We start from the raw sequence: 72,089 nt of genomic DNA on the forward strand, positions 1-72,089 counted from the left end.
GTTTCCATCAACTTTTCATATTCAAGCCAAAACTAAACTAAGCAAAAATAAAGTTTAATTCGGGTTCTCCAAGGTTTAAACTCACCACCATGCCAATGCCAAATCCATGCTAAACCATCATGCCAATTCTTGTTTCTTGCTAACTAATATAATTCAAACATTATATTATTCCACAACATGATCAACATATATTTAAAACAATAACAAATAAATAACACACAATTGGCATACATAGAACTCAAACCCAACTTCTCTCACATAACTAAAGTACTCTAAACCACTTGAGCTAGTACTTTTCCACGTCATACAAATTAGAATTTAATGCCATAAAGGCTTTCTCTACCCACATTTATTAATTAATTAATTAAATTCTATAGGTCTTATAATAGTGGTTTAAAAATAGTGAAACTCAATTATTTTAATATTAAAAGATTTTAGTATAAATAAAATTATTATAAACGAGTTTCATTATTTTAAAACACACAATCTCTCTAAAAACCAATTTTCTAAAGTTCTCTGACTTCTCTCTACGTTCTGATTGAAGAATTAATATTGTAGAATTGATCCTCTCGATGAGCTCTTCAAGTTGGACTGATTAGTTTCTCTATTCATGTAAGTTGAGTTTCCACTCTCTTTTTAGTCTATTTTCTATTTTTTGTTGCATGTTAGCTCGCTTTTGCTTGCATGCATCGTTTTAATTATCAGTATGAGTCTTTACTTATCAGTGATCCTAAAAATATGTTTGATCATTCTTGTGATGTTTCTATGTGTAGATAGAACATTATGTGAAGTTAGAGGAATTTGAGGTCTATAAAGTTATTTAAGCAAGATAATAGGTAAGAGAAGCTAATTATGCTGCTTGGAATTTGTGTAATTGTTTAATTGACAGATTTCATGATTGAAATTGAGTTTGACTTGTGAAATTGAGTTGTTCATTGATGTTGTGATGTATGAAATTTGAGTGTAACTTGTAATGGAGAATGTTTAGAAATTGTTTGAATCGGATATGTCTAGTGAGTTCAAATTACACTAATAATGATGATTAAATGAGATGTTGTGTGAAATCTGATGTTTGTGGATATGGATGACAACGGGTCGGGTCGGGCACGGATAATATGATATCCGTACCCGACCCGCTAAAAAAAAATCCGCCCGTTACCCGCCCGTTTACCCGCCGGGTATCCGCTTAAAAAATATCCGCGGATATTTTTAAAACCCACGGGTACCCGTGGATACCCGATACCCGCAAATATTTAAAAAAAAAATATGTATTTTATAAATTTTTTAATATAAAATTATAAAAATAAAATATAAATAAAATATAAATTATAATTATAATTATAATTAAATTTGACATAATAAAATATATTGTTACTTCTAATTTTAATCAAATTTAGCTTAATAAAATATAAATTAAAATTTAATTTTAATTTTTTGCGGGTAACGGGTACCCGCGGGTACGGATAGTATGATACCCGTACCCGACCCGTTTATAAGCGGATATTAAAATACCCGCTACCCGCGGGTAATAAATACTCGTGGGTAGTAACTATCCATTGCGGATTTTATCTGCGGATATCTGCGGGCACGGGTATTTTTGCCATCCCTATTTGTGGAGATCCTTTGGCTGTATGAATTGGTTGAGGTTGTAAAATTATGCAAAAATTATTGTTTTGCATAATTATGTTGTCTCGTTGGGCGAGTAAATACTCATTGGGCAAATTATGAATCAAGGATAACATTGATATGAGAGTCGCTAGGAGACTTTCAATGAAGGAATATCTAATTCGAGTTTCGTTGGGCAAGTATTTCTCGCTAGGCGAGTATTTCTCACTAGGTGAATTATTGGGGATTTAATTTTTTGGACTCCCAGTGAAACACTCGCTGGACGAACCATCTGGTTGTTGGTTGAAATATGTGTTTCGCCCAACGAGAGGATGAGTTCGTTAGGCGAGTGTTCCAAGTTCTACACATATATCAACCAATTTGAAATTTAATAATTATTGTGTTTTCATACCTAATTGATGAAGATAGATACATTTTTCTTGTGTTTCTGAGAGCATGGAATGATATGTAGCTTATAGAATTTCAAGGAGAAATTCTAGGTTGAAGTAGTTAGTGTATGTATTGGCATAAGGATTCTTTATGGTAATATTCTTTCTCTAATAACTGCTCACGCTCAATTAGAGTATAGTAGGTTATATCGTGAAGAGATGCAGGAGGTCCTAATCACTAGACTTGATCAGGTCCTAGGCATGAAAGGGACTTACCTTGTGAATGATTGGGTGATAACCCCGTGAGGCCAAACTCTACGAAGTTTGGGAACCACCACATGTGCACATCACCATGAGTCTGATGTTTAATGCATGTATCCGGATAATTGAGTCTAGAGTCACTTGTTTATCTCATATGTATGTTTGTGTGTTAATTGTAAATTTGATTATGAACTTTGATGTTTAATCTTGGCTTACATTAGTTTACCCTTCTTATGTGTTTCTGTCTTGTGTTGTTTGTCTTTCTTTTGTGATGATCACCTATTTGGTGGGAGCAAATGCGGTTGTAGTTTTTTAGGAACCTCCGGAGGATCAGGAGCCATATTTTAGGTTGAGGAGAATGTTTCAATGGGAGCTTTAGTAGTGGTCAATTTAAGTGTATAAGTGATATATTTTTATAGTTCTATCTTTTGTAAGATTGTATTAATATATTTTGTACACTAGATGATCTGATTTGAAACTATGATGAAACACCCTATTTTATTAGTTTTAAGCTGTTAAAATTAAGATGTCACATCATTTCTCTCCAATTTCAAGATATGTTTAGAGAAAAAAAATAACAAAATAAAAAGTAAAAGTGTGAGAAAAAAAAATATTTCACTAAACATATAAGTAAATAAAAAGTAGGTTTAATCATGTCTTCGGTCCCCATTTCGTGGCAAAATCTCAATTTGGTTCCTCTATTTTTTTTCATCTCAATTTGGTCCTTGTTTTCGAAAATTTGATCTCAATTTAGTCCTTTCCGTTACTGGTATAATAACAATGTTAAATGGGTGTCACGTGTCATGTCCTGGATTTTTTAATATTTTTGATTTCTTTTCTTTTTTTTTTTGAATTTTTTTAAAAAATAAAAAAATTACCACGTGTCAAGTTGTCGTCATGCCACATGGTAATGACAGAGTGATGTGGTAGTGATAATGCCATGTGTTAGTATTATGCCAAGTGTCATTTTCTCATTCTCAATTTGGTCACTGTATTCTAATTTTTGTCTCAATTTAGTCCCTATTTTTGTAAACATAGTACAATTTCGTCCCTCTTCAAATTGAAACAAAAATTAATTTTTATATAAATGTTATACAAATATTTTATTAAATTTGATATTTTTATTCAAATTGATATTTTTATTATATATTTTTTAACATAACTAAGTTTATTTATATTTGTGTTTCACATTCAACTTTACTTAAAATTGTTTTCAAATTTTAAATTTATATGTTTTTTATTGTTACATGAACTAGTTAAAATTATTTTTAAAATTTTAATAATTGTTATTTTTACACCAAGTCAAACATTTGTGTACAAATTATTGAAATTTACACATTTTAAAAATATACAATTGTTTGAAATATAAATTCAAATAAAAAATAATATTAAAGTACGATGTAATAAAATATCAATATAATTTATAAATTTTTTTTCTATTAACATTATTTTTTATTAAGAACTTTAAAATAATTTTAAATAAAGTTCAATGTGAAATATTAGTTAAATAAACTTAATTTTGTTAAAAATTTTACTTGAAATATCAATTTTGATAGAAATATTTGTGTACATTTATATAGAAATTAAATTTGATTTCAATTTGGAGAGAGATAAAATTGCTTACTTTTTACAAAAATTGGGACTAAATTGAGACAAAAATAAAAATAAATGGACCAAATTGAGAAAGTGGAAATGACACCTGACATATAAGTGACATGTGTCATTGCCATTGCCACATCACTCTGTCATTGTCACGTGGCACGATGACACCTTGACACATAGCAAATTTTTTATTTTTTAAAAAAATTCAAAAAAAATAAAAAATAAAAGTCAAAAAATCCATGAACTTACACGTGACACTCCTTTAACGGTGTTACTGTACCACTAACCGAAGAGATCAAATTGAGATGAAAAAAAAAATAAAGGAACCAAATTAAAAATTTGCCATGAAAATGAAGACCATTAAACCTAAAAATTACTGATAAATTTCTTTCTATATCGATTCTATGTTAATTTCCATCGATATATTTTCAACTCTCATGTTCCCACTTTCATTCTCTTATTTTCATTGTACCAATTAGGAAAGCGATAACTCTATTTCCGTCGAAGCACTCGCGGCATAGAATGCGGAAGGAAAGACATAAAGTTCCATCATACAAATTTATATCAATTTAATAAATATAGTAATGCATTATGCATACATCACGAAAAGTTAAATGTAACTCGTGTTATTTATTCTTAAAATGATAGAGTTCGTTGGTTGAATGAGATTTTGATAAATGCATTGTGTAATCTATTAAACAAAATATTTTATCAGATTTGTTTGGATTAAATTTCCAGTTTCCTTTTATAATCTGACTTAATCTAGTTTTAAGTATTAAGTTGAGTTAATTAAGTTAAAATTAAAAAAAATTAAAAATTGTAATCGTAAAAGTATTAACTTAATTAAAAATAGGGTTACATATGGTTTTGTTCTTCAACATTCAGTGAAAATTATAACTAGTCCTTGTTGAAAACTTTGAATCAATTTAGTCCATTAACTCTGTAAATGAGTAAATTTAGTCATTTTATTAAGTTTCTTTGACGTTTCAAACATATTTCGCACATTTCACTATAGTATTTTAGTTTGTTTATACTATTTGATACATCTTCACTTGAATGTTAATTGAGAAACACGTTTGAAATGTTAAATAAACTTAAAAATAATTGGTTTAAAAGACTAAATTCACGTATTTCTAAAGATAAGGGACTAAATTGATTTAAGGTTTCCAAGGGAGACTAATTCCAATTTTAACTAAAATGTAAAGGAGAATAACGACTTTTTTGTATTTGGGGGCCCTTCTATCTTTAACTCCAATTTGTAAAAAAGGGTCCGTCTATTTTTTTTTTGCGAAACAAGGTCAAGTCGACTTCACCTTTAATGTCGTCCTCCATCTAGCCAGTTTCATTTTTTTTTTCAAAAAACAAAGTCGTTAGGGGCGAGTCCGGTTTCTGTTCATGTGAACAGTGAAGTTGTCTTCATAGACGACGACTTCACTTTTAGGTTTTTTTTCGAACAATAAGTGGTAAAAAAAATTGGAATAAAAAAATAAACATTAATATATTTTAACATTGATTAAAAATTAAAATACAACAATTAAGTTAGTAGAAATTAATAAGATAGTCATCTATGTCCTTTCGTCTTCTGGGTCTGTTGGGTCGTCTTGGTGGTTGTTGGTGGTGTGGTTGATCATCATCATCATCATCATCATCTTCATCTTGATGACTTTGGGGATTTTAGGGATGGTGAACCGTTATTTAGGGCGATTGGGAAGGCATTGGCGGAGGATAGAATGACATTAATGATGAAGACCCTGGATAATGGGTAGATGATGTTGTCATGGTTGTGGTGCCAAACATCTGTGATGGACCAGCACCATAACTTGACTGATGCGGGAAGAAACCATATGAGGAAGGGACGTGTTGGAATGAGGTGTTTGGTGGGTTGCCAAATTGAGGATGTGAATGTCCAAACATTAGACCCTGACCCATAGACGACTGTCCAAAAAATTGGTGGGGATGATGTATAAAATCTGGAGAAGACCCAACATGGCCAGTGTAGGGTTGTGAAACAGGCTGGGAAGGTTCTTGTGACATATCATACTATAAAATAAATAGCAGGGTTATTGCCATGAATAAGTATGCATAATAAACAAATGTACAACATTATAGTAAAAGTAACCTCATCGTCGAAAGATTCTGTAGATGGAGATATATAGCAGATAGTGTGGTTTATGTACCACTGCATGTACGGTGTTTGATCACGCAAATGACCATTTTCGCAGAACGGTGTACCTTGAATGACCCGATTTTGTCGATCATTCCAAATTGTAATCCACTGGTGATGATATGCTACCCAATCTCTGTCATTTCACCCCCTCAAGTCATCCCTGTGAACTTGATCCAGGTTAACCGGGTTAGGCAAAATGTTTTGTCTTAAACCAAATTGACGCATGACCCTATCCGCATGATATATTTCCATTATCGCGAAATAAATTATAGGGACTGTTGCTCTGGCCACTAGAGGGATGTCAACCACAATCAATCGACTAACTTCGTTTTGAATGTAAGGCTTCCACAAGAACTGAAACAAAATTCTAGACATTAGTTTCAAATGTTAAAAAACAAAAATCTTTCAATTACCTGTCTTGTACGTATTTGATCAAATCTCAACCGAAATTCACTAACTGAAATCGAACTATAATTTGTTTGATGCGTTGGGTTCATCCACCTAAAAAAAGTGTACCAATTTCAAGTTAGTTAAATTACAAGAAAAAAATTTAATCTAAAATTTAGCTTTTACCTTCTATAAACGGGGAAACCATCCCCATTAGCCACCTCCTTATCACTTAAAGGCTGAAGTTGGCTCGAACCCGCATAGCCAGTGAGCTCAACCCGTTTCGACCCATAACCACAAAAAAAATTATTTTTACAACCCGACCCGGCTCTAACTCGTGGTGAGCCGGATTGGCTCACAGGTTCTGGCTCACATTGACATCTCTAGTGGAGCTATAGAAGTAATCCTCTCCCACGCCCAACAGTGTAACAGAATCATGCATCCATCAATATCAAGCAATACCATATCGACAATGATTATAGATTTGTGGTTGTTGAGAGCAAATCTGATAAATATATATATCGATATGCCGACTACAAAAAAGGTTGCCCATGGCGTTTACAGGCTGCTTATAGCAAGCGGAGTTTCCATTGGGAAATTAGAAAGATTGACGAATCACACATGTGTTTGTCAACCATGCAACCTGCATATCATGTCAATCTTGATTCCAACCAAAATTTTTCTATTGTGATGAACTCTGTAAAGGAAAATCCTTCCATACCTATTAAAAGTTTGATAGCTGAAATAAAAAATCGCTTCGGATATTCAATTTCATATGACAAAGCTTGGAATGGTAAGCAAAAAGCGTTTGCTAAGGAGTTTGAAGATTGGGAAGAGCCTTACAATGAACTTCCCAGGTGGTATCAAGCTGTACAAGAAAGTAATCTCGGCACAATAATTCAATGCACTGGACCTCCTGTAGTTGTAAGTGGCCAACCTGACCCTTCTTGCTATATTATGGAACACGTATTTCGGTCTTTTGGACCATGCATCCAAGGATTTAATTATTGCAAGCCAGTTGTACAAGTAGATGGCATATAGACCTAACCTCATACATTCATCCAGTTCATAGCCTCTATAATATCAACAAAGCATATGATATACAATTTTATCCAGTTAAGAACAAAGAATATTGGTCCATATATATTGGACCAAATTTCATTCCAGACCCAAACGTGCGTCGTAGGGTAAGGGGAAGACCACCAACTAATAGAATCCATAATGAGATGGATGAACCAAATCCCAATAAACGAAGTAAATGTTCATATTGTATAAATGAAGGACATATAGGGGCAATTATCCCTATCGTCAGTAATTTATTGCTTTATCCAATATTCTAGTTCATTTTTATTATGTCATTTTTATTACGTAAGTTTTATTATGTCATTTTTATTATCTAATATATTTTATTAAATTAATTTATTGTACCAATAAAAAATAATTACCAAAAAAATAAATATAATTTCTACTATTAACAAAATTTTGTAAAAAGAAAATATATAAAAACTACAAGGTTAAAAAAACAGAAAAGTGAAAAATTTGAAAAAAAAAAGGCTTAAATATACATTTGGTCCCTATTTTTCTTGATTTTATTCAATTTGGTCCGTATTTTCGTTTTATGTTCAATTAGGTCCTATTTTTGTCAATTTGGTCCTTTTCATTAACGTTGTTTAAATAGTTAACGTTTTTGAACAGTACATGCCACATATCAGCTCCTGGTTTTTTTGATTTTTTTTTTTAATTTTTTTTAATTTTTTTTTAATTTTTTTTAAAATTTTTAAAAATTTCTTTTAAAATTTTTTTCATTTCAAAAAAATGATCCACATGTCAAGTCACAATTGTGCCACGTGTCAATACTAGTGCCACGTGTCAGTTTGTGGTAGTATTTTTTTTTGTTCAATTTAGTCCCCATATTCGTTATTTTTGTTCAATTTAGTCCCAATTTTTATTAAAATAAATCAATTTTGTCATTTTCAAATTGACACTAAATTTAATATCTTTTATACAAATTATATTAATATATTTTCTAAAATTGACCTTTAAATTTATTATTTTTTAAATTCAATTATAAATTATTAAATTTAATTATAAATTGAATAAATTCTTATATTTAATTTCTAAATAGAATATAATTATTTAAAATATTATAAGTATATAATTATTAATTTTTTTCTAATATTTATATTCTAAAATATTTTTAAAATTGATATATAAAAATATTTTATCTATTCAAAATATTTTAGAAAAATAAACTAATATTTGTAAAATTAACATTTACATATAAAATATTTTAAATTTTAATATCTAAAATGCAATAAAAATATTAAATATTTTAAATTTAAATGTAAATTTTACAAATGTTAATATATATTTTTAAAATTTTAATAATTATATTTTAATTATATTCTATTTAACAATTGAATCTAAAAATTATATTCAATTACTAATTAAATATTATAATTTATAATTAAATTTAAAAAATAAGTAGTAATAATGTCAATTTTAAAAATTAAATGGTTTTATTTTAACAAAATTTGGGACTAAATTAAATAAAAATAACGAATATAGGGACTGAATTGAACAAAAATAACGAATATAAGGACTAAATTGAACAAAAAAAATAATACTACCAGAAATTGACACGTGGCACAATTGTGACTTAACACGTGGACACTTTTTTTGAATTTAAAAAAAATTAAAAAAATTTAAAAAAAATTTAAAAAAAATTTAAAAAAAATCAAAAAAACCAGGAGCTGACACGCGGCATGTACTGTTAAAAAACGTTAACTATTTAAACACCCTTAGTAAAAAGGACCAAATTGACCACAATTTGACGAAAATGAGGACCTAATTGAACATAAAACGAAAATAGGGACCAAATTGAATAAAATCAACAAAAATAGGGACCAAATGTATATTTAAGCCAAAAAAAAAATAAAACTGCAATGTAAGACCCCTTTTTTTCTATTTTACACTTTGTCCTAAGGAGGGGTTGGGCCTGGCCTTTTCGAGGGCCCAAGACCAACCCACTTTGGACCCCCAAGACCCCCTCGTAGTCCCTCACTCTTCATTCTGTCTCATTTTACAGAAAACAGTCCCCCTCCCTCCTCCAAGTCTTGAGCAGCAGCTCTGCTAGGACACAACTAGAGCGTTCCTTGGAGCTAGTCTAAAGTCCTGTCCAAGTAAGTAAAACGCATGAGCTTTGTATTTGTCCCATTCCTTTTCTGCTTAGTAGTGTTGGTCCAACTTGGGGTTGCTCTAATAGTTTTTTTTTTTGTGTACCCCAGATACGTTACAGCTTCTTAATCTATTGTGGTGCTGTGTGAGTTGCTGTTAGGGCTCTCGTTTCCTTTAGCCCTCTTTCTCTCAGGTAAGGGAAGCTAGGGTTTCACTTTTTTTAAGTTGTTTTGCTTGTTCCTATTTCGTTTGGCTAAGTTTGATTAGTGTTTTGTGGAATATAAGTCAAGATCGGGTGTATTTCCAAATTAGGGGTTCAAATATTCATAAAACTGTGATATTTGACGTTATATCTCGTATTTTGGAAGCGTCGGGTGGTCGCTGGGCGAGTGATTGGTCGTTGGGCGAATGTGTCATTTTTTTGATATGCGTAGTTTTAGTAAAATTGACTTTCCGACTCATTAACCGTTGGATTAAGCTCAAATTTGGACATTTGGTTCATAACATGCTATTTTGTGGTTTGACCGGTTGGATCGTCGATTAGATGTCTGTAGCTTGAGAAATGTGTCACGCATTACTGGAATGATTTTGGTTTTGTGATAATAAATTTATTTAGGAATTTTGGTGTAAGAATTATGGTTGTGTGTTGTGCTTGATTGTATGGAATTGCAGGTACTTAAATGTTGGCACTCATTTATTTAGGATGAATACTATTTTGTGATATATGTATGTCATGGTATGCATTTATAAAGTATGAGATTAAATGAAATCTTGTTATGTTGAGTATGAAATGGAAAACATGACTTGTTTGATTGGTGGTGGTTTGGCATGAGAATTGAATGCTTGATATGGCATGTGGATTTTGTTGGTAAAAGAGTTTCAAGGGAAACTCTTGATGATGGTGGTTAGTGTATACCTTGATATAGGAGATGTCTAGATAAAGGAAGGTATCCTGAACTCTAATAATCGTTCACGCTCACATAGAGTAGAATAATTTATGTAGTGAGAGTGGCAGGAGGTCCTAGTCTTGGGACATATTGGGCCCAAGACATTAGAGGATTAACCCTGTGTGTGGTTGGGTGATAACCCCTTGCGTCTAGACTCTGTAGAGTTTAGAAACCAGCACAGGTGCATACTTCCTTTAGAATTCTATATCAAGAGTATGATTTGGATATTGAGTTAGAGAGTCATTTAATTGTTTGCTTTCACATGTTTTGGGTGCTTATTGCTTTGCTTGTCTATAACCTGTTTTATAATCTGCTTGCTTAATAACATTTTAAATATTTTACTCTAGCTTACCCTTTCTCTTTGTGTCTGTTCTCTTCTTTGGCTTTTTCCTTTTGCAATGATCACCAAATCCTTGCTGGGAGCAGATGTGGAGACTCTTGGTGATCGTGATGTTGGCGGGGAGGCTGCGATGTAGTTAGGCTTCCTAGATCCTTTATTGCTCATTGTTGAGCCTTTCTTCTTGTGTACTGTTATCTTGTAGTTTCTTGCTCTTTGAGCAAATTTCCAATTTAATCTAATTTGAGTTTAGATTCTATTCAAGGCATTGTATTGTGTCTTTGGGTTTCCATTCCAGTATAATGTGGGATAACTGAAAAAGGTTAATTCTAAATATACTTTATGTCGATGCCCTATTTGATATTATAAACATGCGGCGTTCTATTTATTTGAATTATTCAATTAAATTGGGACGTTACATGCAACGTTAAAAAAAAAAACTAAAGGTGAAGTCATTATATAAGACGACAACTTCACTATTAGATCTGCAGAAACCAGACTTCACCATGACAACACTGCTTTTTCAAAAAAAAAAAAAGGAAATCGGTTAGGGGAGGACGACTTCACTTTTAATGTCGTCCTCTCCACGACAACTTAACCCATTTTTCTTTTACAAAAAAATTCAAAATTCATGGTCAAAAAATGACCCAGAAATAAAAATAAAAACCAAAAATAACATATTTAACCCTTACAAATAATATAAATTTTATAAAAAATATTCGATGACTTGTAATTTATATAAACTTAAAAAATAACATAATTTGTTTATAACGTAAATGTAATATTTAATTAATGATTTAGTTTTCTAATTTATTATTTTGTTATAACGTAAATAAAATAATAAGAGTAGGTATCGTTAATAATTCATTAATATTAATTAAACATTTCATTACGATATCTATAAATAAAATACTACTAAACATCAATGGTGTGAAAAATCTTTATTATTCTGTTGGAATTTTTGTTTTTGTTTGATTTTGCAATTGTAAAGAATCTGTTTGAGTGTGAATCTTTATATCTTTTTTTATTGTACAAGTAATTGTTTGGGTCTATTTTTGTAAATTAAGATATGTTTCTTTTATAAAAGTTGGGCGGTCTTATTATTTCTTTTTCAAATCATCTTTATTATTATATTTGTTATTGTTAATAAAACAAATAATATTTTAATTTTAAAATAATAAATATTTCAAAAAAAAAGTAAAACATAAAATAATATAGCATGAGACAGAAAAGGTAATAGCAATGCTAATGGTGTATGATTAGTTAGAGCAACAGAAACGAGGTAACACACTTTATTGACCACTTATTGATTGTTAGTGATTAGACATTTGAGTGATATCTTCGACCCACAGAAAAGACACACAAAAAAGAACATAAATAAAAAGAAAATATGACTAATTCATTTCACTTTTTCACGTCCATTATTTCTATGTTTTTACCATTATTTCTATGTTTTGTCATTTTTTGCCAGTAATTAAATCAATTTCATAAAAGAAAATGGCATACAATTTTGTGATAATTATACAGTGTTGAAATTTTGTGATATCCTTACAATATCAAAATTGTGTCATTTGTGATAACTTTGCATTGTTAAAATTTTATGAATGAGGCTTTTCTACTCCACATTTAGGGTGTGTTTGCTTGGTAGGATAGATTTAAGAGAGAGTATGAAGATAGATTTGGATAGATTTAAGAGAGAGTGTAAAGATGAATTTGTGTTGATTTGAGTATATGCATATATATTTTTTAAGTGGATTTAGAAGATAAAAAGAGTGGATTTGGAGATGAATTTTGTAAAAATTAGTGAGTGATTTGATTGATGTAATAGATTAAAAAAAAGTTTTAATTGATAAAAATTTGAAAATTACTAAAATATCCTTAATGGTAAAAACAAAATTAAATGATAATTAGATGAATTAAAAATATTAAAATTTAACAATATAGTAATTATTATTAATTATTATATATATTTTTATTATTATTAATTAATTATAAAAATTATTATACATATTTTCAAACCATCCTCAGGATGAACCGTCAACTTTTTGTGTGAGATTTTTTATGGAGGGAGATACTAGGTGTTAGAAATATTTTAATATAATTTATAAAATAAAATAATAAAAATAAAAATTATACTGTTACTCATGTTTTTATAGACCTTTAATTTATTGGTTAATGTTTTTAATGGCTAACGGCTATATTTTTATTACAATTTACTCCTTTGTCTCGTTTTGCTACCTATAAATACCACCTAGGTGCATGGGGAAAAAACAACAATATCAACAAAGACAACAAATACTAGAGTTTTCTCAAAATTTTTCTTCTTTCCTATATTATCTTTAAGATAATGGTGTTCATAAGGTTCGGAGATCCTTCGCTGCACTCGATCGATTTGACGAGTTGTTGTATCTTGGGAGAGAAACGCATATGATAAGAAACACATATGATTGTGTATTGATATATTTGTTTAGTCCTGTGCAGTAGGGGCATTTTCTCTCTAAGGATAGCGCTATGCGTGCCTCAACCCAGAATATTTCTACTCCTTACCGTTTATCTTTTATTTATTATTGTTATTATAATGGTTGATCTGTGATTAATATTCATTATTTTATATATTGTCTTAGTATTATTATTGATTTAACAATTATTATTATATTATTTCATATTTATATTATTATTATTATTATTATTATTAGTATTATTTGAGTAATCATTTTCTAACATTCTTAGAGAGAAAACTTATTATCTTACTATTTCTATTTTTGATTACTCATCTGTATTCATTTCTAAAATTAAAAATAATATAGAGCTGAAGACTGAAAACACATTTTATGAACTAATGTGTTTCTTATGGTTATATTTAAATCAGTTTCAACTAAGCCTAAAAATTGAGGTGTATAATTGTTTCTATTTCTATTGGTAACAATAAATGAAATTATGCATAAATAAAATTCATGCTCATTGAATCATTTTTTGTGATGTCTATAGCTCATGCTTATGTTGTTATATTAATTTATGCTTTAATATTGTATATTCTTACCATTGATAAAGATGTTCTATATCATGTATATATTTTAAGTGTTTGTATGAAAATAATTATAAAATAATTTGTGTTACTAAAACTTCTATTGTGTTATGGAAAACACTTGAACTAAACTTTGCATTTGCAAAGAGAAAAAAAATTAGCTTGATATTTATATGAAAAAAAAAGTGATTGATAATAAAGATAATCTTTATCAAATTTATGAATTCAAAATGATTGTTTATGAAATTAAAATGAATTATTTTAATTGATATCATGTTTAAGATCATGTAAATGTTGATAAAAGAAGAAATCTTCATATCAAAAATTGAAGGGATTGAAAGGATGGTCAAGTAAAAACTAAACTTGTCTTCCAACATTTATTTTAAAAAGAAAAGTTTTTCATGTTTCTGAATTTAGAAATTTTCTTGTGCTCAACAAGGTTATGAAGTGATTTCCAAGTACAATAACATTATTATTTCTAAACATGTATTTTGGTTGGTAAATGATATATTTGTGATGATTTGTTTGAGTTAAGTACATTTATCTTGTAATAAAATATTTAGCTGTTATTCTTTGATTATCACATATGTTGAAAGTATTGATATATCACATGCTATTATTATAATTGTTGAGAAGTTTGGTTAGAGACCATTCAAATTATAAAATTTTGAGGTGCAAAATTAATTAATTAGAGAAGTGATGATACATATCTTTATAAATGAGTGTTTTTATGTGATATTCAAGGTATTATTCATTAAGTAACATATTCATATGGTGTTAATGTAATGGTGCAATGAAAGAAAAAAAAAATGCTTTTGTTTGATGTGGTAAATGTTATGCTTCAAGTTCTAGCTTACCTAACATTATATAGGGTGAAACTTTATATTCAGCTTACCATATTTTGAACACAAAAAATTATGATAAAACTTGTTATGAGTTATGAAAGAGAAAAGAACCACATTTAAAATATTTCAAAGTGTGGGAGTGTCTTGTAAAGGTTAATATACCTTTTAACAAAAAAATCTTTGGTTATTTATATTCATAAATATCTAGAGATGTTTCCTCCAAATGATAAATTATCTAAATTTGTTTGTGATACCTCGGGAACTATTTTTGCCATCTAGTGTAATATTATTTGTATTTCTTCTAGTTATGGCAATATGCCCAATTTCTTGAGATGATTGAAGGTTAATGTAAATTGGATATTGATTTTGGTGGCACAAAATCACCTATTGGTTATGCTTATGTTTTAACCTTGGATGAAAATGCCCTATCATGGAAACATGTTAAAAAGTTGTTGTTCTATCATGATCTATTATGCAAGCATAAATGATTCATTTTTCCAATGCATCCTGACAATCAAATTATTATATTTAAAGCTTTTAGTAAAAATGTCAATGAAATTGAAAAATTGACATATGAGAATGAGAGACAAATATATTAGAAACTTAATTACTCATGGTATTGTCTCTTTTGACTTTGTCATGTTAGAAAGAAATATTACAAATCCGCTTATCAAAGGGTTGATGCATCAACAACAAGTATTTGAGTCGTCGAGGAGAATGAGACTATAGCCCATAAATTAGTTGCAACAATGGACACCCATCTCCACATGAATGGCGATCCCATGGAATGGAGTTCAATGGGTAACAATGAAGTTGTTGTTGACTAAAGTACACCAAATAATTTGATTAAATTTTATGTCTCATTATGACGAGGTGTACTATAAATTGTGGCAATAATAAGGTTGAGGTATATGCATATAAAATACCTCTTAATAAACCCAATGGTTGAGGTATCTGCATTATTTTATAAAATACCTTTTAATAAACACAGTGACAATTATTGTAGGGATGTGAGTCACAAACCACCCTTTGAGGGTTTACCTAGTGAGTGTGATGGTGGGGCCGCCATTGTGAGACATGGGTAAGTCTCTAAATGACACTCATGAAACAAGATACATGCACAAGGCCATAACGTGTACCCACTGATTAGAACCTATAATGAACACTGATATTGTATGTGTTATTTACTAAAACCTGGTCACTGGGGATGTAGTTCAAGACAATCAAGTATCTGCATTTTCTTAGGTGAAAGTTTATAAGCACTAGGTGTGAGGGTCAGATCCGGAAGGTTCCTTACACTGAACTACAATATTTTGTTTTGAAAGATAATATATTTTTGTTTTATTTTATTTTTAAATTATGTGGGGGATTGTTAGAAATATTTTAATATAATTTATAAAGTAAAATAATAAAAATAAAAATTCTACTGTTACTCATGTTTTTATAGACCTTTAATTTATTGGTTAATGTTTTTAATGGCTAATGACTATATTTTTATTATAATTTACTCCTTTGTCTCATTTTGTTACCTATAAATACCACCTAGGTGCATGGGAAGAAAACAACAATATCAACAAAGACAACAAATACTAGAGTTCTCTCAAAAGTTTTCTTCTTTCCTATATTATCTTTAAGACAATGGTGTTCATAAGATTCAAAGATCCTTCGCTGCACTCGATTGATCTGACGGGTTGTTGTATCTTGGGAGAGAAACACATATGATAAGAAACACATATGATTGTGTATTGATATATTTGTTTAGCCATGTGCAGTAGGGGCATTTTTTCTCTAAAGATAGCGCTATGCGTGCCTCAACCCAGGATATTTCTACTCATTACCGTTTATCTTTTATTTATTATTGTTTTTATAATGGTTGATCTCTGATTAATATTCATTGTTTTATATATTGTCTTAGTATTATTATTAATTTAATAATTATTATTATATTATTTCATATTTATATTATTATTAGTATTATTTGAGTAATCATTTTCTAACACTAGAAAATTTGACACCAATGAGTCATGAACAAACTTATATAAAAATTCAAGAATTTATTTAGAACTCAAAACTTTAAAATAATGAGTTTATGGATCATTTTATTTATATATTAATCATCTTTTTATTTTTTTATATGATTTGAGACTTATAACTCATCTTAAACTCGTAACAATATATTGACTTTATTTATTTAATGGAATGAAGATAAGCTTGAAAAAAAAACGACTGAAACAGATGTATCAGTATGTTTGCTTTGACATATATATATATATATATATATATATATATATATATATATATATATATATATATATATATATATATTTGTTTTGACATATTCAAACTATTTCAGAATAAAACGGTAAGAGCATTATTTTACACAAATAAAAGTATTATTGGTTACCAGACCTTACTAATGTAGCCAATTCTTTTTTAATAACGGATAGAATTAGTTTATACGGATAGTTTTAATATTTTCATTTGTTCAATCACCACTATAAAATTAAATAATCCAACTACGATTGATCGTCGTTTTATATTAGTGAGATAGACCAACTTGATTTAAAATACTCTTATAAAAACTAAAAAGAAATACTCGTACATAAAATCAATATGATTTTTGGTAATATCATTAATGTTAATTATTATATTTAAGATATTCTTTATCTTGAAATTCGGAATTTTCTTTTTGATTTGTCTTTAAAAGACATATTTTAGAAGACAATATTCATTTGTAGCCAAACTTGTACTACCGAAGACCGATGAAAAATTCGTCGCAGAAAATTCTCCCATGCTAAGTAAGAACTAGATATGGATATAAAAGTAAATAAAATTTTTGAGTGACTACTCCTTATGAAATTAACATATATTTAAATTTGAACGCTTAAATAAAAGTTGAAAATATAATCAAGATAAATATAATATAGAGTTTAGTTATTAAGTAATTATACTTTGTTATATATCATCATCATTCACTTATAAAATATCTTCAATTACAAATATTATTAACATATATTAATTCTTTGGTTAATTTATGTGAGTAAGAAAACATATATTATTAACAATTTCCTTATAAGACATTTTTTAAGATGTTTGGATTTTGGAACGCTCCCACCAACTTTTCACTCCCCAAATGTTGCTTTCTATGCGAATCCACACATGCATACCAAACAAAATCACGTTTCATTGTTACTTCGCCCTAACGTGGCCAAATACTCACCCATTTATTCCTTCTCAAATAGAAGGAAGCAGAAAATTATTTTCATTCTGTTATTTATTCCTTCCTTACTGCATCCATTCTTAGATGGTCCTATTCTTCAGTAAGGAATACTGCAATGCTTTCTTTTATTTCTTCTTCTGCAAGTTAAGTTCCGTTTCGTTTATTCAACTTCACTGACAAAAATGTTATGCTGTTTTTATTTTCAATTTTAGTGCTTCTAATTTTTTTTAATATTCTTCACCTTTGGTCTCTTTTACGAATTTATCATTTTATAACAATAGTTCAACTTTTTATAATAATACTACAAAATACAATAATTGTTATTTTTATTTTTTATTCCAATATTGTTAAGAAGAGTGGTGAAGCGTTTCAGATAAGAAAATACACCAACCGGGCAATGCGGCATGTTTTTTCGTAAACCAATAAAAAAGTCATATCAAATTTTAACTGTTTAACTGTCAATAAACTTATTATATAATTATAAATGTAACATTTTTATATTTTAGTCAAGATTATTATTATATTGATATTAATATAATAAGTCATAGTTTTAATCTTTCCCGTTCAACACAAATGAAATTAAATAAGGCCAGAAATACATGAATTGAAATATAAAACTAAAACAAGGCTAAAATTAAAATCCGTTATATTTGTTAGAGAACGAAAAACTAGGGTGTCGGAGAATTTTCTCTTTTTAAATTTAGAAAGAATTTTTACATATATTTATTATATCTATTAATATTCTAAAAATAGGTAAATAGATTTGATTTCTAGAAATAACAAGTAGCAAATGAATTTTTACTCTATAATTGTACCAGTTTTGTTTAATTTCCCCTTCTTCTCTATCACTGTGCTTCTCCTCTTTCTGCACCATAACAACTCACTTCTCTCACTCTTTTTACTCTCTCTCTCTCTCTCTCTCTCTCTTAAACAGGACAAAAAAAATCTGATTCCAAACATCTTAACAAAAACCTTCTCAGTTCACACACCCACACTCACTTCACATAACACACCGTTTTCGTTTTCATTTTCACTTTTCACTGCTATCAACCCATTCTCTCTTTCTCTCTCTATTGTCTGGAGAGAGAATTTCGCTATGAAATCCAAAGCCGGAGGAAATGGCCTCACCAGTGAGGCCGGCGGCGGTGGAGGAGGAAGCAGCAGCTCTCCTAGCCCGCCGCCGTCTCCGAGGCGGCAATCCGGTGTTACGCGGTGCCGGAGGAGGCTGAGACCGGCGAAGGACTCGTCGGAGAGTCGGAGGCTGGTCGCCGTCATCATGACGCGGCGGAGCCTCCGATACTTCTTCCTGCTACCGCTGGTGTACATCTCCGGGTTGTTAATGTGTGTGGGGCCCTTCTCCGCCCTCATTGGCCACACACCTCTTCCTGGTTCTCGGTACCGCAGTCACGAGATCTTCCACAACCTCTGGCACCATATCGAAACCGATAATTCCTCTGTCATCGAGGTGGGTAACTGAACGAACGAGCTTGACGCCTCATAATCATAAACCATGTGCTCATTAAATATTTTATTTTCCTTTTTTTTAATTCACTTATTTAATTAATTAATTAATTAAAGAGAAAATCGACCTTAGTTGAGTCTAAATAAAGTGATTAGTGTGTCACAATGTGTATATCTAAATTCGAAAAATGTCTATATCTAGCGTCGGTATCTTCATCAAGATCTAATATGAACTCTTTGATGAAAAAACTGTCATTAGTGCCGCATTAATTCCATTATGATTTACTTTCTGCTCTTTGGCTCACAAAGTTGTCTCCAAATGAGGATAACTTGACAATGTTTGAAGAGCATTTTGTTGGATGGAAGATAGCAGACAGATACAAAATCACCTTGATTTTAATCGGTTTATTTTTAGTTTCATCTGATTTTCCTTTATTGTCACAGTATCTGAAAATAAATTAGCTCAAATAAATCAGAGAGGTGGGTTTTTCTTATAATAGTTTTTTTTTTTTTTTGTCTTTTTGCAGTTGGCTTCTGTGTGGAAGTACAAAAGGAAGTTGAGAGAGCAAAAGCCTTGTCCGAATTTGACAGCTTTGCATCGCGAACATTTTTGTAATCGATATAACTTATAATAATTTGTTGAATTGGAGTTTGGCGTAGAAGCAAAGTTTGTGTGGAATTTTAATTCGGTTGTTTCTCTTAATTTCAGTGTCGCCTGGACTGAATGGTTTTTTGATTGTGGAAGCCAACGGGGGTCTTAACCAACAACGCTCTGCGGTGAGGCAAAGTCTTCCCCCTTTCCTTTATTTGAAGTGGTCTTGTTTAGTTTTAAAAATGGTCTAGTTTTTGACAATAGTGTTTCTTGAATTGTTAGATTTGTAATGCTGTGGCTGTGGCTGGACTCCTGAATGCAATATTAGTTATACCTCAATTTGAGTTTCACAATGTGTGGAAAGATCCAAGGTGACCAATTTATTCCTTATCTTTTAGTTTTGAACCTTAGAATTCTAGTTGTAGTTGAAATCACACGCTGACTAGCTGTTGTGGTGGCTGCTGTAACCACGCAACCATGATGTTGCTGCTGCATCACTTGATTTGGTCTGTGGTTTTAAATCCCACTAACATTCATGCCTGAGAAATTTTGGACAGACATTGTAGGTTAATTTGATTTCATTGTTTGGCTTAGTAATGGTCAATGTGTGACTGAATTTCACAACTCAATAACACGTGAATGATGGGAAATAGGAGTATACTTATCACATTTTTTTATTTTTTTTTTACATTCCTATTTTCACAAACGAAAACACAAACCTTTTCTGATGCTTTTCTGAGGTAGATTGTGTCTTATATTGAACTTCTGTTTACAATATTTCAAAATCTAAAAAAGAAATTTTAAGTTGTTGCCATTTTTTTGAGACAACTCATTCGGTTGATAATGAGAAACCTACGGTCATTCCGTAGATATAAATTCTAATAATCTAAAGAAACTTTGTGACTCTTATGTTAGTTACCATTGTTTAAACCTTCATACCTGTTTTTCTAGAGATTATTTAGTTAAACATGTTTGTATAAGTCCCTGAATTTAATAACGCTCCCATAAATAGAGCCATATTAACATTACTGTGTATGCTCCAAGTACTGAATCTATTTCACGGACCAGAAAACCTAGAACAAGAAGCATATCCTCCTGATGTATTATTTGTTGATCCACATTAATTAGTACACAAAATTTTGAGGTCTATCTTAGCTTTGTGATGTGATTAGTCAAGCGATACTTGATTAGATTTCATAACCATTAGCAATGATGAAATTCTACTAGTAGCCCTTGCAGAACAGTCTATTCAAAAATTAGTAATTAAATATGGAATGCACTGAACATTATTATGACTCTTCTTGGAGTTTCCGTATTTACTTCTATAGTTACTTTACTTCTGTTTAAAGTAATATTATTTCTCTTACAGTGAATTTGGGGATATATATGATGAAGATCATTTTATATCCACACTTGATGGTTATGTGAAGGTGGTCAAAGAACTGCCCGAGGCACTAATGGAGCGGCATAATTACAATATGAGTAATATCACTAACATCAGAGTTCAAGCTTGGTCTCCTGTCAGTTATTACCTTGGAGTTGTTTCTCCTATCTTGCAAAAGGAAGGGTCGGTATTCATACACTTTGTCCTCATCTTTTTTATTCATTCTTATGATATTTAATAAAATGAAACATGTGGGTTTTTACTTTACATAAAATGAGTTTTGGATGAAAATGAACTCTGAAATGAGTTCAAATTAGGCATTTGACACAAAATTGCTTTTTCATTCAAATAATTTGATGTAAAAAAAATTATTTTCAAATGCAGGGTAATTCGAATAGCTCCATTTGCCAATCGTTTGGCGATGAGTGTTCCACCACACATTCAATTTCTAAGATGTCTTACTAATTATAAAGCATTGAGGTTTTCTTCTTCAATATCTGCACTAGCAAACAAATTAGTTTACCGAATGATTCAGAAGAGCTCAAGGACAGATGGAAAATACATTGCCGTGCATCTTCGTTTTGAAGAGGTAATGATGCTCATTCAATTTGTTTGGAACTGGAAGTTTGTGTCAATTCTGTAGGGAAACGGTGAAGGATTGCATCAGCTTTATTATTGACTAAATCTTCTCAATATGCAGGATATGGTGGCATTCTCTTGTTGTGTATATGATGGAGGAGAGGCAGAAAAGTTGGAAATGGATTCAGTTCGAGAAAAAGGGTGGAGGGGCAAATTTAAAAGAAAGGACCGGATAATTTTGCCTGACCTTAATCGGGTTGAAGGAAAATGCCCACTAACCCCACTAGAGGTCTGTTTTACTTTTTAATGCTGATCAGATCTTAAATTCTGTTTTTAGTTTTCTTCTCAGAATAAATCTGATCCATCTCAAGTGCACATTTTATTGACTTCAGAATGTGATGCCATCAATATATTTTGTCGTACCTTTTCCTCGTACTAGATTTTAGTTTCAATATCAGTACATGCTTTCACTTTAATTAATTTAGTGAAAGAATGGTATGATGAAATGAAAATCAAACTAATGTTGCAATGTTAAATTGTGTGAAAAGCTGATATTATATGGAAGAGACTGATGTTAGTTGCATATTGTTTTCCTTAATTACGTAGGTTGGTATGATGCTGCGTGGCATGGGATTTGATAACAATACTTCAATATATTTAGCTTCTGGGAAAATATATCGTGCAGAGAGATATTTGACTCCTTTGATGAAGATGTTTCCCTATCTGTATACAAAGGAATCTCTTGCAACATCAGATGAGCTTGCTCCTTTTATGGTAAAGATCCCCGTTTGTTGGAAAATTAAAACAATAACAAATGTCATGATTTATTCTATGAAACTAGATGGCTTAAAAGTGCTTCATTTTCTGTTTTATTTTGATTTCTTTCTCATAGTAGCCTGTACACGGGAGCATATCAACTTGATTATAGTGTACTTGTTTATAACTCTGCTGAAGCAAAACATTCTTTTCTCATGCAACAAATATTTAAATTTTTTTGTCCTTCCAGTGATTAAATATATAAATATTTATAACACACATTAAAGAAGCTAATTGCAAAAAGAAAAAAACATAATTTGCATCCGATATATAGTTGTATCATCTATATGACCATGTAAGAAAATTTCATAACTAATTACTTGGGCTCGGTGGCTTAGAGTTGTAATAACAAGAATCACTGACAAAAATGGTCGTATCAATCAGTTACATGAACACATAAACATCATTGGAATTGTTTAGAAACCAAATTCTAATGGAAAATTTAAATGAAGTTCCTTTTAATAATTCCCTTTAATATCCTTCTTGATCTCCCTATACCTAATTTGCACAAGGCTAAAAGTCATGCATCTATTCTCTTCACCTTTTCACATGTTCAAATGACCTTGATTGATTAGTTATTTCCTCTGTTGGTATCAACATCGTCTGCTAATATGTAGTCTCTTTGTATCTTTTTCTTTCCTATATGACCGCATATTCTTCTTAATATATTCATTCCTATCTCTCCCTTTTTTTCTCGTGTATTTAAAGCTCAATGTTCCCTACCATAGTTTAGTTGGTCGTGTGCAATAAAATTTCACTTTGAGCTTACAAATTTCTAAGCTATTGCAACCATTCACTAAAATTTTCAAATGTGAGGTCATGGATATGGGTTGGACCTGCAAACTGAATCTCATCAATTTGAAAAAATGATCAGTAGTTTTAGACCTCAAGAATGGACGTGATGATAAAGGATGTAACTAGGTTTCAATTCCGTAAAGCATAAAGTATGTCAATGGCTTTCTATTATGATTCTTTATCCACTCATTCTATTAGTTTGTGTTGTGTCTTGATGGTTGGTTATAACTTGTAACTTGTAACTACGTTTTTGCTGCAATTTTTCTGTGCTCAAAATTACAAATAAAATGAAATCTTATATTCACGTTTAATTTAATTATACTTTTTCGTAGTGTGTATGGTTATGGGGAGTTTCCAATATGCTATAATGCTTATTTTCATATTTTTCTAGGGCTATTCCTCCCAATTAGCTGCACTGGACTACACAGTATGCTTGTCTAGTGAGGTTTTTGTAACAACTCAGGGTGGTAACTTCCCTCATTTTTTGATGGGCCATAGAAGATTCCTCTATGATGGCCATGCTAAGACGATTATCCCAGATAAGCGCAAGCTTGTTGTTCTTTTGGATAACTTGAGTATTAGGTATATTATCTATTTCTCTCCCCCTCATCCTCCATTTATAGCTACTATATACTCTGTTTATACGTTTCAAATGATTGTGGGGAATATTTGATTTGGTTCCATGTATATTATCATATGTTGTCTTTATGAAAACAAATAAAACTTTAGTGATAAGATAATAGTTATTTTTGTAGGATTCACATAGTAGGCACGGATCTGTTCTACGTATAATATATTAACTGATTGGAGTTTCCCCTAGATTTGAATGTAAATCTTATGATTTATATTAAATAAAACTGAAAGGATGACAGTATGTTACTAAATCTTAATTTTATATATATATATATATATATATATATATATATATATATATATATATATATATATATATATATATATATATATATATATATATATATATATATCTTCTTTTAACCAAAGAGTGGACACGTTGATGTTTGGTTTAAACTTATTTTTGAGAAATAGTTGCTTATGTTTTCAGCATTTTTTAAGAGTTGTTTTATATAGAAAATACTAGTTTCCAGAAATAATCCATTCCTAAACACCCACCTATTGTTAGAAACTGATATTTGCAACACTTGAACTTTGGTGTACGAGTATTGATTTTTGTGACATTTTATTGTTAGAGCACTAATTATAATCAGATACTAATCTACCGCTGAATATGCATTATAATAATGTAATGCCACAGCAAAATAAAATACAAGATAGTGAAAAATATCACTTGGTCCTTTGAAAATTTTTATGGAGGGGATTATATACTTCGTCTATTAACCCGTAAAAATGGTGCCTTTTAGCTTCAAGGCTACCATGTTGTGTAGTGATCTTATATACAATGCAACTTTCAGTAGTTTTGTTTTTTTCTTTTTTTTTTTAATTTGTAGTAAGTTCTGTTTTGTTAGAAGTGCTCGCTAGGGCCATGTTTTTCAGTTTATTTTTTAACTTTGTTTTTGTATGATTACGTTATATTTAATAATTTATAGATTGCGTGGTTTGAATCAAACTGTCAATAGGTTGGTCCTTAGAAATTTTTCTTAGCTGAAGTCATAGCTGTTAATGGAGGGGATGGTAGACTCTTGCTTATTAAGCATAGAAATTGGTGCTTTTTAACTTCAGGACTACCAGGATGTGCTATGGTCTTGTATATTATGCAATTTTCTGTTGTTTTTTTTTTACTAGTAAATTCTGATTTGTAAGAACTGTTCGCTAGCACCATGTTTTGCAGTTTATTTTTGAACCTTATTTTTCTATAATTACATTATGTATAATTGTTTAATTTTGTTTGGTTTGAATCAAACTGCCAATTTACTGTAGTTGTCCATCGTTGTTTGAATGTTACATGTAGTTGTCATCTGGATTTAGTTTGAGGGCTTAGGCTATGGCATCACTGGAAAACACTAGATGACGGGAAATATTTGTGCGTCGGTTTTGCAGTTGGAGAGGTTTCAAGGATCAGATGGAAGACATGCTGAGTGAAAGTGACCGCAAAGGAATAATGGTACCTAGAGTTAGAAAAATAAACAGAAAAACTTCTGTCTACACGTACCCCTTACCAGAATGCAGGTGCCTACAGCAGTCTCTTGCCAATCAAATTGACCACAATCTTGACGCTCTGTATAATTACAACAGAACAAAAGCTTAAATGGAACACATGTATCATTTGTTCCATCATCACTGCTCGGCAATCAGATTTATATCATTACCAATTCCAAGGCATTGGTGCTTCAACCTTCAATTCTGCAGCCTTTTGAAGACAAGGTGTGGCTTCTACAACCCTGAAGATTTTGTTTGCATGTTGCTTATTTTACACACTGGACAGTTCAGAGCTCCAATTTAAAGGTCGGAACACACTGTACCAACGTGTTCTACTAATAGATATAGCATAACTAATAGAGACAGTTTTTTCCCCCTAATCAATGTCTTTTGTGCTGACATCTTCATTTTTTGTTTCTTGTGTAAAATTCTTAGGCTTGAAGAAAGATTGTAATCTGTCAAGTGAGCATATTTTTATTTTGACCCATAGTTAGAGGGAGAGATCCTTATAGTCCCGTTGACAAGTGGCTTTGTTTTCCTCCATTCCTCATTTTCTAAATGTAATTTAATGTCTTTTGTATATTCTTTTTGTTTATATCATTTAACATAATCTGAGCTCTTAATTCATCCATGGAAAAACAAGTATGTGAAGATGATATGAAAGGAGTTTGGATTGCCATGACAATACCTGGATCTTTACTGGGAAAGCAGTTTTTAAGGAAACTGAGTTAACATTATAGGATTGAATATAGTTGCGTATAAGAAAGATTAATGAACTCCAACGGTAGTTTTATTTTTGAACATCTCTTTAGTATAGTTCTACAAATTTTACTCCCGCTCAGTGTCTAGAAATTGTCAGTTTTCTTACCACTCAAATGTGGTCCCGAAATCATATTGAAGTTATGCCTACCAATGTGATAGGTATTTGCATGAACACTAATTTGCTTATCAATTATTTTTATTATGCTTATAGAAGGGTTATTTATTCTGTTGGTACTTTTCGCATATGTTGGAATAAAAAATTGTATCATTCAATAATTCATGTGTTCTATTTTCTAATTTGACTAAGGTTAAAATAAAAGGAATAGGTAGTATTAGACTAAATGATGACATTCATTTACACTTTTTATTTATACCATCATTTCATTTTAATCTACTTTCACTTAAAATAATCACTAAAAATCATTTTCAATTGAATATGAAGATCGTTAACTTTGTTTTGCAGGACCTCACGAAAATGAAGAGGATAGACACCGCTAAAAAGGATGAAGGGTTACTTTTTCTTGAATTTCCTAAGTCCAATTTGACTTCTAATTCTTGTAATCTTGTTTCATATGTTACCTGATATAAAGGATTAGGTCATGTTCCTCCAAATGTTTATAATTTGATTGCAAATAAAATTGTTATGTCTTCTTGTCTTGCTTCTAATTTTCATTGCAACACTCGTCAATTAGCCAAAAATAATAGATTATCTTTTAGGAACCCAAATCACTTTAGTCCAAACTTGTTTGATTTGTTTTATGCTAACATTTGGGGTACTTTTAGGGAACATACTTATGATGGCTTCAAATTTTTTTTTTTTTAACTCTCTTTAAGCATAAAAACATATTTAATTGGATTTTCTTATTAAAAAAAATAAGTTTGATAGCGCTTTCATCATACCTTAATTCCTATCATACATTGAAACTCAATTCAATAACAGTGTTAAAACTTTCAAATCTAATAATCCTAAAGAGCTGGCCTTCATTAATTTGTTCTCTAAAAAGGTATTATTTATCAATATTGCTATGTTAGGGCCTTAATGTTTGATTCTAATTCCTTTGAAATTTTTGAGTGAAGGTGTTAATAAGGTTGTGTTTCTTATGAATAGAACTCCTAGTTTAACTTTAAACTCTAAGTCTCCATTTGAAATCTTATATGATAACATACCTAACTATGCTAATTTCAAAGTTTTTTATTCTTTCCGCTATGCTTCCATTTTGTTATCTAGTAGGCACAAATTCACCCCTAGGCAGATGGCGGCGATAATGATATTAGATAGTACTAAAAAATTGCACCAGACTAGACTTAGACCAGTAGAACGAGATCGACTCGCTCTAATATCAACTTGAAGAATGAAGAACCTTTTAAGACTATGCAACAACTAGAAAGGATTTACAATTATTGCTTATTCAAGTCTTCTACTTAGAGAAGACATCTTGAAGAAGAAAGCTTAAGCACGACAACACCACTTAAGAATTTTTAAGTGATAACAATTTTGAGTTCTAGCCTACACATTTTGTTTGATAGAACACTTTAGTATTCTTTGGCAAGCTAAAAGACTAAAACTGATTTTCTATTTGTCTAAAGATGTAAACTTTCTATTCATGAACTTCTTATTGATCTTTTGATAGTTTTCTTTGTAAATCTCTTCTAGCCAACAATGGTTGTTGTTCTAAACAATACTCATTGTCTAGCCAAGAGTGACTATTGTTTTAACCAATACTCAGTATCTAGTCTATTCCAAACAATAACTAAGCTAAGAGCAACAGAGCGGGTATGGTACGATTTGGGTACATGTAGTAGCTCTCTTGTACCCTACCCATTGGATAAATATCTGCTTTATACCCATTTTCAAATTCGTGTGGGTACCCACTTATTTTTTTTAATATCCACGAATATCTACTAGTATTCGCGGGTATTTACAAAAAGAAAAATTAAATATTTAACAATATATTTTAACCATAAATTAAAATAAAATACAATACATAACATTCATAAATTTCAAACAAAGTCCAAACAACCCATTTAAATAGTTGATGATTATGCTCTCATTTAATGTTTAGTTCTAGATTTTTAATTGAATTTTGTTCTTAAAAGATTGATTTAATTGGAATTTCATATGATTGAGTTTATTGAACATGAAATACAAAAATATGTTAAAAATAGTTTTTTAGTTGCATAAATATTCTTTGGATAGTGTGCTAGTATAGCTGCAACTAAGTTCAACTGTGGAAATATATCTTTGTGGGTGATAATTTACCATATATCTTTAAGTAATTTTTTTTTAATTATATCAGAAATTATCAACCAACTATATTTGTCAAATAATTTAATCTCTCCAAATATTTTTAGATATTCATAATCACTATAAAGATAAATGATGTCTATCTTTATCTTCATTTAAAATATATTTGAGAGATTTCAAAAATAGAAAAGTCAAGTCTAAGTCCTATATAAAGAGACCATGAGGAGGCAGAAAAGAGGCTTGAAACTTCGTAGTTTAGTAACTCTCTAGCGGAGCCTAATTTTGTTCTCTTTCTCCCACCTCTCTTCTTCTATTTTTATGTTACTTTTGCATCATGGAGGGCTAAACTTCAAGGGTTAGTTCCACTGTAATTTCTTAATTAGATTCTAAGGTTAGATGAATAAATTTGTTTGTTCTTTTGATTCTTGTTGTGATTTATTTTCATCTTTGTCTTTTGGTTCTTAATTTAGTAAAAGTAATTATTTTTACATTATAGCAAGTTAACACAATGTTAAATCTACATAACAATCATATGAATCCATGGATTTTTAAATTTAATTAAGAAGTTACTTTGGTTAAATTTATAAACTTTCATATGATTGAATAAGTTTTTGCTAATAATTGAGAAGTTACTTTAATTAAATGTGAAAACTTTGATTAGAATTAATCAAATAGTTACTTTGGTTAATTAGCTTTTACTAGATGTAAGAGGTAAAAGAATAGACATGATTAAATATAGTAATATTTAATTGAGAAGTTACTTTGATTAAATATACTATGATTAATATATAAAGTTTTTGTTTTTGATTGCGAAATTACTTTGGTTAAAAGTGAGGATGCCAACAAATTAGTTGAGAAGTTACATTTGATTAATTTGAAATCTTAGACAAGAAATCAATAATGTAGAAAACCAATAATAAATCCTATTTTAAAAAAGTTGTGAAATCAACCTATATTCTTACTATTGCTTTTATCTTTTCAATTTTATTTATTTATTTTATTTATTATTTTGTTTATCTTAATCCTCTTATATTTTTATTATTTTATTTGACTAACTCTTTTGTATAGATTTTATAATAACAATTTTTTTCACACAAGATTTTAATCAATACATAAAGTTCTGAAGTGTGTGCTTTTATAATCCTTATTATTTGTGTTTGATTCATAAAATCATGTTTCAAGTTAGTTTGAGTTTATCTCATGAATATTATAGTGTTAGGACTTATTAGCGAAATAAAGGAATTGAAAAATAAAATAAAAAATAACTGAAAGAAAAAAAAGAGAGTAAAACATTATAGAAAATTATATTATTTAGTAAGAGCAAGGAATCAATTGCTTGGTTTGGTTTGGAACCTCAAATTCATCATAATCTTATTACTTGAACATGACGGACCCATGACATGCAAATGATTACGTCACTAGTACACAGACGCAATAAAATCTCGGGTGAATTTTGGAATATTAAAATGCTGAGGGTGCAGGAAGAAAAGGCCACCAGAAAATGGGTTTGCAAATTGAATAGCTCAAAAGAAAAAGTTCAATCAACGGAGAATATGAGAAAAAAATACGCTTTTACTTCTTGCATCCTCTGAATTTCTAATTGTACTCCCACAAAATTTCAAAATGGTATTTTACTCTTCCTAAAAGTGACTTCTGGGTCATCTATTTTCAAAATCCTTTGAAATGAGATTTCCAAAGCTTTCAAAACATGATTTTCGGAACATAATTTCTAAAAACAAAAATTTTGGAATAGGATTTTTAGAATATGATTTAAGGAACAAGCTTTTCAAAATACACTCTAAAATTAACTTTTTCGAATAATTTTTTCAAAATATACGTCATACATTTTAAAATGAAATTTTCAGAATAAATTTTCTAAAATACATAAAATTTGTTTCAGAGTTTTTAGAATGAATTTGTTTACATAGTGAACTTTGTCTCCTTCTTCCTCAATAGACAAGGGAGGTGCAGTGCAATAAGAAAAAGATATTTTAATACTTTTCCATTAACATGGAAGTGCAGTTATTAATAATACGTTTATTTATGGCTTTGTTCTCTATTTTGGAGTCAAAATCTTAAAATGGTACTTAAATTTTAAAATGTCTTAAATTGGTCATCTTTTTTGTTAAAACGTCTCAAGTTTGTCATTTTTGTTAAGTCTGGCTAGACGGCGTTAAATGGAGTGCCACGTGTCAATTCCTCAATTTTTTATTTTATTTTATTTTATTTTTTTATTTATTTTTGAAGTCTTTTAAAAAATAAAAATTTTGTCACGTGTCAAGCTGTTGTCATGTCACGTGACAGTGACATAGTGATGTGGCAGTGACAATGACACATGTCAATATTATGCTAGGTGTCTTTTTCTTAATCTCAATTTGGTCCCTGTATTCTAATTTTTATTTCAATTTAGTCCCTATTTTTGTAAAAATAATTCAATTTCGTCCCTTTCCAAATTAAAACAAAAATTAATTTTATATAAATGTTATACAAATATTTTTATTAAATTTGATATTTTTATTCAAATTGATATTTTTATTATATATTTTTAACATAGCTAAGTTTATTTAAAATTGTGTTTCACATTTAACTTTACTTAAAATTGTTATCAAATTTTAAATTTATATGTTTTTTATTGTTACATGAACTAGTTAATTTATGAATTTTTTTCTATTAACATTATTTTCTATTAACAATTTTAAAACAATTTTAAATAAAGTTCAATGTAAAATATTAATTAAATGAACTTAATTTGGTTAAAAATATTTACTTGAAATATCAATTTTGATGGAAATATTTGTATACATTTATATAGAAATTAAATTTGATTTCAATTTGGAGAGAGACAAAATTGCTAATTTTTACAAAAATTGAGACTAAATTTAGACAAAAATTAAAATAAAGGGACCAAATTGAGACTAAGGAAATGACATCTGGCATAATACTGACACGTGTCACTGTTACTGCCACATCACTCTATCACTGCCATGTGACACGATGACAGCTTGACATGTGGTAATTTATTTAATTTTTTTAAAAATTCAAAAAAAAATAAAAAATAAAATAAAAATAAAAATAAAAAATAAAAAATTTGAAAAACTGACACGTGACACTCTCTCTAACACGTCAACCTTGACTTAATAGAAATAACAAATATAAGACGTTTTTAAAAAAAAAAGAACAATTTAAAAATTTTTAAAATTTGGATCTAATTTCAAAATTTTGACTTCAAAACGAGGATCAAAGCCATAATTAAACCTTAATAATAATTTGGGAAAGAAAAAGCTAAGATTTAAACAACATAGGAAGGCGCAAATAAGAAAAAAAGAACCGTGTCTTCCATTTTGAACTGGGAAGCATAGCGTCACTGTTCTTCAGCAGTGGAATGGATCAACATCACCACGCTGACGACGAAAACCCGATGCGGGGTTAGAAATGCGGCATTCGATGGAAGAGAACCCTAACCTCTCTCTCACGCGCGATTCTTCCCCTTCCTCTCCGGAATTCTTCAAACAAGTCCAAGCTGCTCTCAAGCGCCACCGCCCTCTCGCCGTTAATGCCTCTTCAGCTTCAACGCAATTGCATACCTTGAGGCCACGGCGCTCCATGGTGGCGCACCGAAACATCGCGAACAAGTCCCAAGAGGAACATCCGTCGATTTCGGACACCTGCACCGGGGATGGTTGCAAGAACGAACCCTCTCTGCCGGTGGAATCTCATAGTGTTGGTGCGCACAAGAAGGTTCGTTTTTCAACTGAGAGTAACAATGCCACTTCACAGCCGCATGGTAATTTTTTTGTCACCTTTTTTTTTTATTAATTGCAATTCTATTTCTTTAACTTCAAATTGAGAATAATGACCTGTAAGTGACTCAAGCAAACCTTCAAGTTCACAACAATTGATGAACCAAGACAAGAGATCTTGTATTGTATATTATGTATCGAATATGGGTTTCTTACTATGAAAAAGGCTAGGTTAGTGAGAGCAGATACAATGATACGAAATAACATAAATGGTAGAAACAACAAAAGAAGAACAGAACAGACAAATCCGGAAAGGACCCGGGAAGTAGGAGAATGAGTCACAATCTTCCACACACCCTCCATTTCCCCTTTTTTCCGTTTATATTAAATTTATTTCCCAAGCGTAATCATAGAGTGCAGTGCTAGCTACTCTTTTTCTCTCACTTTTTGTGGGTCATCTTGATTTCATCGTTATCACCCACATGTCCCATCCATCCAACAGTGTTCCCATGCACCTATTCGCCAATAATTCTTCTGCACTCATGATATCACCAACCGGGATTTTAAGTCTAGTCTAAAGCTTTTTATTAGGATTGTTGCATTGGAAATAACTGCTAATGTTGTGATATATGTCCCAAAGCAATCACTATACCCTGCCACACATATTCTTTTTCCTCTCTTAACACTCAGGGGTCAATGTTTCAAAAGCTACTGAAATGGAGTACATATGATCTCATATCGGTTCACTTGCATTGACAGGTGCGGCGTCAATTGGATTCAGTCAACATGTGAAACACCACAATATGCAGCAGGCAGAGTCTGAGACTAGTTTGTTATCTGAGGGAGGCAAGAGTTCTCTGCTTCCAAGGAGAAGAATAGTTACTCAGGATCATCTCCAGCAATTCAAAAACTTTTTGAGTCAACCAGCTACACAATCTTCCGTAGTGGGATTGCCATGCCCTACAACTACATCAGTCCATTCAACTTCAGCTCCAATGCCGAATTCTTTAACTCATTGTGCTAATTCCTGTATGGATAGTGACTCACAAGTGGCTGCAGAACCTTATGATAACCTGAATGTCAATCCTCATTCTATAACACAAGGGGGTGCCAAATCACCATATGATTCTCTGAAAGACACCAATAGAATGTCAATTGATCAGGTGGCAAGTGCAGTTCAAGAATATAATTCACTAAATGATGCAAAGTTGACATTTAAGCACAGTGATCCATCTAAGGAGCAACAAGGATGTTTGCTAAAGGAAACTAGTAAATATACTTGTTGTAATGACATGTTAAATAACGGGGATGAGCCTGCAGCTGTTACCAACATAGTGCCTCAGGGTCTGACTTCATCTTCAGATACGAAGCTGGAATCTTCTAGGTTAGAAAAGCAAGAAAAAAATGCAAGTTGTAAAGGACCTTCAGTTGCTCGAAAGAGGACTTATGACCCTGAGTTGTTTTTTAAAGTCAATGGCAAGCTTTATCAAAGGCTTGGCAAGATAGGAAGTGGTGGAAGCAGTGAGGTGCACAAAGTGATTTCATCAGACTGTACTATCTATGCACTTAAAAGAATAAAACTAAAGGGTCGTGATTATGCCACAGCATACAGCTTTTGTCAGGAGATTGAGTATCTAAATAGGCTGAAAGGAAAGAATAATATTATCCAGCTTATAGATTATGAGGTACACTCATCCTTTTTCTGTTATGAATATTATACGTGGCAGTTCTTTTAAAGCATTGCTGTTTTATATTCTCTCCCCGACCATGTAGTGAATTCTGTCTGTTTTATTTTATGTCCCACATCCCTCCTTTGTCTTCTTTCAATAGTTTGGGTTCTCCTCTTCTCTTATACACTCCAATTGTGTGGGGCTGGAGGTTCTATTCTTTTTCAAATATTCCTTTGTATATGTTGAATTAATTAGATAGTCAAGGACTGATCAGAAAGTAGTGTCTGCATGCATTTTCCTTCTTTTTCTTATCTACATTGTCCCTAGTCTACTACCAAATTCATGGCAATAATTTTGGATAATGAAAATGGATGTTGCTTCTCCGCCACCACCTCCCCCCCTTCCTCTCTCTCTTTCTAAATGAGGTATCGAATTCATGTGTTATTTTCACATGGTAAATGTTATCTTAGTTCCATGTTGTTGACACGGGTTTTACCATGTTCCTCATATATAATTGCTATGGGTGGCCCAATGTTGGTTAAAATATTTTCTCAGTTAGGATAATTTGATAGGTATGTTATCTATTACTTTTGCTCACTCTTACATACAAATTATTAAGTTGACCATGCACACAAGTCTTCTAGTGGGCTTCCACTTCTGTATCAATCTCTCTCTAGGGTTATATTCTTTCTTGTGAAATGTTACTGGCTTCTGTTCATCAACTCCTTCTTAGGGGTTTGACTTTTGTGTGTTTTAAAAAAAAATCATTATTTTGCTATCTTTGAGAGGTCATGTGCATTTAGAAACAATAGTGATGCATATGTTGGGTTGATTTGTGGTAGAAGTCCTACATGCACTAGAGATAAGGCCAGTTTATAGTATATAAGTAGATGCAAACCTCACCTTATAAACCGTTTTTGTGAGGTTGAGTTAGGCATAAGGTTCATTTCTTAACATGGTATTAGAGCCATGAGTTAGAGTCTATCCTAATGAAATTTGTTGATTGTTGAGTATATTGTTTCATCTACTATCGGACTGCTATCGGACCACCTATTAATGTCTGATCCCATGCTTGAGATGTATATGCCTTAGTATGAGAGGGTGTGTTGGAAGTCCCACATTGACTAAAGATAAGACCAATTTACAATATATAAATGGGTGCAAATCTCACCTTACAAACCGGTTTTGGAGGTTGAGTTGGGTGTGTTGGAAGTCCCACTTTGATTAGAGATAAGGATAATTTACAGTATATAAATGGGTGCAAACCTCATTTTATGAATCAATTTTGTGATGTTGAGTTAGGCTTAAAGTCTATTTCTTAACAATTTGTATGTAACATATTTTACTTGTGATTATTTTCTTGGTTTTGTATTTGTGATGGATATGATTACTTTATTTGTTTTATAGTGTTATTCATTTTTACCTACTCTTGTAAATTAGGTGACTGACAAGGCTTTGTTTGAGGGAGTCATAAATGGCTCCTTCAGTAGTAAAGATGGTAGAGTCAAGGATGATGGGTACATATACATGGTGCTTGAATATGGGGAAATTGATTTGGCTCATATGTTGTCTCAAAAGTGGAAGGAACTAGATGGGAACAACCAGACCATAGATGCGAATTGGCTTCGGTTTTATTGGCAGGTTTAAGTTTGCAAAGTAACCTTGAAAATATTTTATTATTCCTCTGAATCTGCATTTTGCATAATTACTTTTCAGTTCAGCGGTTACAGGATGTTATGTTTGAGTATCCAAAAGTATGCGAGAACCAATTTCTTTTGAACTTCTACGTTCGGGTGTCTAGTCGGGTCTGGTTTTCATGTTTCAAATTCTATATGAAGCAACTTTTATGTTGTGTCAAACCAAAAACTTACTTATTTTTGTTAATAATGATGTTCAAAAGAATCAAATAATTTTTCCTTGCACTTTGCTAGTTACTTAAATGATCTTCATGGATGTATTTTGTTATTCTCTCTTATGTTCTTTATTTATTGGATAGCATACAGTATACATCTGAAACTGTTTTGTTGAATTCTTCAGCAAATTCTTCAGGCTGTCAACACAATTCATGAAGAACGTATTGTGCATTCTGACTTAAAGCCAGCTAACTTCCTCCTTGTCAAGGGTTCATTAAAACTGATTGATTTTGGAATAGCCAAAGCAATAATGAGTGATACAACAAACATCCAACGTGATTCACAGGTATTTCATTCATGTACCATGGTTATCAATCTCAGTTTGCAGCTTTTAGGAGGAACCAGGATGACTGCAGTTCTAAATATAGTAGCACAAGTAATTTGTACTACAACCATCAATCTAGGAACAATAAGGTTATTGTATTGAAGTAAAGAAATGAAAGATAATGGTGTGAATTGTTGAGATGTAATATTTTATTTATCATGTATGGGATCCTTTCTTTAGGGTTAGGGTTAGGACTGGGCCTTGACTCTTTGTATTCTGCTTACTATCTTCTTATATAAACAGTAGTAAAACAGTAACAATGTAGTTTTTCACTGTTTCATTTATCTGAAATCTCTTCAAGATGGTATCAAGAGCCAGAACATGAGTCTGGTTCATCTTCACTGTTTGTCACAGTGACTATCATCGTCCGCCGTCTTCCGCCACTGTCCGCCGCCGTCCGCCGCGCCGTCCGCCGTCGTCGCCGTCGCCGCCGGCGTGTTTACTCCGACAAAGTCAGGGTTAGGTGCGCCTCGAGGAGCGCAACCCATCCCCGCAAGTCACGTCCCCAGAAACCTCCGCACGCGCCGCCACGCTCCGCTTCTCTCCGGCGACCTTCAAGCGCGTGTACACCACGCGCCGCCTTCCCGGCGCCGGAATCGCGCCGCGCCACCGTCGTTCGTCTCGCCGGAGCCTCCTGGTCTTATATCTGCTCTTGGTTCTCTGTTTCGGTGACCATATCTTGAACCTAGGGTTTCTTCTCAAAAGTTAAGTTTTTTTTTAATGGCTTCTACGGGTGGAATGTCTCCCTCTCTATCAGCTACTCCTATTATTACCTCTGCGAAACTGAACTGGAAAAATTACTCCTCTTGGTCAGCTTCGGTGGAGTTGTGGTTTCTTGGTCAAGGTTATCATGATCATCTTGAAAAAGAGGTCTCTAATATTTCAGAGGAAGAGAAACCTAAGTGGCAGAAATTGGATTTTCAGTTGTGTGCTGTTTTATGGCAATCAGTTGAGCAAGGGGTCTTAGACATTTTGAGACCTTACAAGACATGCTTCTCTTTTTGGAAAAGGGCACAAGATATTTTTGCTAACGACATTCAACGCCTCTTTGATGCAACTCAAAGAGTAGCCTCACTCAAACAAATCAATCATGATATGGTTTCTCATATCGGAAAGGCTAGGGCTGCAGTAGAAGAATTGAAGAGTTTTTTTGTGGCTGATTCATTAGAAGATATCAACAAAAAACTTGATAAGTTTTACATGGTCTTAATTCTGAGGAGCCTACACTCGACTTTTGATCATGTGCGTGATCAAGTTTTAGCCGGTGATCAAATCCCTTCGATGGACAACTTAGTTACTAGACTTCTTCGTGTACCTACATTGGTCAAAGATGAAAGTTCAACTGATGTTTTTGAAACATCAGCAATGGTAGCACCACGAGGAAGAGGAGGAGGTCGGAGCAACCGTGGAGGACGTGGTGGTCGAAGTAGGCGTCCTCAATGCTCATATTGTAATAGAATGGGCCATACCCAAGACAAGTGTTATTCCTTACATGGTTTTCCCGATAAAGCTGCTCATGTGTCCAAGTCTGATCATTCAGAATCTAGAATTTCTGATGAAGAGTACCAAGAATTCTTGAGGTACAAATCTGAGAAATCCAACAATCCTGACCCATCCTCTTCAATGTCAACTGCATGCATCTCTCAATCTGTGGAAGGTCTTAGTCCATGGATTCTTGACTCAGGTGCCTCAGATCATGTCTCTGGTAACATTTCCTCATTTTCCTCCATTTCCTCTCCCAAAAGTCCTCATTTTATTACTGTTGCAAGTGGATCCAAAGTGGCATCTCAAGGAATTGGCAAAGTTTCTTTATCACCTTCACTAAATTTAAACTCTGTTTTGTACATTCCTCATTGTCCTTATAATTTAATCTCTTTGAGTCAATTGACTCGTTCCTTAAATTGTTCTGTAACCTTTACTGCTAATTCCTTTGCTATACAGGAACATGGTACGGGTCGTCTGATTGGAGAAGGACATGAGTCACGGGGACTTTATTTCCTAAAACCAAGCTCCTCAGTATCTTGTTTTGCAACTTCATCCCCAAAACTTTTGCATGATCGTTTAGGTCACCCAAATTTGTCTAAGTTGAAGATGATGGTTCCGAGTCTCAAACACATTCAAGCCTTAGATTGTGAATCGTGTCAGTTAGGAAAGCATGTTAGATCTTCCTTCCCTAAAAAGTCTGAGACACGATGTAATTTTGCTTTTTCTACTGTTCATTCTGATGTTTGGGGACCAAGTCGTGTCACTTCTTTTGGTTTTAACTATTTTGTAACGTTCATTGATGAATTCTCTCGATGTACTTGGGTTTATCTAATGAAAGAAAGATCGGAACTTTTATCCATATTTGTGTCCTTCTTTAATGAAATTAAGAACCAATTTGGGAAGACAATTAAAATTCTCAGAAGTGATAATGCTAAGGAATATTTTTCTGCTGCGTTTTCCTCATTTTTATCTTCCCAAGGAATTTTACATCAGTCAACATGTCCTCATACTCCACAACAAAATGGCATAGCCGAAAGAAAGAATAGACACCTTATCGAAACTGCACGCTCTCTCATGTTGAATACCAATGTTCCTATTCATCATTGGGGAGATGCAGTCCTCACTGCTTGTTTTCTAATCAATAGGATGCCTTCTTCTTCTATTGAAAATAAAATTCCTCACTCGATAATTTTTCCAAATGATCCTTTGTATCGTGTTTCTCCACGTGTGTTTGGATGTACTTGTTTTGTTCATAATGTCTCTCCAGGTCTTGATAAACTTTCTGCAAAGGCTATTAAGTGTGTCTTTTTGGGATATTCTCGCCTTCAGAAAGGGTATAAATGTTATTCTCCCTCAACCAAAAGGTATTATATGTCTGCTGATGTTACATTCTTTGAGGACACACCTTTTTTCTTGTCCTCCATGGAGGAGAGTTCATCTATTCAACAAGTCCTTCCTTTACCATCCTGTGATCCCTTGGTTCTTCCTGAAACTCAACCTCAAAATGCCAATGACATTGTTCAACCACCTCTTCTCACATATCAGCGTCGCACTCCAGTGACTCCTTCCTTGCCTGAAGACCCCTGTGACTCAAATCCTTCTCCACCAGATTCTCGAATCATGGATCCTTTATCCTCTTCATCTTCTCTTGACTCCGATCACACTTGGCCTATTGCCCTTCGGAAAGGTACTCGCTCTACTCGTAATCCACATCCTATTTATAACTTTTTGAGTTATCATCGTTTGTCTCCTCCATATTTCTCTTTTGTTTCCTCCTTGTCTACCATTAAGGTTCCTAAGAATGTTGATGAGGCACTTGGTCATCCTGGATGGAGACAAGCCATGATTGATGAAATGCAAGCACTTGAACACAGTGGGACTTGGGAACTTGTCTCTCTTCCTCCTGGTAAGAAGTCTGTGGGCTGTAGATGGGTCTATGCTATTAAGGTTGGTCCGACTGGCGCTGTAGACCGACTCAAAGCCCGTCTCGTCGCTAAGGGGTATACTCAGGTTTACGGTCTTGACTATTGTGATACTTTTTCTCCTGTGGCTAAAATAAGTTCTGTTCGTCTTTTCCTTGCTATGGCTGCCATTCGCCAATGGCCTCTGTATCAGTTGGACATTAAAAATGCCTTTCTTCATGGTGATCTGGAAGAGGAGATATACATGGAGCAACCTCCTGGGTTTGTTGCTCAGGGGGAGTCTGGGTTAGTTTGTAAGTTGCATCGTTCTCTCTATGGCTTGAAGCAATCTCCTCGAGCTTGGTTTGGTAAATTTAGTCGTGTTGTGCAGAATTTTGGATTGAAACGTTGTGAAGCGGATCATTCAGTATTTTATGGTTATACTTCTCCTGACAAATGTGTTTATCTTATGGTTTATGTTGATGATATTGTTATCACAGGAAATGATATCACTAGAATTGCTCAATTGAAGAACCATTTGTTTAGCCACTTTCAGACCAAAGATTTGGGTCGTCTTAAATATTTTCTTGGTATTGAAGTGGCGCAATCAAAAGAAGGTGTCATCATTGCACAGAGAAAATATGCTCTTGATATTTTGGAAGAAACAGGTCTGACAAATTGCAAGCCCATTGATAGCCCTATGGACTCAAATCAAAAATTAACAAGAGATCAAGGTGAACTTTTCTCAGATCCAGAGAGATATAGAAGGTTGGTTGGAAAACTCATCTACCTTACTATAACAAGACCTGATCTTTCTTATCCAGTGGGAGTTGTTAGTCAATTTATGCAAAATCCCCACATTGATCATTGGAATGCTGTGATTCGCATTCTCAGATATGTAAAAGGTAACCCAGGACAAGGATTGTTGTATGAGAACAAGGGAAGTACTCAAGTTGAAGCGTATTGTGATGCAGATTGGGCTGGTTGTCCAATTGATAGAAGATCTACCACAGGGTATTGTGTATTCCTTGGAGGGAACCTTGTATCTTGGAAAAGTAAGAAACAAAGTGTTGTTGCTCGATCTAGTGCAGAGGCGGAATATCGATCTATGGCTCTAGCTACATGTGAACTAGTATGGATTAAACAACTCCTTCAAGAGTTGAAATTTTGTGAAAATGAGCAGATGAAGTTATATTGTGACAACCAAGCAGCCCTTCACATTGCCTCCAATCCGGTGTTTCATGAGAGAACAAAGCATATAGAAATTGATTGTCATTTTGTTAGAGAGAAATTACTATCCAAGGATCTTGTTACAGAGTTTGTCTCCTCCATATTCCATAATAGAAAGAACAAAAAAAAATTAGAAAAAAAAATCCAGCTGAATGTGAATGGTGAAGTTCATAGGAAGAGTGATAGGTTCCTGATCTCCATAAGGAAGCCTCATAAGTTTTATACACCTGCAGGCCCGAATATACAGGGCCTAGTTAGAGAGTTAGTTACAGAGAGAGGTCTAATGCTGTGGTGGGAGTCTAGAGTATACAGTGACTTGGAAAAGGCTTTGCCTCTTGCGTTGATTCCTTAGGCTCCGTCGGATACCACTGTGCATGCAGGTTGATGAAGACGGAAATGAGTGACATCTTGTGTTCGCATGAACTGATTTTAGAGTGATATCACACGAATTTGCGGGATACGGAGCATTCTTCATCCTTGCTGATTTGCACGGATGGATTTATTTAGCTTCCACATTTTTTTCAAACATGGTTCAAGGGAAAGAAGTCATTGTGGTTTGTGATCCTTCATACAATGACGTTTTTGAAAATGCAAAGGGAAATTACCAAGCGGAATTCAAATTTTCACCGCCTGGAAAATAAAGATATGTTTCTTTTTACAATGGCCTTCAGGTTGTTGATCCGAGCTTTGAGCTTGTTTGCATTCTCGATTCTGCAAGACCGTTGGTGTTATAATGAGATGTGAGAAAGGTCCTTACAGATGGATTATTGAATGGAGCTGCGGTTCTTGGTGTCCCTATGAAGGCTAAAATCAAGGAGGCAAACAATGAATCATTTGTAGTTAAAACTCTACAGAAAAACGCTATGGGAGACACATACCTGACAAAATATTAAGTTTGAGATGCTGAAGAAAGGTGTTGAGGTTGTAAAGAGAGAAGGTCCTGAAGTTCCTGATGATGTGCTTAAACATCCTGTTTATAGCACGGAAGGATCTCATACCAACATTAAGGTTACTACGCATCTTATTTTGCTTGATGGCTTAAATCTAGGGACAGGACTTTCCAAAAGGAATGCCAGAGTAGAGGGAGAGATGTGTTTCCTTACCCCAAAAGTGATTTCTCATTGGACAAGACAGGCTGACCGGGATAGATACAAACAGCCTTTTTTTTCAGAAAATAATATAAACTATTCTATCACAGACTAAGATGGAGAAAGATATGATATATATTATTAGTGGACAAGAATATACTGCAGAATGAATTCTGTAAAGCCTAGGCTAGTGCTCCTACAGAGATTCACACCTTTTTCCACACCTAACAGAAGAAAAAGCTAACTTTTTTCTCTCACCCTTCTACCAATATATTGCATGATATTTGCTCTCCAATAACTAGTTTTATGTAATTCCATTATGCCCCTTCGTATTTGTCATGCTATATGTGTTTTCCAACTCAAGGCCCATGGTTTGGATACTGAACAATGGGGACATGGTAGCTTCAAACTCTATGACATCTTAAAATTCATGTGAGGGCTTATCTTCGACTGCCCAATCAAATTATTGGCCACTACCATTTATTCCGTGATGGTTTTTCTGGAATATTAAAAAATTGATTACTAAAAGCCCATTCCGGAGTAAATGAGAGATGACCCAACAAATTTTATTGGTGCAAGAAGATGTACCTGTCATGTGAATAGGTGGCCCATATATTTCTAAGCTTTAACAGATCAAATGTATCACAAAATGTTAAATTTTTACTTAGTTTTCTTTCTATTGTAGGTTGGTACTCTAAGTTACATGTCACCAGAAGCATTTATGTGTAATGAGAGTGATGCGAGTGGAAACATCATGAAGTGTGGTCGGCCATCAGATATCTGGTCCCTTGGCTGCATTCTTTATCAAATGGTATATGGGAGAACACCCTTTTCAGATTACAAGACATTTTGGGCCAAATTCAAAGTTATAACTGATCCAAATCACGAAATTATGTACGAACCAGTTTCAAATCCTTGGCTTCTGGATCTTATGAAAAAATGTCTAGCATGGGATCGCAATGAAAGGTGGAGAATTCCTCAGTTGCTCCAGCATCCTTTTCTAGTTCCACCAGTTCCATGTGATCAATCTTTGTTCCAAGATCAAACCTTTAAATTGCTGCAACTTATATCTGAAACTTGCAAAAATGACCCAGAAGCATCGCAGCTCTGTCTTCAACTTCAACAGGTGCTTGATAATCCCATAGAATTAACTAGTACTCATTCATTAAACTCCCTAGACCAACAGCGTAAATTGCTATCCCGAATATCAGAACTTTGTATTCAACTACAGAAACGCTTTCCAAATTCGGATGAAGAATAGATGCTTGTTTCGTGTTAGCTTCTTTTGGGAATTTGTGATTTTTTGTCAAAAGCTGTCTGAAGAGGTGAGGTAATCTAATGATTTCTTATTGGTTCATTCCAATTTGCAGTGGTTATTCTTCCGATGTACTTGTTACTAAAAAGGAAGGTATAGAGTTGTTGTCTTGACATTTTTCATGTTTATGGTACCTAAATCGTGTTCCTCATTTTTCAAGTGTTTTAATGTGTAGAATTGAATAATTGATTACAGGTCATCTATAAATACGTGAATCAAACTTTAAAAGGTGTTACAAGGTTGACAAATAGTCCTGTGTCAATAGGAGTTTGATCTTTAGGTTTGTAGTACGGAAAAACGTATGTTTGAAGAGACTAATCTCTTCAATTAATTTAAATTTTGAGAGATTAGTATCGAAAAGAATGAAATGTGGTGAAATTCAGAGGTGAATCTCTCCCGGTTTTTGTTTATAATTCTCCTCCTACCATTTGGTTATACGGAAGAACTTGTGTATTTCTATACTAATAAAATGCCTTTCTACTTATGTTTATAGTAATTGAGAGGAAGCTATGCAATTGATTATGTTGAATATTGGAAATGAATATTCGCGAGTAATTGATATGGATATTTTTAATATCGTATTTTATCGAGACAAGTACAAGGATCATAGTATTGACATCCGTGGATATGTACATGTTGTACTCTAATTTAAATTAAAAAAAATGATTAAAATATTAACACATTGATTTTGAATAAGTTATTTTTTTATCAATTGGTTTTAAAAAATTTACATTACTTTGTAACTTGTTATTCAACACTATACTTTGTTTGAAATTTTATGAATGTTATGTATTGTATTTTATTTGAATTTACGATTAAATATGTGGTTAAATATTTCAAAATTTTATTTTGTGAATGCCCTTGGGTACCCATGGATAATAAAAAAATATGCGGGTACTCGAATAACGGATATCTGCACGGATATGGAGACGAGTATGAGATGAATATTTATCCAACAGATAGGGTATGGAGAACTACTACTTGTAACACTACTCGTTCGGTTGACATCCTTGTTCTTAAGCCAATACAATGCCGATGTGGTTGGGATAATGTATTGCGAGATCATGTTTTGTCATATCAAAAGCATCCTCTAGCGGTGTTGCAAAACCTATTGGATTTCCCAGTCACAATAAAACACATCGATCATGCAATTAATTAGTTTTACATTGAAATTGACTGTGCAAATGCAAATGCATTAGATGAGACGTGAACCTACATGCAGACCTAAGCGACACTGTAGAGCCCCAACTACGATTCATGCTAATTTAACTTGTTTACAAAGCTACATGTCTACAAATTTCTGTCACTTGCAACAACTATCTGACTCATAAAATCATATACTTGTTTGAATTAATCATTCTACGGACTTATAATTCATCAACATGAAAACCCCACATCATTGTTGCCTTGGGTAGGGGATAGTCCAAATTTCTAGGATGGGATGAGTGATGGTGCTCATGTAGGAGGTGAAAACCCCACATCGTTGTGTTAAGTTCATTGTGATTGTTGTTTTCATGATCTGGTATTGTTAATATGTTGATTGATAAAATTTAGGCCTATGTGTTCATTTTTTCTTATGGTAATTTTGTGAATCAAGGTTGATGCATAATTATAATGCTGTTTGGCTAGGCTTGGAGCTTATGGGAAAAGTGTTTAGATTGTTAAATTTGAGAGGTCTGACCAAGAGTGAGTAGAATTGGCATAATCAAAATATAGTGTTGCATAAGAGAAGTTTATCCCACTCCTTTGGTTGGGAAGCCTTGATACTATGAAATGCATCATCTATACTTTGTAGCTTACTGGACAAGATACTATGCTCATTAAGACATCTCTGTTGTCCCAAATGAGTTCTTTCTGTTGGTAAGAATGTGATATGGAATGTAAAGGAAGCATTTGTAGCCACTAGTCATATATTTTTTTTATTTTAGATATGTATTTCTTTTTTTTTTTTTTGTAAAAAATTAAAGAAAAAAAAGCTAAGAAAATGTTATTTTTGTTGGGATGATGAAAATAACACATCTTGAAAATTCTTACATCGCCTAAGATAGCCAAGGGGGTGAGTGTTAGTGACTATATAATGAGTTTTAAGTCCATGATGTTCCTTGTCCCAGTCAAACACACTTTAAGCTTGTATTTGACTTTTCTTATACTCTTGCAGTAGAGTGTTGTGAGGTTTAGGTTTAATTCTTGCATTAAAGAGTGTGGGAGTACTTGGGGTCCAAGGGCATGGGAGGGTAGTCTATGTATTGTACAAATTTTCACATAGTGTTATTCTCTGGTGGTCGTGGTTTTTCTTCGATTTTGAAGTTTCCACATTATATTCTTGTGTTTCTTGTTTTTATCTTATTTCTTTGTTAATAGGGGGATTCTTGGGGGGTAAAGACGATAATATTTTTAATTGATGATGCGTTTTTCCAACAATGGTATCAAGAGCTATGGTTCAATAGGATTTTTCTTAGTATGCTCTGTGGTTGCAGCGTAGTCTGATCTTCCACATAAAAAAAGATTAATTCCTTGTTGTTGGAGAATCATCCCTGGTTACTAAAGTTGTAATGAGAAATTTGATGAAAGGATCATTGTCAGTGTTATGTTGACGTGGTGTATTTGTAGCTGGGTTCGTGGAGGTGCAAGGATTGTGAGTCGTGCTGGATATGCAGTGGAGTTCGTTGTGGTGAGATGCTCCTAGATCTGTGGAGGACATCACAATTGGTGCTCGCATGGCCCGATGAGTGATGTATGATGGAGATCTGATTTGTGTGAGTCACGATTTGCGGCATGTGCATGGAGGAAGTGCTTTACGGTTTATAGATATGCTTCGATGAGAGTTAATGGTGGTGCTACATCAGCAAACATTACATCGACGGGTGTTGCGTCTCTGGCGAGGGAGTCAAATGGCACGGTGGCTGCGAAGTGTGGATGTTCGATCTGTGGCTTTTCGCAAGGTTCGGTGGTTTTGCATCATGGGTTGCGACATTGTTCCGACGAAAGGTGTATGGAGTTTATGCGCAAGCATCGGCTAATATTTATGCAAGGTGTGTGGTGATTATACACAGGCATTGGTTAGCATTGATGCATGGTGCATGAAAATTCTCAGGATAACTTAATTCAAAGTGAAGATTCTTAGAATGGTTTGATTCCAAGTGGAAATTCTTGGGATGGTTTAATTCCAAGTGGAAATCCTTGGGATGGTTTGATTCCAAGTGGAAATTCTTGGGATGGTTTGATTCCAAGTGGTTGGGATGATTTAATTCCAAGTGGAAATTCTTTGTATAGTTTGATTCCAAGTGAAAATTCTCGGGACGACTTGATTCCAAGTGATACTCCTTATGGTGAAGTATGAATGCTGATATAGGCAATGAAGATGTGTTTATTTTAATCAGGGTGGAGAATGTTGGGCTGATGAAAATAACATGTCTTGAAAAGTCCCACATCGTCTAGAATAACCAAGGGGGTGTGTGTTAGTCATGTTCCTTGTCCTAGTCAAACACACTTTAAGCTTGTATTTGACTTCTTATACTCTTGTAGTACAGTGTTGTGAGGTTTGAGTTTAATTCTTGCTTTGGAGAGTTTGGGTGTACTTGGGATCAAAGGGCGTGAGAGGGTAGTCTATGTGTTGTACAAATTTTCACATAGTGCTATTCTCTGGTGATCGTGGTTTTTCTCCAATTTTGGGATTTCCACATTATATTCTTGTGTTTCTTATTTTTATCTTATTTCTTTGTTAATTTGGTGATTCTTGAAGATAAAGACAGTAATATTCTTAATTCATGATGCATTTTTCCCAACAATTTTAAGGCTCTCACGTTGTTCAAGATAATTGTTTCAATAAACTTTTGATCACTCAAATGTCCAAACAAAGTTTAAGCAAGGAATGCTAGTTTTAAAACACAATAAAGTTCAATGTGAAGTGGCCAAAGGAGTGATCAATTGAGGAGACAAACTTTAATTCAACTTTTGATAATAAAAATATTTAGTTCAGAAAAAAATATCATTCGAGTAGCCATCTTACACTCAAAGTAATATATATATATATATATATATATATATATATATATATATATATATATATATATATATATATATATATATGTATGAAAGTAAACGGGAATGAATAAATACGTTTACCAGAACAAAAAATAATTAGACTAAATAATAAAAATAATTGTAATAAAGTTAAATGTTAAAAAAAAAAATTTATCCAGAAAGAAGTATAACATAGATATTTATTGCAAGTATTATCTTTAATGAATGGAGAAATGAAAATCCAAGTAAAGGAGAGTAATAAATTATATAGTTTCTTTATGTTTTTTATGGTTCATGTTAATCTTTTGATTAATTTATTTTCTTTTGATCGAAATATAATAATAAATATTCGAGAAAAAATGAAAAAGTAAATAAATAATATTTTCTTCTCTTTTAATATCTTTCTACTAATATATATATATATATATATATTTCAGTTAAAAAAGGTGTAAAATAACTTTTAGTCAGAAATAAAATGAAAGAAGTATTTTAATCTCAACTATGTGATTCACTTAGGCAAAAATAATTTCGTCCCTTAACTATGAGAGTAACCTTCTTATTTATAGAGTTTAAATTGGTTACAACTGTTACAGATATCCATAATCAAATACCTATAAAATATTTCTGATAATACTTCTAAAAGATAATCTACTACATAACAACTGAAAACGCTTCCTATAAAATCTTCTTAAATAATAACTAAGATATCTCATTTACAAAATCTAAGCTAGGATATTCCATTTACATACGATTCTTACAACGTCAATCTTGAAGCGACATCTTCACCAATTCTGCCGACAACCTCAATTTATCATTATTCTGGCCTTGGGTTTTTGGCGATGCCATTCTACATTTCTGCATATCGTCAGTCTTGCGTCGACTTTATTATGACATAACTCTATATTTCTGCATGCCGTCAATCTTACCTCGGCTTTATGGAGACATAACTTTATATCTCTGTATGTCATCAATCTTACCTCAACTTTATGGTGACATAACTCTATATCTATGTATGTCATCAATCTTACCTCGACTTTATGGCGACATAACTCTATATCTATGTATGTCATCAATCTTACCTCGGTTTTATGGCGACATAACTCTATATCTCTATATGTCATCAATCTCACCTCGGCTTTGTGACGACATAATTCTATATCTCTACATGTCACCATGATGTTTATGGACAAGTACATAGCTCTCCAACTTTTTGAGTTTCCTTTTCTCGAGACGAGGAACTCAAAAGTTGTCATTTCATTAATTGTCACTCCCCATTTCCCACGTTCCATCATTACGTTTCACCTAACTTGCAACGTGTTCCACATCTAATGGATCTTGTCAAACCCACGACCAACATAATCATCTTCCCACTCTTCTTAGTTTTCTTTTTACCCTAGTTGCCTCCTTCACTTCTCACTCTTTCCTTGTTTGGTATGTCTCTTCCCTTCCTTTACGCACCCTTGCTCCCCCATTTTCCCCCCAAACACTCCTTCTTACCTTTCGCTTTAATTCTTTGTCTACACTTCAAATATTTTCCTGATTACCTTTTATTGTTGCTGGTTGTCTTATTGCGATTCTATATTTTTCCCATTTGGGGGTTGTGATCTTGCTTCCTCCTAATTGTGTGTTGCCACTCTGTTTTCTCTTGACTACATTTTGTCATTCTGTTTTCTCCTGACTATGTGTCCTTAGAAATTACATATGCGTGTTATCCAATCTCATACCCTCATGAATTCCTATGACCCTTTGTATCCTTGGGCTGCTCTTGCCCTGTGACAAGAGATCTCTTCCATGACCACTGCCACGAGAGTTAGGGCGTTTAGACGCCACCAAACCCTATGCCAAAGCAATGAGGCTGATGTAATAGTCTCCACTTGTGATAACGACGAACCAATATGCAAGGACAACTCTCAACATCCTCTTCCCCCTCAAAGATTCACCTATATGTATATTACAGTGTTTAAAAAATTAGGTTTAAAACTGCCTTTCAATACCTTCTAAAAAGAACTTATTACCACTTTAAATGTTTCCCTTTGTCAATTACACCGTAACAACTGGGCTTTTATCCGAGCCTTCCAAGTGCTCTATACCCACTTCGGGATTACTTCATCGACCAATATGTTTCTCTACTTTTTGAACTGAGAACCCCCCCAAACAAATGTGGGCTTGACTAAGTGGAGTCAGCGGCCGAGGCCTGCTAACTTTATTCAACTCTTCCTACAAGGGTTTCAAGGGGGCCGAGGGGTTGTAAAAATACATGCTCCCGAGCATAACCCCTCTCTCCTGGAGGGCTTCCCTTTATATTGGTGTCAATTCCCAAACTTGCAAACCCCTCGACAATTAGAAGACCTAGATTCTTCTGGAAAAAGAGATTGCTTGATGTTGGAACAATTGGACATTGTTTTCGATACTCGAAAACTCTTAGAGCTGGAATTCTGAGTAGTAGACTTAAAATTCCACATCGGTACTAACCTCTATTTTCCTCCTCTTTAAGTATACTTCATGCTCTCCTTTTTTTTTTTATTTATAACTTGTCTTCCTTACCTGCACAGAAAATCTGATGGCAATGTCTCAAGAAGATGTGTTGAAACGAGCTCGTCAATTGAAGAAACGAAAAATTTCCAGTGTCGGTGCTGGCTCTTCCATCCCTCCCCCTCACACTGAGGTACACGAAAGGTTTTCAGAGCCTAAAGTTGAGCCTTTAATAAGGAAATCCAAGCTTTCCCGAGGTAAGAAAGTCGTGGAAACCACCTCCTAACATTCCACCTCCCATCTCCAAACTCTTCTCTTCTAAAAGCAAATTGTGGATGACACTGAGCTCAGCTTTTGGAACTCCAAGTTTCCTCACTTTTCCCATGGTCGTAAACATAATTTCCTCGGCCAAGATGCTTCCCCATTTGTAGACCTGAGATGTCAAGACCATCCATGAAAGCCTCCTAGAAGGTCTTCACCAAGCCGAGACTTCATCCTTTGCCCTGCTTGACCAATTCACCAATCTCTCTTTCAGAGAAAAACAGAAAGAAAAAGACTTAGAAGAGAAGAACAAGTCCCTAGAGTCTTCCCTCACCGAAGTTTCTCAGCTCCAAACCGAGGTAACAACGCTGAAAGGATTTTGTGACCAACTAAAGCAAAAAGAGAAACAATTACTTGCTTTAAACAACCAATTAAAGAATTTAGAGACCGAGAAGGAAGCTTGGACTGCAAGAAAACAAAATCTGCTTAACAACTCTGAGCTTCTGAAGGACTAGATCAACTCTTCTCTCAATGGAATTTCAGCTAGCTCCTTGTCAAGTGCGCGTGCTTCTCCCAGATGCTGATTTATCCCAAGCTGATGTCTCCAAATCTATCGTGGATGGCCAAATGATTGAAGTTGACGATTAGGATGTTTTTATTATATTTATCTTATTTATCTTTTGTGCTTGCATTCAGAACATCTCCTGCTTTACTTCTCGTGTTTTGTGACTACAAATTGCTTCTTTTCATATTAGCTTAACTTTATTTAACCAATTGCCTCGCCCACCAATGATCATTGTGTACATTCCATGCTTTATTCCAATATCACTCTCCCCTCTTACCAAACAAAATACTAACTACTTGCGAATCGATGTAGTCTACTCAAAACTGAACACTTTGTTCTACAAAATAAAATATTTAAACACCCGCAAATTACTATCATCGGCCAAATACCGAACTCTCAGTTTAACATAATCAAATAAAATAACATCATCAGAAAATTACTGAGCTCTCAGTTCAACATAATTATCATTGGCAAAATACCGAGCCCATAGTTCAACATAATCAAAATAAAATATTTTAACGCCTGCAAATTAATATCGTCGGCAAAATACTGAGCTCTCAGTTCAACGTAATCAAATAAAATAACATCATTAGAAAAATACCGAGCTCTCAATTCAACATAATCAAATAAAATATTTTAACACCTGTAAATTAATATCGTCGGCAAAATATCGAGCTCTCAATTCCTGTCAACTTAATATAAAAAATTCTGACTTAAAATCGAGATTGTAATAGCTCCCAAAACAAATTTAACACTCGTACCTTAATTTAATTCCATAGTTATCAACAAGGAATTAACTTTTTTCATTTTGGCCACACTTACAATCCTAACTACCTGCATAAATCTTCGAGCAACATGGTCCAATATCGAGCGTCGTGGCTCAGATTTGTCATCGAGCATCCGGGCCTATAATTATTGTAACATCTCGTCAGGACATTACAGATTTAAATAATAAAATAAAGAAGATACTAAATACTCGTCATTTAATAAAACATCATTTTCCAAAAACGCGGGAAATTTAATACTTTATTAGATAAATAAATAATCTGAAATCCATAAATTACAAAACTGGAAATAATATAAAACATCTCATAAGCTTTTACAATTTATTTCAAAACCATAAAATATAAAAGCTTCCCAAGCTATCCCCGCTCCGTAGCTAAGCCTCACCAGAACCACCTACCACAACATTATCTACTCACGTGTACTGCGTACACGATCATCGTCAACCACAAGCAGATAGGGTGAGCTTAACAGAATAATCATATAAATACATATACATATATTAAACACACTTATATTAATCATACAATCACACCAAAGGGATTCCCTCATTTGATTCCATATCCCACAGCCACAACCATGTAGATCACGCACGTCCAAAGTAAAACACCATACTGCTGTAGTAAAATCGCCTAGCGGGGGACACGTACTGCCAGGCGCTGCCCACTTCTAGACCGCTTGGCGGGGGACACGTACCGCCAAGTGCGTAGCGCCTCTGATCCATCAACACTGCAGATACCGCCTGGTGGGACAGCCCACACCGTCAGGCGCATGCATTCCAGGAACCCATTGATTCTACAGCTATCGCTTGACGGGATCTCCCTTTTCGCTAGGGGCCACTCGCACCAGGATCGCACTGTTTTCTAGCTATCGCCTGACGGTTCAATACTCCCGCCAGACGCCACACCAGTAGTTGCGCAATTACTGGTTTGATTGCACTGCAGACCCTTTCCACACTATTCTAATCACTGTGAGTCCTCTTGGTCTCTAAATTAGGTAATCCCAACACACGTGATGACTCATATATCACAGTTCCATCATATTTCCATATGATTAATAAGTTCACTTTATACCTATACCCGTTTACTTACCAATTCCATTTAAGTTTACCAACCTAAGTTTACTAATAAATCACCGTGCTTAATTCAACGTTTCCAACTTTACCATATACCACTGTTAACCTCATACCTTTGGTACACTATTATTTACCCATAGGAGCCTAAGACTCATGAGACACCATCCATATCTTAATCAAATTACCCCACACATCCATCTTGGCCAATTCCACTCACATTCAAAACATTAGCTTACAAAACCATAATTTACACTATATCACACTTCATATAAGTAGTCTTAAATAAATTAATACCATCCAAATTCTACGTTTTAAGCCGTATTTTAAGTTATGCATTAAGATTCCATCCTTTCTTACCCAAGGACATCCCCAAATCAATTCTTCTAATTCAAAATAAAACTGCACCAGAACTCACCCTAGTGCCTGCTATCCCAGCCACGCATTATCGCTGTCACTACGTTGGCGCCTGGCGGCAAGCCCTGTGCCGCCAGGCGGGTACTTAAAATTCTGGGCAATTTTCCATAATTCAGCACCTGCAAAAACTCCCTGAAAATCCCTTTCACCAAAAATTGACCAATTTATCGCATATTTGCACCCTTATCTATATTCGAGTGACAATTAACATATAATACTCAAGTTCTAGTCTAATTTGAGTTGCACTCTATTCTCAACTCACAAATTCTCAAGTTTTCAAACCCTAAGATGAGAGTTTGCTAAAACCTCCAAGTTTCCATTATCATCTCGTGAATTTCATAATTAATCACCTTCATTTGATTAGTTAAAGGTTCTCACACCCTTTCCATGGATCCAAATTAACCCATAACCCATAAACAGCTAGAATCAGCCCAAGACAACCCGAGTCAACCCGAGTTCATCTTCGCCAGGCAGTTCACCCAAAAACCAAGAATCTGGGTTACAGCCATGAGCGCCAGACAATTCCTCTTCGGGAAACCAAAAACAAGCCAAAAATGCATGTGCTGCCTAGCAGTTTCTGGAAAAAATTTCAAAAATGCGAAATTCATAAAAATTACAGGTTATATACATACAATTGCACATGTTACAGGTTATATACATACAATTGCACATGTTTTTCATACAAATTACATATTATTAAAACAATAATAATTAAATAACAAACAAATGGCATACATAGGACTTGAACCTAAGTCCTCTCACATAATCAAGTACTTTCAACCATTTGAGCTAGTACTTTTCCACATCATATAAATCAATATTTAATGTCATAATGACTTCCACTACCCGCATTTATTAATTAATTAATTACTTTTGACAAATCTTACAATTATCATCGAGCATTGTGGCTCGAATTTGTCTTTGAGCATCGAGTCCTAGAATTAAAAAAAAGTGATTTGAATTAATAAATGAATGTTCTTAGCAACTAAACTAACAAAAAACAAAACCAACAAAAACAATTGTCAAAACTAGGTAAAATAAAAACGTAAATTTGCAGCATTCCATGTTCTAGGAATTTCCTTCCTAAGCAATGTCTCTAGTTTATATGCCCCAGCTCCTACTACTTCTTTCATACGATAAGGCCTTGTCCATTTGGGTGCTAGCTTGTTGTCCATTTGAATTAATTGTGCCTTTCTCAAGACTAAATTTGTTTCTTGAAAACTCCTTGGATTTACATTTGTCTTGTATCTTCTTTCCACTCTTCTTTTAACTGCCTCACCCGAGATCCTAGCCAACTCCCAAACCTCCTCCGAAGTATCTAAATTAGCTTGCAATCCTTGCTCCAATCGCTCAACATCAAATGATCTTACCCTTTCCGCATTTTTAGCAATCTTTATGGGAATCATTGCATCTATCCAGTACACTTGGTTGAATGGAGTTTCATCCGTGGTTGACTGAGGCGTGGTGTGATATGACCATATCACTCGATGAATTTCATCTGGCCAATCCCCTTTAGTTGTCATTAGTCTTTGTTTCAAATCTCACAGTATGACTTTGTTGGATGCTTCAACCTGTCCATTTGTTTGAGGATGCTACACAAAAGAGAAAACCTGCCTAATTACCGCACTTGTGAACATACAAATTGGGTGCCATTATCTGAAATGAGACATCGTGGAACTCCAAACCTGTATATTATATTTTTCCAATTAAATTCCTTAATCTTATTCCCTGTTATCACAGTCACAGGCTCTGCTACAATCCACTTCGTGAAATACTCAATGGCCACTATCAGAAACTTAAGCTGCCGGACCGCACACGGAAAGGGTCCTAGTATATCTATTCCCCACTTATGGAATGGTCACAGTGCATTGATTGAGTGTAGAACCTCAAGCGACCCTTTGGCCCAATTAGCATGCTTTTGGCACTGCTCACATTTCCTCACATACTCCATACATTCAGTTCATATAGTTGGCCAGAAAAATCCTTCTCTCATGACTAGTAACATTAATGCTCTTCCTCCAATATGACTCTCACATGCCCTTATGTAGCTCAACCATGATTCGTGCAACTTCATTTTTATCCACACAAATCAACAGAGGAAGAGAATATCCATATCGGAACAAATTGCAATCAGTTAATACATATCTACTGGATCTTTTCCTAACTCGACTTGCTTCCTTATCATCCCTCGATAGTTGTCCATCTGCAATATACCTTTTAATGGGAGTCATCCAATTCTCTTTTGGGTTCACTTGTATTGCCATGATTTGATGGTTTACCCCTATCTCTATTAGCGGAGATACCAATGTTTCTCGAATCATCGACTTATGCTGCCCAGGCTTGGTGTAACTGGCCAATTTTGATAACAAATATGCCCGACAATTTTGGTCCTTGAAAACGTGTATAAACTCAAAAGAGACAAAATTCTTGGCTAAAACCTGAGCGAATCCCAAGTACTTGGTCAATTATGGATCTTGAGCTCGAAACTTTCCTTTTACTTGACCAGTCACCAATGCTGAAACACTCTTAATTAACAACTTTGTGGCCCCATCTCCTTTGACAGTAACATCCCGACTATTAATGCTTCATACTCTGCTTGATTATTTCTAGCCTTGAATGCAAACCTAAAAGATTGTTCAATCAAGATTCCATCTGACTCTTCCAAGACAATGCCAACTCTGCTCCCCTTTACATTAGAGGCTCCATCCACGGACAATGCCTACTACAATATATCTTCATGCTTAGATTCCGTAAGAGTGGTAAGCTCTACCAAAAAATCTGATAATACATGTGCTTTGATCAGACCTCTGGTGTCATACTGAGTATTATACTTTGACAACTCTATTGCCCATTTCACTAACCTGCCTAATATGTTGGGTTTTTGTAATATCTGCTTTATAAGCAAGTTTGTCATTATTTTTATAACATGATTATGAAAATAGTGTCTCAATCGTCAAGCCATCACCACAACGACTAATGCTCCGTTTTTCCAACATTGGATACCGTATTTCTATCCCATGTAACATTTTGCTCACAAAATACACGGGCTTATGTTCTTCCTTCCATAGTTGGACCAATATTGAACTAACCGCTTGATCGGTTATCGAGATATATAACGCCATAATACTATTCTTCTCTGGCCTGCACAGCACAGGTGGTTTGCTCAAATACTCTTTTAATTGTTGAAAAGTTTCCTCACACTGAGCGGTCCACTGAAACTTATAATTTTTTCCCAGACATTGAAAATAAGGTAAACCTTTGTCTCCATTTTTTGCCAGAAACTGGGAGAGGGCTACCATCCTTCCTGTTAATCAATGAACTTCGTTTACATTAGTCGGGCTTCTCATGTTAATGATGGCTTCACACTTATCGGGATTGGCTTCTATACCTCTCTCGGTACGTAGAAAACCCAAAAACTTCCCTGCTTTGATGCAAAAAATGTAACGTCGCTACTGGAAATTACTTAATTAAAATAATTCAATAAGAATTGAAGATCAAACGACAAAATTTATTATTTCCAAACGTGGGAAAATTTAAATCATTATTCAATGCGCCAAAATTTGATTAAAGCTAAAGTAATAATCTTATTACAATTTCCAAAATCCGAAGAAACAGAAGAAAACATAATTTATTTTCTAGCTCAAGTCCCCAAGCTAGGCCCCTCTCTGTCTTTATGCATCGCCAACATCACCTATAATCATCTGCTTCCATGTAACAAATCACACGATCATCGCCAAACACAAACAGAAAGGGTGAGCTCATAATGAAATAACACATACCTTAAAAAACATCAATTACCCAACTAATTTAGTCTAGTTAGTTCTTGGCCAAGGATTTTCAACCTTCAAATAACACAAATAGTTAGCCTTAGATTTAGGATTTATGATGCTCACACGAACTTGTCCGCTTGTGGTCTTGCTCTACAAATCTCCTTGCTCATAATCCTACTTTACGAACCTTCCTGCTCATAGTCCTGCTCTACGGACCTGCCCGCTCATAGTTCAACATATGTGATCCACTAACTATGTACCTCCCCGCACGCAGCATCTCTCAAGTGTGAGCGCGAAACATACGAACCTACCTCGCTCGTATTACCACACGAGAGTAACAAGATATGAATCTCCCCATTCATATCATCACGTGTTCACCACCATTCATGAACCTATCCACTCATGGCACAACATCTTTTGATCCAAGTATCACATCACTGCGTAAAAGCAACACACACAAGCCACTGACTGCAGCATTATCGCCTGGAGCGGCCTAAGTTCTGCCAGGCACCACCCTCTCACAGACCCACTGTTATAGGGTCTACTGCGTGGCCACCACACTCGTGCCGCCAGGCGCTATACTAGTAGCGAAACTCCACTGGTGTTAGCACCCAAAGCAGACAGTCCTGGACTCTCCAAAATACCTCTCAAGGTATTATCACACTATCATTCCCTAGTGTTGAACCCTTGGCAACCTCTCACCCTCTTATAAATCAAGTATTTAAAATTCCAATTGCTAATTCCTCGATTTAATGACTCTAACTCACCAAGTGTTCCTTTATTGTATAATGCTCAATCAAATTATATGTAGGCTTAAATAGTCATTTGGTCCTACTTTTGGATCAGTTTTTTCAGTTTGGTCCTACTTTTGTTTTTTTGTTCAATTGGGTCCTAAATTTCAAAAATGTGTTTCAATTAAGTCCTTCGAGCTAACTCCGTTAAAATTTTTAACAGAATATTGTGTACGTATCAGTTTGCCATTGACGTGGACACTATTCAGTTACGTGGACACTATGAATGCATTTATGTCATGGACTATGGTTTAATTGAAAAAGGGATTTAGGGTTCGTAGAGAAACCTTCTTCTTCCCTTGTCCACTCTTCTGTTGTCGTCCATCCTTCACCAGAAAGTCATGTCTCGTGGGCCATCGTCGTCGTCTTGCAACAGTTGGGGGCAACATGGTGGTTCTAGGGTTCTAGGCGGAGCACCCATGTGTGATTGCGGAGAGCTTGCTGTAGTACGGACAACATAAACTGCGAAGAATTTGGGTAAACAATTTTGGGGTTGCGTCAATTTAAGGTTTGTTTCATATGAGGTTTAAATTGAAGTTGTTTATGTTATTTAAATTGACTTTTTGCTTAATTTTTTTTAACAGAGAAGAGGGGAAGATACGGTAGGGTGTAATTTTTTCAGATGGTGCTTTTAAGAGAGTGTTGATGAAAAAGATGCTGTAATCATTAGGCAAAGAAAAATGATATTTGGTTTGGAGAAATCAGTGAGAGTTTGGAAGAAAAGATTTCAGTTATCAATAGTTGGGATGCTATTTCTGGTTTTAGTGAACATAGTGTTAGTGATCTGTAATTTCCATGGGGTGTTTTAATAGAAGTTTGAATGTACTTCCCATGGTGTGCTTCTACTGTTGTAATAGAAGTTTGAATGTACTTCCCATGGTGGCAAATGTCCCAAATGGACCACAACTCCCAATCTCATTTTCGTCTCTTTCATTATCAGTACCATTCAAACTTATTAACTCTTCTGACTCCTAACCATTATCAGACAAACCTTTGTTCAATTCAAGACTCCCATCACGAACCCTTTCCATGTCTTCATCAGTGTCTGTTTCATTTGGATCACATTCAACTTCCACCGTACCTTTACTAGATTTATACCTCCTACAGTCAACATTTATTTCAACATCATGTAGCCCTTCTTAACCCCAGTCCTCACCCTCAGTATTAATTGCACCATTGTCATCAGACAACGGGTGCAACATATGCTCAACAGAATACCATAACCCCTTGTCGCAACCGGAATCGCGACGGGACGACGAATCAAAAAAGAAAACGAGTTTGAAAAAGAGATTTGGAGTCGCCACCATAGTTATTCTGGAAAACTAGGGAAAACCATAAAGATAAGAAAAGTTTGCGAAAAACTAGATTTTGAGTTCGGGAGTCGATTACGCGTAGGGAAGGTGTTAGCACCCTACTGTGTCTGCCCGAGGGCGGTACCTTTAATTAAAAATGCAAAGTTGATGTGATTTTCAAAATATTAATTTACCCAAAAATAATAAGACAAAAATGCTAAAAAGAAACAAAGATATTGTTTTAATTTTTTAGGCCCGACAAGGATTGACCTTGGTCCTACGTATTTTCATTCAAAATGAGAAATCAGGGTTACGTAGTTCTTTGAAAGATATTTGAGAAAATAATTGAGAAAATGATTTGATTTTTTTGGAGGTGAACCTGACAAGGACTGGCCTTGCTCCTACGTATCTCACGGTGGAGAATCAAGGATCACGTAGTTCTTAAAAAGGACTTTTTGCTTGATATTTTTGTATTTTTGAATGCTTGATATTTTTGTATTTTGAAAATTTTGTATTTTTTTTGGTATTTTTGAATTAGTTGAAAATATGTGTCACACGACGCGAGCGGTCGGACATACACTAAAAGAGAAAGAAAACTATTTTTTGGTATTTTTAGAAAATAAGTGTCACACGATGCGAGTGACCGGACAGACACAATGAAAGAGAACATTTTTTTATTTTTTTTATATTTGTAATTTTTATAATTTTTAAATATATATATATATATATATATTTTTAAATAAAAATAAATAAATTTATAAAAGGATGAAATTATTTAAGAAGGATAAAAGTGGAAAATAAAATATGGGGGTACATGAGTAATGTGTGAGGTGCATGAAGTAAAATAAAAAGAGCCCCCAAAATAGGAGATAAATACAAATGAGTGGTGGAGTCAATAAAATTGGAGGTGCAAGAAGTACACATTGGAGGTGTGTGTAGTGAAACCTGGACCGCAAACAGTAACGCATCGGGTATAGGCACTAAAATAGGGGTGCATCAAGTAAGGAAAACAAAGCGAACCCAAATCAAACAAGAGCTAACTAATGTGGGGAGTGAGCAAGGGTGCGAGATTAAACATTCGGGGGTGCATGAAGTAAGGTGGGCTGAGACATGATCAGCCCAATGTGAAATGTGGGTGGTGAATCATAACCTAGACCCTAGCTGCTCGAAAATCAGGAGGCAAGTCCCTTCCCTCTCTCCCTATCAACGTCCGCACGGGTCACTGACCACCGACACACCACCCTTACCTCTGCTTCACCACGCCTCCCCACCACTGGCTTGCCAGCGACGCCAACAGACACCAGAGACGTCCTCCCTCTCAGAGGCTCAATCACTTTGTTCTCACTCACGCATCGGAACCTAGCTCCGAGAGACCAACGTCGACGCAGCGCCTGCAACTTCTACCGTGGACACCACTGCTGCCGCGACCAAAGCGTGCCCCCGGTGATGCCAAACTTCCCGATCTCCGACCATCCCATTCCGCAAGAAAGAAAGGTTCGTGACGACTCTGAGGCTCGTCACCACCGTACCGACCACCGCAATTGGGTCTGCGACCATCACGCGACCACACTCCTCCGTTCAGATCGACCACACGCGACCACACTCCCGTTCAGAGCCTCGAATCGCCGGCGGCGAGGGTTTCTCTTCTCTTGGTTTTTTTTGCTTCTGATTTGTATTGGGTTGTTATGGTGAATTTGAGTGTGTGACAGTGATGATGATGAATGAATGTGATTCTGGTTTGTTTGTGGTGTTTTGTGTTTGGGTTCCGGCCTGGCAGCTTCTTGCAGGTGAGCAAGGATGAGAGGGGAGGTTCAATACAGGAAGATGAAAAATGGGAATTGCATAGCGGTGATGATGGTTTCTTGGTGACCGTGTGGAATGGGTTGGTTTGTGGTAAAAGGTTGGGCTGTAGTGCGAAGGAGATGATTGAAGGTGAGATGAGGGATAATGGGTTTAGTGATGGTGTTGTTATGTAGGGGAATGGTGTTGTGTAGGCATGATGACGAAGAGTTTTGGTGAATAAGAAAAGAAGCTTGTTGGTATTGGAGCTGTTAATGGTTTATGGGCGTGTAGTGATGGTTGAGGAAATAGGTTGTGTTATGTGTGTACAGGCGGGGAGGATAGATTGGCGCGAGTATTCAATAGAGAGGATAATGGAGGATTCAAACAACAATAATGTAGTAATGTAGATTCAATGAGCCAAATAAATGACAAGCAACACTTAATGTATATGACTACATTATGTTTATTCTCAAGCACAATGCAACTACAACAGGTTCACACCAAACATTCAAGTATTCATATGCAGTGTTTACCTCTTGCAGTCCTCCCTATTAACAACTCTTTCTTCCCTTGGCTCGCTTCCCCCTTGTGCTACGAAGTTCTCCCTTGGTCTCTATCAGTTCGTCCGAGGGTGCTGGGAGCTGTTTCTCTACATGTACTGTATTTTGAAATTTTGTTCACTCTGCCCAGAGAGCGTATCCATCTCCTCCTCTTTTTCGCTTTTTTCCTTATTTATGAGATCCCTTTTGTTCGTGGTTGAGAGATGTAACATGGTGTAAAGTGCCGTTTGCTTCTTTGCCTTGTTCTGTCTGCCTTCTCTTCAATCAATCCATGCATATGCAGCTAATTAATTTCCATTTTTGTGTGATGAGTCTGCAGCAGCGGGACTTTCAGGGTAACAAATGAGGAAAGGACTAGCCTATCCTGTGCAGAAAAATTGAATGCCCTGTACCTCTCTGTGCTTTTTTTCAAATCTCTCTTTTCCTATTTTTTGTTTTTCTTTGCTTTTTTTTTTCAAATATGTTTTTCTTTTCACTTTTTTTAATCCGTTTTTTAAAATAATAAATAGTAATAAAATAAAATAAATATGAAGAAAATTGAAAACAAAGAAAGAAAAAAGAAAAGATAAAATAAAATAAAAAGAAATAAAATAAGATAAAAGGACATAATAAAATCAAAGTAAAATAAGATAAGAAAGAAAATAAAAATAATAATAATAAATAAATAAGTAAGTAAGTAAAAATAATAATAATAAAAGGAATATATATATATATATATATATATATATATATATATATATATTATAATCCGGACAAAATTGAGTGTCGACACCCCTTAATACTAATATACCCCATTTCCTTAATTTTTCCTAAAACTTCAAAATAGGACCAACGGTCAAGATCACATGACCAATTAGTTGTTTCCCCACCAATGTATTTAAAGTATTCATCAGTGGCAAAGTGTCCACCGTGGTGGACCACATTCTCGAATCTTTGGTCACACATCCCAAAGATCGATACAGAGACAAAACCTGTAAAAGTATTAACAAAGTTCAATGGGGGACCACTAACAAAATCAATATGGTATTAAAGGTTGGGGGACACAATAACCCCACATAAATCTGGACCAAACCCACCACCAAACACCGAAAACCGACAGACAAACATACAATTTTTAAATGGGGGATAAAATGTACTCTATCAACAAAGAAAGTTGCATTTAAAGCGACAAATGGTAATGAACAAACAAAAAAAAACCATAAAACCCATATCAAACAACAAAATCACACAAAAACGAATACCTATCCTCTTTGACGATACGTTGTGACCACAACACCAATTTTTGTCGCGAACTTGTCTTCTCCACTCGTCCTTGCGAATCCTGCGAACCAAACGATGAAGACGAACCCTAAAATCCACCAGCCGGCCAAACGACGAAGATGAACCCAAAATCCCTTTTAATTTCAATCCCTAATATTTCAATCCCTTTTAATTTCATTCCCTTTCAATTTCACAATGTCCACGTAACTGAACAATGTCCACGTCAATGGCAAACTGACACGTACACAATATTCTGTTAAAAATTTTAACGGAGTTAGCTCGAAGGACTTAATTGAAACACATTTTCAAAATTTAGGACCCAATTGAACAAAAAAACAAAAGTAGGACTAAACTGAAAAAATTGATCCAAAATTAGGACCAAATGACTATTTAAGCCTTATATGTAAATCACCATCAAATATAGTGCCTCATATAAACATTCTTCATACATTAGCAATTTTTGCATTGTAATTCATTAAAACTTAAGCACAAAACTCTCATCCATCCAATTTTTACTTCACGAACTAGACCCCAAAACCACGATATCCAGTGTTGCCCACTGCCAAACTGGAAATTCTAGCTATATCCTAACGGTAGATCATGCGTTGCCAAATGGCGCATCAGATTTTTGGGAGAGTTCCCCTTCTCTTCCTTGCGCGAGTCCAAATTTTCATAATACACTCAATCCCATTCAGATTAAACCATAGATCACACACGCAACGTACATAAACAAGTTTCCAGAAATCACAATGACTCTTACGCCAAACAACACACAAAAAGGCAAAATAGTTTCGCATTGCCTGGCAGAAATTCATTGTCCGCAAGGCAGTTCATGATGCTACCCAGTAACTAGGTCACTACTGACGCGTCGCCTGGCAGCAACATCATGCCTGCCAGGTGGTTTTTGGGCAAAAATCCAGAAACTTACGAAAAACTATGTGGAATTGGGTAAACTCTCATGCAATTATACATGGCAAAGCACATTCAATAACACACAAGTCATAACACAATGAACAACTCCCCTTACATTTAAAGTACGATTATCATGTTCTCATGTTTGCCCAAAAACCGTCATGATCATGCAACACTCGGTCATAATGATATCATCAATAGTGGCCTTTTTCACACACTTATAACATCATACATTTGAGCTAACATATATAGGTTCATATATTCAACATGGCTCAGCAAGCACTACTAAAAACATACTCATCAATCACACATATATATATTATGTATATACATTCACCAATCGAGGCCATACCAGCACTTAAGCACACTTAATCATCCATCAATAATCATACTATTAGGGAATAAAACAACCAATCATGAGTGATGTATATCTCTACCTGCCGACATCCAATGCAAATCTCCACCATTCAAACTGAATAACAACATGTTATGAATTGCCTGTCAAAATTTCACCTAAATTGGACGGTTAACGAATTGAGAAACGCAATATTACGAAAACTGCGCAAATCAGAAAAATATGTAGCGCCTAGCACCCAAAAATGAAGAGTTTGGTGCTTGGGGTATGAAACCTACGCCCGGCGCTTCCTGTTGTGACATCCACTAAAGGATCAATCTCATGTTAATGATGGTTTCACTTATCGGGATTGGCTTCTATACTTCTCTCGGTAAGTAGAAAACCCAAAAACTTCCTTGTTTTGATGCCAAAAAAGAATTTTTCTGGATTTAACTTAAGCTGAAACTTGTTTATTGTAGCAAACAGCTCTACCAAATCTTCCTAATGTCGTGTTTCCTTTATTGAGGTGACTACCATGTCATCCACATAAGTTTGTACGTTACGCTCTATCATAGGTGCCCAATCCGATCCATCAACCTCTGATAAGTTGCACTTGCCTTTTTTTAAACCAAAAGGTATTACCTTGTCTCTCCCATGAAGGTTGTTTTTTCTTTGTCCCAAGGATGCATCTTTATTTGATTGTAACCCGAGTAGGCATCAAGAAAACTCAACAAAGCACATCTGGATGCATTATCTACCAATGCATCTATTCTGGGTAAAGGATAAGAGTCTTTGGTACATACTTTATTCAAATAAATGAAATCAACAACATCCTCCATTTGTCGTTCGACTTCTTAACCATCATCATGTTCAATAGCCATGTGGGATACTAAATTTTCCTGATATGTGTTGCATTTAGAAGTTTCTTCACTTCTTCCGCAATAGCTTGAGCTTTTTCTTCCCCAATCGCCTTCGTCTCTAAACTTTTTCCTTGGCTTTTGGGTTCACATTGAGTTTATGACACAAGAAATCAGGGTCTATTCCTACCATATTTGTTGTCGTCCAGGCAAATGAAGAAAGATTTGCTTGCAAAACATGAAAAATTTGCGCTTCTATATCCGAACTCAAGTCTCCTCCTATTTTAAGTTTTCGCCCATTAAGGACTACTTCCTTTATCTCCCCCACAGGCTGGGGTCTTCGCTCCGGGTGCACTATTTTAGGATCTAACTCAGTATCAATTGATCCTTTAGTGGATGTCACACAGTGTGTGTACTTTTGACGAGTTCTGAGGCTATCTTCGTAACACTTCCGAGCTCTCTCCTAGTTTACCGTCATCGTGACCACCTTTCCTTCGTCAGTAGGGAACTTCATTTTCAAATGAGTGGTTGAGACTACTGCTCCTAATTTGTTTGTGGAGGGTCTACCTAGCAGCAAATTATATGATGATGGTGCATTAACAACTATGTACCGCACCATGATAGTTTTTGCAGCACTATCATCCCTGAATGTTGTCTTCAAATCCGCGTAGCCTATCACCTCTACTTGTTCTCCAAAAAAACCTACCAATACTCTATCAAAGGGTTGTAATAAATCCATAGGAATTTGCAACCTTATAAAGGTTTCCCGGAACATAACATCGGTTGAACTTCCCTGATCTATCAAAACTCTATCTACAATCCTACATATCTTGATAACTGACAACACTATTGGATCATCTTCATGTGGAACGAGTGATAACATTGTCGTTGATGCGTTCAAATTAATACTACTAAACTATAGCAACTTCAGTATTGCTAAGATAGTAGTCAACAAAATAGAAAGGGTAAAGTAACCCAAAGTCGTCTCCCAACGAACACGGAATTGATTTTTAACAAATTAGTTCTTATGAAATCTATACAAAAGAGTTAGTCTAATAAAATAATAAAATATAGGAGAATTAAGATAAACAATAAAGAAATAGAAAAGATAAAAAGAGATAAAAACAATTGTAAAGAAAATAGATTGATTCCATTGCTTTTGCAAAATAGATTCACCATCGGTTATCTAAAGATTATTGCTCAATTAATTATTGTTGTAGATTTACAAATTAATCAATGTAAAGTCTCAATTAATTTGTTGGCGTTCTCACTTTTAACCAAAGTACAGTCTCAATTAAAAGTGAGAACTTTTATATTATCCACAATAAATTCAACCAAAGTACAGTCTCAATCAAATTTTACTATGCCTAATCATGTCTATTCTTTTATCTCCTCACCAAATAAAAAGCTTAATTAATCAAAGTAAAGTCTCGATTAATTTTCATTAGAGTAAATACCTTTAACCAAAGTAAAGTCTCAATTATTGGTAAAAACTCATTTAATCACATGAAAGTTTCTAAATAAAATCAAAGTAAAGTCTCAATTAGATTTAAAAACCCTTGGACTCATATGATCAACATGCATATAGATTTAAAATCATTACTTTTTATGTGATTCAAAGATAAAAGACATAGATGAATGAAAACCTCAACAATAATAAAAAGAACAAAGAAATTATTTCATTCTAACCTCAGAATCCATAATGAAATTACAATGGAATCAACCCAAGAAGTTTAGCTGTACCATACCTAGCCAAACTCGACCAAATAAGTAAACAATGTGCACATCAAGGCAGCAAAGTATCCGACCTAGGCCGACTTAACCTAACTTATACCAGTCTTGACCTAAACTAAACATCTAAAGGGACAACCTACACCAGCATAAGCCATCAAGACAAATAGCCGGCCTAGACCGACTACTCCATCATATCCACTAAGTTTAGAACCTAGGTCGACCACTCTAATGAACTCAACATAATGGAAGCGTCCGCGCCCAATAAACCTTAAGGGCCTGAGTTAGGGCCCTGGCCCACTCACAAGCCCCACCTAGAGCCCAAGTCAAGGCCCAGCCCATGGAATGGTCATACATCTTTCGTGCTCTATAAATACACGTGGACCCCATCATTTAAAGGTACGCATTCATTAATCATTGATTTGACTCTCTGAGAACTTTGACTTACTTGAGCTTCGGAGATTCTTCTACAGGTAACCCCTCCTGGGTTCAAGCTGACATGTGTCGATCAGAGAGAGAGACCAACTGAAGAGATAGCGGACTACTTGGTAAGGTGAAACTTGTGCCTAACTTATCTTATTTGTTCTGCAGGAACAATTGGCGCCCACCGTGGGACACGAGACGAACACCTCTAGTACCCGTTTTTCTCTGAAGATGGTTTCCACCCGCAGCAGAGCTGGAGCGAACAAACAAGCGGATGCTGGTCCCTCTGGACCTCCTAGCATCACCCCTGATTTGGCCGCCATCCTAGACGGCCAAGCAAAGATGCAACAAGAACTCGCTGACCTGAAGAAGCGCAGTGCTGAAGAAATGGAGGCGTTAAGACAAGAGAACTCCCGCCTCAGGCGAAGGATCGAGGCGGATCCCAACCTGAAGGGAAAAGCCAAAGAAACCTCTGAAGCTGTGAAGTCTCCATCTTTCCAGCCTATAGAGGAAGAAAGTGAATACAATCCCACCCCCCACACCTTCACCACCACCCAACAGACACCCATTACCTCCACCCATCCCCATCACTTTCCACCTGGTCAACCGGGGCTTACTGCACCCCCAACCCTCGCCCCCACCCTCCCCACCACCCATATCCCCTACAACATACCCACCGCCCTCCACACTACACATATTCCACCCTATAACCCATAATATCTTCCCACAACCCACATTCCTCCTCACAACATCACCTCCACCTTTCCTGCTATGATCAACCACCCACCCCCACTTCACATGCCCCCTCCTCACCACCCTAGACGCCGCCACCCATTCGCGGATTTTATCGCCAACACCCCTCTCCCGGCCCAATGGGAACCATTCACCCTGGATGGCTATAACGGCGAAACCGACCCTGATGAGCACCTGAAAGTCTACGTCACCCATGTCGCCTTATACACATCCCAAGACGCAGTCTTCTGCAAAGCTTTCCCCACCACCCTCAAAGGCCCTGCCCTAGAATGGTTCACAACTCTCCTGCCCTACTCAATCGATAGTTTCGACATCCTCTCCCACATGTTTTCCACCCATTTCGTCGGAAGCCGTCCCCATCAAACCACCACCATATCCCTACTCGGTATCAGATAGGAACCTAACGAACCACTCAGAGCATTCATCGATCGCTTTAGTAAAGTCGCCCTTCGTACACCGCACCTCAACCAGGAGATGATTCTCCAGTGCATGACTCTTACCCTACAACCCGCCCCTTCGCCAACAACGTCTACTTCCACCCACCTGCCTCCATGCACGAACTTAAGCTGCGTGCAGCCGACTACGTCCGCATGGAGGAAATACAAACACTTCACACCAAATTCTGCAACGACTATGCCGCCACCACCTCCAACCCCACCCCACAACCTAACCCACGACCTGATACCCGCCCACGTGAACCCCGCCAACCTCGCTTCACCAGATACGCCCCCCTCACAGTAGCCCACTCCCGCATTCTAGACGAAGCCCTCCAAGCCGATCTAATCCCTCCACCACGCAAGACAACCACACCTCCCAACGCCGACATGACCAAATATTGCCGCTACCACCGCAACCATGGTCACACTACGGAAGAATGCAAAGCACTCCAGGATAAAATAGAAGAACTGGTCCGTGCTGGCCACTTTTGCCGCTTCATCCGTAGGGATGACCATTCCTCCTCCTCTCGATCCCGCCACCCCCCGCGACCTGACCACAGACGTCAACCAAATGACTCCCATCATAATACCCACCCCACCCAACCCAACAATCAATAACCAGATCCCGCCCGCACCGACATCATCCCTGCCGAACCCCCCTTACGAGGCACCATTAACACCATCTCTGGTGGCTTCGCAAGTGGAGGCTCCACCTCGTCTGCTAGAAAGAGACACCTTCGCCATATACAATCCATCAACCATATCACCCACTCCCACCACAGACGCTGTATGCCCCCCATCGTATTCACAGATGATGACTTCCACGGCCTCGACCACCAACAAGATGACCCCATGGTCATCACCGTCGAAATCAAAAATTATGCTGTTAAGAAAGTCCTTGTGGATCAAGGCAGCTCAGTTGACATCCTCTACTGGGTCACCTACCAAAAATTACAACTTCCTGACACCGCCATGACCCCATATGATGAGCCCATATATGGCTTTTCCGGCGAACAAGTATCCACCCGGGGCTACATAGACCTCCACACCGTCTTTCGGGACGGAAACCAAACCAAAACCATCCCAATCCGCTTCCTTATTGTCGATGCGCCAACATCTTACAACATACTCCTGGGTCGTCCTTCCCTCAATACACTTGGCGCAGTCGTCTCCACCCCTCACTTGGCCATGAAGTTCCCTGCCCCATCCGGCGACATCCTGACCATACACTGTGACCAGCGTTTGGCACGCGAGTGCTACATGGCAAGCTTACGACCACAACTCCCAATCCAACAAACCAACCATATCGAACGACCCCCTGGTGCCAGCATAGCCCTATCCGGCGAGGACCTTGACCCCAGAATAGGCTGGGATGTCCGCCTCGAACTAGTCGAAGACACCACTTCTCTGGAGCTCCCCAATGGCCACTCCATTAACTTAGGCACCGGTTAAAACTCTGACGAGTGTGCCATAATCACACCCATCCTCATCAACAACACAGATCTTTTCGCCTGGTCGGCCGCCGACCTCCCTGGAGTAGACCCCCAGGTGGCATCCCACAAGCTGTCTATATACAAAGAAGCCCGCTACGTATCCCAGAAAAAGCGCAAGCTTGGGGAAGAACGCCGATAAGCAGCCAAGGTGGAGGCCGACAAGTTACTGAACGCAGGATTTATAGAAGAAGCTCAATACACCACTTGGTTCTCTAACGTTGTCTTGGTGAAGAAAGCCATTGGCAAATGGCGGATGTGCGTAGACTACACGGACTTGAATAAGGCTTGCCCTCGCGACGCCTACCCCTTACCCAACATTGATCGACTCGTAGACGGCGCGGTAGGAAACAAGGTGCTTAGCTTTTTGGATGCATATTCAAGTTATAACCAAATCTCCATGGCCATAACAGATATGCATAAGACCGCCTTCATTACGGACGATGCCAACTACTTCTATAGGGTCATGCCCTTTGGCCTCAAAAACGCTGGGGCAACTTACCAACGACTAATGGACAAAGTCTTCAGCCACCTAACAGGACACTGTGTCGAAGTTTACGTCGATGACATGGTTGTCAAGTCCCCAAGTCATCATCAACACGCTGAAGACCTGGCGGCAGTGTTCTCCGCGCTGCGCCAATATAACCTCCGCCTAAATCCCGACAAATGCGTATTCGGCATCGACCGCGGTAAATTCCTTGGTTTCATGTTAACCCAACACGGCATAGAGGCTAACCCTAAAAAATGCAAAGCTATCATCGAAATGCGCAGCCCCACTACCGTCAAAGAAGTCCAACGCCTCATTGGCCGTCTCACAGCCATCTCTTGCACCCAAACTGGCTGAACAAACTCAACCCATAATCCAACTCCTAAAGAAATCCACCTGGTTCACGTGGACTGATGATTGTGAGCAGATCTTCCAAAAACTCAAAACAACCTTAACCTCACCGCCTATCCTCCACAAACCAGACACCAGCCAACCCCTGCTGGTATACATCACGGCCACCGACTATACCGTCAGTGTAGCGCTTGTTCAAGAGGTAGGAGGAACACAACATCCCGTGTATTTTGTGAGCAGAACACTGCAAGATCTTGAAACCAGGTATCAGATGGTAGAAAAACTAGCCCTATCCCTGGTCGACGCAGCACGCCGCCTTCGCCCATATTTCCAAAACCATACCATAACCGTTAACACCGATTACCCAATCCAAAAAATATTACAAAAGCCGGATCTAGCCGGACGCATGTCATCATGGGCCGTGGAACTGTCAGAATTCAACATCCGCTATGAACCCCACGGCCCCATCAAAGCCCAGTGTCTTTTAGACTTCGTCAACGACCTACAACAAACACCCATTGAGGACCAGTGGACGCTTCATGTAGATGGCTCCTCAAACCCAAGAGGTGCCGGCACCGGCATCGTCTTAGAAGGCCCCAACGACATCCTCATTGAAAAATCCCTTCACTTTGCTTTCAAAATGTCAAATAACCAAGCCGAATACGAAGCCATCCTCGCCGACCTTTCCCTAGCCCGTGAAGTCGGTGTCAAGAAGTTAACATGCAAAACTGACTCCAAACTGTAGGTCACCTAAATGATGAATTCCAAATCAAAGACCCCATCCTCCTACAGTATTACCATCTGGTCTGTGCGGTTATTCAATCCGCTTTCGAACAAGTCCGTGTCAAACACATCCCGAGAACCGACAACGTCAGAGCTGACATCCTTTCCAAATTGGCCAGCACCAAGCTAAAAAACTGTAATTGATCCTTACTACAGCAAACACTATCCACACCGTCCATCACACACACTTGCCAAATATTAACCCACACCCCAGCTACCAACGTCACCCCCTCCCAAACCCAAAACTGGACCACCCCCTACATTCAATACCTCAAAACTGGCAATACCCCCCTCGACGCGGACAAGACTTGGCTGGCTAAGGCCGCCAGGTATACTATGATAGGCGATGACCTCTACAAACGCGGATACGACCAACCCCTACTCAAATGTGTCACGGCAGAGCAAGCCCAATATATCATCAAAGAGCTACACGAAGGAATTTGTGGTTATCATTCCGGTGCACGCATCATGGCTACAAGAGTTCTCAGAGCCAGATACTTCTGGCCCACTATAGAAGCAGACTGCCAGGATCATGTCAGGAAGTGCAAGCCATGTCAGAAGCACGACAACCTTATTCATCAGAAACAGGAACAACTACACCACATACTATCCCCATGGCCATTCACTAAATGGGGAATGGCCATCCTTGGCCCCTTCTCACCCGGCAAGGGGCAAGTAAAATTCCTAATAGTAGTCGTTGATTATTTTACCAAATGGATCGAAGCCAAGCCGCTAACTACCATCACGGCCCAACAAGTCTAGCAGTTCGTGTGGAAGGACATTATATGCAGATATGGTGTACCACATACCATTATAACAGACAATGGCAGACAATTCATCGACAAGGAGTTAGCCAAATTCTACACCGGCCTAGGCATCAAACACATCACAAGCTCTGTAGAACACCCACAAACCAACGGGCAGGCAGAGGCTGCAAATAAAGTCATCCTCATAGAGCTGCGCAAAAGGTTGGATATCGCCAAAGGCCGATGGCCTGAAGAATTAATAGAAGTACTATGGGCCTACAGATGCACCCCTCAATCATCAACAAACGAATCTCCATTCAGCTTAGTCTATGGCGCAGACGCCATGATACCGGTAGAAA

General features: G+C 35.3%; 4 protein-coding genes and 1 pseudogene across 6 annotated transcripts; 4 read left to right on the forward strand and 1 right to left on the reverse strand.

The window, feature by feature from the left end:
- The first annotated feature begins 7,047 nt into the window (after positions 1-7,047).
- LOC114194993 (uncharacterized) lies at positions 7,048-7,452 on the forward strand. The gene has a single exon (XM_028085391.1). It carries the CDS (start codon positions 7,048-7,050, stop codon positions 7,450-7,452), a length of 405 nt encoding a protein of 134 aa, XP_027941192.1.
- An 11,366-nt stretch (positions 7,453-18,818) lies between these two features.
- Positions 18,819-26,284, forward strand: LOC114193318 (O-fucosyltransferase 10). 2 transcript variants are annotated; one of them, XM_028083056.2, is made up of 10 exons: positions 18,819-19,427; positions 19,951-20,035; positions 20,133-20,200; positions 20,298-20,386; positions 21,385-21,582; positions 21,784-21,988; positions 22,100-22,267; positions 22,585-22,752; positions 23,981-24,171; positions 25,517-25,655. In XM_028083056.2, exons 1-10 carry the CDS (start codon positions 19,059-19,061, stop codon positions 25,536-25,538), a joined length of 1,563 nt encoding a protein of 520 aa, XP_027938857.1. In that variant the 5' UTR covers positions 18,819-19,058; the 3' UTR covers positions 25,539-25,655. The 2 variants fall into 2 exon arrangements, with proteins under 2 accessions (XP_027938857.1, XP_027938856.1); XM_028083055.2 differs by having other exon boundaries at positions 18,823-19,427; positions 25,606-26,284.
- A 5,739-nt stretch (positions 26,285-32,023) lies between these two features.
- LOC114193141 (serine/threonine-protein kinase MPS1-like) lies at positions 32,024-43,529 on the forward strand. 2 transcript variants are annotated; one of them, XM_028082846.2, is made up of 5 exons: positions 32,024-32,495; positions 33,211-34,136; positions 35,562-35,762; positions 36,171-36,320; positions 42,749-43,529. In XM_028082846.2, exons 1-5 carry the CDS (start codon positions 32,144-32,146, stop codon positions 43,322-43,324), a joined length of 2,205 nt encoding a protein of 734 aa, XP_027938647.1. In that variant the 5' UTR covers positions 32,024-32,143; the 3' UTR covers positions 43,325-43,529. The 2 variants fall into 2 exon arrangements, with proteins under 2 accessions (XP_027938647.1, XP_027938646.1); XM_028082845.1 differs by having other exon boundaries at positions 32,025-32,495; positions 36,159-36,320.
- Positions 41,503-42,724, forward strand: LOC146884273 (2-C-methyl-D-erythritol 4-phosphate cytidylyltransferase, chloroplastic pseudogene; annotated as a pseudogene).
- A 21,463-nt stretch (positions 43,530-64,992) lies between the features above and the next one.
- On the reverse strand, positions 64,993-65,412 carry LOC146884274 (uncharacterized). Its single transcript, XM_085665929.1, has one exon. It carries the CDS (start codon positions 65,410-65,412, stop codon positions 64,993-64,995), a length of 420 nt encoding a protein of 139 aa, XP_085522055.1.
- Positions 65,413-72,089: the final 6,677 nt, after the last annotated feature.

The sequence above is a fragment of the Vigna unguiculata genome, chromosome 8, assembly GCF_037176805.1.
Source record: "Vigna unguiculata cultivar grain cowpea cultivar isolate G323 ecotype 2 chromosome 8, ASM3717680v1, whole genome shotgun sequence".
Lineage (NCBI taxonomy): Eukaryota > Viridiplantae > Streptophyta > Magnoliopsida > Fabales > Fabaceae > Vigna > Vigna unguiculata.

Bases quoted from the DNA above. Each gene is read 5' to 3' on its own strand.
- LOC114194993 (XM_028085391.1), top strand. From the start codon at position 7,048: ATGCAACCTGCATATCATGTCAATCTTGATTCCAACCAAAATTTTTCT.
- LOC114193141 (XM_028082845.1), top strand. From the start codon at position 32,144: ATGCGGCATTCGATGGAAGAGAACCCTAACCTCTCTCTCACGCGCGAT. The intron at 35,763-36,158 runs GTTTAAGTTTGC...TGAATTCTTCAG, and splicing joins GGCTTCGGTTTTATTGGCAG to CAAATTCTTCAGGCTGTCAA. The intron at 36,321-42,748 runs GTATTTCATTCA...TTTCTATTGTAG, and splicing joins ACATCCAACGTGATTCACAG to GTTGGTACTCTAAGTTACAT.
- LOC114193318 (XM_028083055.2), top strand. From the start codon at position 19,059: ATGAAATCCAAAGCCGGAGGAAATGGCCTCACCAGTGAGGCCGGCGGC. The intron at 19,428-19,950 runs GTGGGTAACTGA...GTCTTTTTGCAG, and splicing joins ATAATTCCTCTGTCATCGAG to TTGGCTTCTGTGTGGAAGTA. The intron at 22,268-22,584 runs GTCTGTTTTACT...TTAATTACGTAG, and splicing joins GCCCACTAACCCCACTAGAG to GTTGGTATGATGCTGCGTGG.
- LOC146884274 (XM_085665929.1), bottom strand. From the start codon at position 65,412: ATGTTATCACTCGTTCCACATGAAGATGATCCAATAGTGTTGTCAGTT.